The 72,089-nt window shown below is 47.6% G+C and overlaps 1 protein-coding gene and 1 long non-coding RNA gene across 4 annotated transcripts; one reads left to right on the forward strand and one right to left on the reverse strand.

The window, feature by feature from the left end:
• Window positions 1–28,490: 28,490 nt before the first annotated feature.
• LOC142818114 (uncharacterized) lies at window positions 28,491–31,118 on the forward strand. Its single transcript, XR_012895592.1, has 2 exons — window positions 28,491–28,548; window positions 30,727–31,118. It is a non-coding gene; the product is annotated as an uncharacterized LOC142818114 (long non-coding RNA).
• Window positions 28,573–34,375, reverse strand: LOC119176247 (uncharacterized). Of its 3 annotated transcripts, none has more exons than XM_075896461.1 (5): window positions 33,916–34,375; window positions 31,394–31,426; window positions 30,715–30,801; window positions 30,312–30,353; window positions 28,573–29,721 (listed from the first exon to the last, which is right to left on the reverse strand). In XM_075896461.1, exons 1-5 carry the CDS (start codon window positions 34,091–34,093, stop codon window positions 29,552–29,554), a joined length of 510 nt encoding a protein of 169 aa, XP_075752576.1. In that variant the 5' UTR covers window positions 34,094–34,375; the 3' UTR covers window positions 28,573–29,551. The 3 variants fall into 3 exon arrangements, 2 of the variants coding, with proteins under 2 accessions (XP_075752576.1, XP_037283332.2); XM_037427435.2 differs by lacking the exon at window positions 33,916–34,375 and adding an exon at window positions 32,111–32,167 and having other exon boundaries at window positions 28,575–29,721; XR_012895591.1 differs by lacking the exons at window positions 30,312–30,353; window positions 33,916–34,375 and adding an exon at window positions 32,111–32,133 and having other exon boundaries at window positions 29,591–29,721; window positions 30,465–30,801.
• Between the last annotated feature and the right edge of the window lie 37,714 nt (window positions 34,376–72,089).

The raw sequence follows: 72,089 nt of genomic DNA on the forward strand, positions 1-72,089 counted from the left end.
AGGCAACGGGGGCCGGCAACGGTGAATCGTCACGGGCAGATGGCAAAGCCGCGCAAACTTGCTCCTGGATGGCCTGGCGAAGGTTTGCTGGAAGAGGGGACTGTGGTTGGCCGACTGTCGATAGCAGCGATAGCTGACGAGCGAATTCAGCATGAACAAACTCCTTGATCATCGATAGAAGGAACTCAAGGTCAGAGGTGGCGGTTAGGCTTGAGAGTGTGTCATCCGCGACGTTAGGGCGTCGCGTGAGAAGACGCTGTCGTCGGAGCTCGTCGAAACTCTGACACAACTCGATGAACTCAGAGACGGTGACAGGGTTCTTCGAGAGCAGCATTTGAAAGGCATCGTTGGAAATGCCTTTCATGATGTGTCGTACCTTGTCAGTTTCCGCCATCGTCGGGTCGACACGCCGGCAGAGGTCGAGGATGTCCTCGATGAAGCTAGTGACTGTTTCGCCAGTTTGTTGGAACCGGCTTCGTAGACGTTGTTCTGCGTGAAGTTTGCGCACACCAGGGTGTCCAACAACATCTGCGATACAGGCTTTGAAGGTCGTCCAGGTGGGGATACCCGCCTCATGGTTTCTGTACCACAGCTTGGCAACATTCGTTAAATAAAACATCACGGTGTCAAGCTTTGTGGGATCGTCCCATTTGTTAGTAGCGCTGGCTCGTTCATAAGATTCCAGCCAATCCTCAACGTCTTTCTCGTCGGTGCAGCTGAAGATGTCGGGTTCTCGCAAGAGCTGGGCACCGGAACAGCTCCTGCGTGGCGAAGCCGGTGGGGGTGTGAAGACAGCGTCGTCAGGCATGACGGACGGCAGCTTTCGGCTACGCAGTTCTAGGACTAGGGAAGACCGCAGCACTCTCCACCAAAAAGTTATGTAAGTGCAAGGTCAAAGCAGTATCAGCGTCTGTACAGAAGCAGCAAGAGCTGGCCGGGTGTACGGGCAGCGTCGCAGCAGCAACCAGGCAGTCTTAGCTCGTGCCTCACGCCAACATGTTTATGTCGCTTTAGTAGTGGGCATTCCTCTTCACTACAATATATATTGTCGCGTTGTACTGCAACAATATATATATACGTTCTAGGGAACTATGCGAACGACCATGAAGCAGCAAGAAACGGCAAGCCACAGCGTTGGTGCACACGCGCGTCCCGAGCTTGCGCTTGTTTGTATTTACGGCATGTTGACGTTCCTCGGCCTTCCAGAACGTCTGCACGTAAATAAACTACGTGACATCTGGTGCAGGTGTGTGGACCCTGTACAAACCTGGAACTTTGCTCCCGTAAGCTTTCCCCTCTACGTGACACGAACATGGCCATCGAGACCGTCTATGTCACTTGCGGCGCCGTGTACCCTCAACGAGATCCTCCTATCTTCACGGGCTCCACTGAGTCGGACGTCGAAGATCGGTTGGCGAGGTACGACAAAGTCGCCGCAAGTAACAAATGGGACGACCCAAGTAATCTGGCTTACGTCACGTTCTACCTTGCGGACACTGCGCAACTGTGGTTTAATAACCACGCAGCTGACATTTCTACGTGGTCTGCATTGAAAACTGCTATTACGGACGTCTTTCGACGACCTGCGGCACGCAAGCTTCAAGCAGAGCAGCGTTTACGTCACCGTGTGCAGCAACCAGGTGAGACCTACACGGGCTACATTGAAGATGTGTTGCATCTATGCAAGCGCGTCAACTCTACCATGCATGAGGAAGAAAAAACCAGGCACATTTTGAAAGGTAATGACAACGGCACCTTTCAGATGTTGCTCGCGAGAAATCCCCCCAGAATTGCTGTGCTCGTTTCCCTCTGTCAGAGCTTCGATGAGTTGCGTAGGCAGCCTGCAATCGCTCGTCAAGCCCTCACGACGCCAGACACGCTTGCAAGCTTGCACCTAGCTGCCCATCCTACCGATCAGCAGCCGCTTCTTTCGACAATCAAGGACTTCGTCCACGAAGAGGTAGCGTGCCAGCTGTCACCGCTTCCACTGACACATGAGCCCGCACTAGCTTTGGCACCGGACCTCCAACATGCATTCGGACCTAAGTCGCTGAGGCCCTTCCACTGATGCATCAGCAACCACCTGTCATTACGCCTCTCACGTACGCCGCCGTCGCTGCTCCGCCTACGCTACAGCGTATGCCGTATGCTCAACCTGCCACACCACCCTATGTCGTGCCTACAAACCCGATTGCGACGCCGCATCACTTCGCGAGATCTTCAGCTCCATTTCACCGTCGCTCCGACGCTTGGCGGACGCCGGAAAATAGGCCCATATGTTTCGCCTGTGGTATCACTGGAAACGTCGCCCGCCACTGTCGCCGAGATCTCCCTCGAGTTGACACCGTGGGCAGGTCAATTGCGTCGTCGTCTAGGACGCCTTCAAGGTACACCATTGACGGTCATCGACCCTACGTAAACCATCGGTGACCACCGCCCCGACGACTCTCCCTGTCACCTATGCGTCGCTGACCTCCTACGGAAGAGGGAAGCTGATCGCTGCAGCTCCGGAGGCAACAGCCTCCGGAGCTGCAGCGATCAGCTTCCCTTTCGAACTGCTAAAGGCCTCCTTTTTTTTCGCCGCAAAACTTTATCGTCGTCAATGTTGAGGGGACCGCCGCACAAGCACTTATCGACACAGTGGCCGCCGTTTCCATAATCTGTGAGACCTTATGCCGCAAGTTGAAAAAGGTTACGACGCCTCTCTCGGGCCTGATTCTCCGCACGGCCAACTCGCAGTGCATAGAACCTACAGCTGTGTGCACTGCACGTGTCATTATCCAAGGTGAACTTTATGCCATTGAAGTTTTTGTGCTGGCATCATGCTCCCACGATGTCATTCTTGGATGGGACTTTCTTCCGCATCATCGGGCCATCTAAGATTGCTCACATGCAGAAGTTGCCCTTACACCACTGCCAACCTATTGTTTGGTAGATTCTCTTTCTGAAACCTACAAACTTGTCGTTGTTGCAGACACGGAAATAGCACCGATATCATCCACCCTTGTGGCCCTGACCTGTACGGCCACTCCTGCCAGAACTGTTTTGTTCACTGCGTCTGACGTATTTACCCGCCGCCGTAGCCTACACCTGCCCTTTGCCATACTCACCGTGGAAGGCGGTGCTACCGCCATGCTCGTTGCAAACTCGCTATCGTCGCCAGTTACAATACTTCACGGACAATGTTTGGGTAACATACAAGACATTGACCTCTTGCGCCCTCAGGAGTTTACCGAACACCCACCTCACCTCCAGCTCAATGCTATGACGCAACCTGAGGCCACACTGCCCGCGCCAGACTCATTCGAACCCTCTGTTGCAACTGAGCTATCGCCGACACAAAGACGCGAACTCTTGTCCCTTCTTCGAGAGTTCCGTTCTGCGTTCGATTGCGCCCAACCATCTTTGGGTCGCACAGTGAACATCACGCACCACAATGACACTGGTATTCATGCTCCCTTATGCCAACGACCATATCGAGTTTCAGCGAAGAGCGCCGTGTTATCAACAAACAACTCGACGATATACTCAAGCGTGGTGTCATCCAGCCATCGCAGAGCCCTTGGTTGTCCCCTGTCGTACTTGTGCGCAAAAAGGATGTGCATATCCGATTTTGTGTCGACTACCGCCAGCTCAATAAGATAACTAGGAAAGATGTGTACCCGTTGCCACGCATCGATGATGCTCTCGATTGCTTGCAAGGAGCAGATTATTTCTTCTCTTTATATTTACGCTCAGGATATTGGCAAGTTACAATGGCTGATCCTGACCGATCGAAGACTGCATTTGTAAAACCTGATGGGCTGTATGAGTTTAACGTCATGCCATTTGGACTCTGCAACGCCCCAGCTACCTTCGAACGGATGATGGACACCATCCTTCGCGGCTACAAGTGGAACAAGTGCCTCTGCTACCTAGACGACATCGTCGTTTTTTGTCGCGACTTTTCGACTCACCTTGTTCGTCTTCGTGCTATTCTCACGTGTCTCGCCTCTGCGGGCTTTTAACTTAACATCAAGAAGTGCCATTTTGCCGCACGTCAGCTCACTATACTGAGTCACGTCGTCTTCAAAGAAGGTGTTCTCCCGAATCCGGTGAAACTCCGCGCTATCGCCGACTATCCGAAGACTAATTCTATCAAGACGCCTCGAAGTTTTATCGGCCTGTGCTCATACTTTCGTCGATTTGTGCGCAACTTCTCTTCCATGATCGTGCTTCTTACCAACCTGTTGACAACTTCCAAAGGCATTTTGCTTGGTCAAAGGAGTGTGACGAATTCTTCACCGCGCTTCGGTGGTTATTATTATCATCTCCAATATGACGTCATTTTGACCCCAATGTGTCTATGGAGGTGCACAACGACGCCAGCGGTGTCGGTCTTGGGGCTGTATTGGCTTAACGAAAACCAGGATACCAAGAATATGTGGTCGCTTACGCGAGTCGAACCCTCAAGAAAGACGAGAGTAATTATTCCCTCAAAGAGAAAGAGTGCCTCGCAATTGTCTGGGCTTTGACGAAGTTTCGCCCATACCTTTATGACCACCCTTTCGAAGTCCTCATGGACCACCACGCTCTATGCTGGCTATCATCGCTCCAAGACCCGTCAGGCCGCCTTGGTCGTTGGGCGCTTCACCTACAGGAATACGACATTCATGCTGTATACCAATCCGGCCGCAAGCACTCCGACGCTGATGCGCTATCCCGCTCACCGCTACCAGTTGACCCAACCTCCTCGTCACCTTCTTCAGCTGTCATAACACCAATTGACTTTGCAGACATTGCATCGAAACAACGCAAAGATGTGTGGATTTCCCAACTCCTCGCATTTCTGACGGATCCGTTAGCTAGTTGAGTCTTAAGAACTATCTGCCGTCAAGCCCCACATTTCGCTATTCGAGACGACCTCCTCTATCGGCGGAATTGCACGTCTGAAGGTTGGAGGTGGGTGTTAGTGATACTCAACCACATGCGCTCGGAAATCTGTACTGATTTCCACAACGACCCGCAAAGCGCTCACGCCGGCACTTTCAAAACGTACAACCGCCTTTGACAGCGGTACAACTGGCGCGGCATGTACACATTTGTCCGCAAGTACGTACGTGCTTGTACTGCATGGCAGCAACGTAAACTCCACTTCAACGCCCTGCCGGTACACTTCAGCCCCTGCCTTGTCCATGGCATCCATTTGACCCCGTCGGTATTGACTTATACGGACTACTTCCCACGTCGTCTTCTGGAAATAGGTGGGTAATTGTCGGCATAGACTACCTCACGCGTTACGCGGAGACGGCAGCGCTACCCACAGCAACCACGAGGGAAGTTGCGTTTTTGATCTTGCGCAACGTTGTTCTTCGCCATGGTGCTCCCCGCGAACTTTTGAGTGACCGGGGGCGTGTTTTCTTGTCAGACGCCATTCAAGCCCTGCTCGCTCAGTGCAACATGGTTCTTCGCATGATAAAAGCATATCACCCGCAGACGAATGGCCTCACATAACGATTTAATAGCCCTCTCGGTGATATGTTGACGATGTACACAGCTTCAGACCAGACAAATTGGGACACTGTCCTTCCATTCGTCACGTTTGAGTAGAACACCGCTACGCACGCGACAACAGGGTTTTCCCTTTTCTTTCTGTTGTACGAACGTGAACCATCGTGCACGCTGGACACTATCCTTCCATACACGCCCGACTCCTCTGAGTACACTGCAATTTCTGATGTTGCTAGGTACGCAAAAGATTGCAGACGATTGGCCCGTTCACTGACAACCGAGGACCAAGGCCACCAAAAGCCACGGCATGACACCGACCGACATCTCTCTACTTTCACGACTGGTGCTCTCGTTTGGCTCTGGATTCCACCGAGTACTCCTGGCCTTTCGTCAAAATTACTGGTGCAGTACCACGGGCCCTACAGCATTCTCGCCCGTACGTCACGAGTCAAATATGAGACTGAGGCTTTGACACAGTCTGATGAATTACGCTGTCGTGGCCGAGAAATTGTGCGTGTGAGTCGCCTGAAGCTCTATCACGACTCTGCTATAGTGACTTCGCGTTAGGTCGCCAGGTTGGCTACGCTATTCAACGGGGGCCAATGTAGGGAACCATGCGAACGACGAAGCCGCAAGAAACGGCAAGCCACAGCCTTGGTGCACATGCGCGCCCCGAGCTTGCGCTTGTTTGTATTTTTGGCCTGTTGACGTTCCTCGCTCTTGTGGCGTTCCTCGGCCTTCCAGTAGGTCTGTACGTAAATAAACTATTGGACAATATATATATATATATATATATATATATATATATATATATATATATATATATATATAAACAGAGAGAGAGAGAGAGAGAGAGAGAAGCGTAATTTACATTCACACAACGAACCTTTCAGCACAGTTTAGTTTCGGCCATGGGACCGGCCTTCGTTTAACGCGAGCCGCAGGGCACACGTTAAATCATCGCTGTGGCGAGAACACGATACTGCTCAACGTCGCAACACTTTATTGTCTGTGGCAACACTAAAACGCAGTACAGCCCACTGAAGGGCGCGGTGGCAAAGCAAATGGGCTTATCCACGCCATGGGCCAGAAGTACTACTTAGGGGTGCCAGAAGCACGTCTCTTTGATAAAACTGATTCACGGAGACACCGGGACCAAGGCCCGGTTGCTCGAGCGAAGGGAGAGGTGCTCGCGTTGGTTTCGGAGAGATACGGGTCGGGGTAACTTTGCCATGCAGTAGGACACCGCACCACTCTTTGGCCTAGCGTACGCAAAGGGGCAACAAAACGTGAGGGTTCGCCTCGGGTGCGAGTCGCCGTCAGCGAAGTCCGACGAGCCTTAAACAATGAGAGTCGACGGATGGAGAAGGGAATGCGTGCTCACCCTAAGCTGACCCTCAGAAATCTGACTCACTCCCGACGCGCGCGCGCGAAACGTCCCAAAAGACTCTGCACGTGGCGCCACAGTCAACATCTTCTACCGGCTGAGAGGGGTAAAGTGTCACTCCTCGCTCTCCCAGCACGGCAGACAGCGGAGGAGAGAGTCATGTCGGCACATGAGAGCAGCAGAAAAGGCGGCAAATGCCGCGCTAAGGTGGCGGACTAGCCTCGATTCTCACAGGAGAAGCATCCGTCCATCCATTCGTCTGTCCATGCATTCGTTTGCCCATGCGTCTGTCGACTCATATCACACTACAGCACGCATCAGACGGACGGACGCTTCACCCCACTCATCATATCAGTCACTCCATGGATATGCTGGCTAAGCTGGATAGAAGGACGACCGGCGAAGTGGTGTTATAAAGAGCTTCGTCCATAAAACCAATAAAATCACGTCGCGATTGCGTCGCAGCTGTGATTACGTCAGCGTGCCTGTAATAATTGTGTAAACAGCGTCCAGTCTCAATCAAAAGTAGTTCCACAAAAAAGAACAAGAAAGTGACCAATTCATTTGCGTGTAATCTGTTCGCGCAGAATGAGCATTGGCATTTCGCTCGTGGATTGGGCTGTCTGTTTTTATTAAATCTGGAGCGTTTTACAATCGCACTTACTCGCAAATCCGGCGTCAGCAGCGCTGCGCCACCACTGCACATGCTGGTGCCTCGCACCCAGGTTCTTTTTTTCCTATTTGATGGGCAGAAGGACACGCACGCATCAGTATGACATATTCCTGAAATTAAATGAAAGAAACAAGACCTGACGTCACTTTCCCTAACAGAAACAATCTGCAGCATTGGCATAGCATCAATTGTATAAACCGTAGCCAGTCGGCAAATTAAACACTACTATATAATCAAACATTTGTTTTGACTTCCACTACAAAATTTTATCTCCTCTAAGCAGAATACCGGCGACGCATGCGCGCAAATATAACCACGCGAACGACGAAGCATGAGCGTGTTACAAAAAATAACACACGCTGGAGTGGAACAGTCACTGAGCCAACCAATCTCGGCGCTCAGCATCAGTACCTGTCTCCATCAGGCTCCTCGCAATGTGCTGACGCCGTCTAGTCTGGCGCGAAAGCAACGCTCTCAAAGCATACTACGCTTTGCAAACGCCTGCGAGGCTTCCACAGTTTCTCTTCTCCAATTATCTTCCGTCGTGCCGCAGAAGCAGGTGACAGGGAGGAGGTTTGCACTCTAGACTACGTCCAGACTGAACGTCGCTGGCTCTGCGACAATCACGGGCTGGTTAAAGGTGCGCTCTGGTCATTTATGGTCGGCCATTCGCACTGTCAGTTATACAATGAATATGTTGGGCGATGTAAGAACAAAAATTGGGATGTTTTGCTTGTGGGAGAAGAACGCTGCACGCGTTCAGAGTTTTATGTATGTGGTATGACACACCGTGCGTTACCTACTCCAGACAATTCACACTTTTTATTCTTCAGTAGTCTACCTCGACGAATACCTGGTTTTCTCAAAGAGGCCGTTTGGCTGCATGTGCGACCCTTTGATTTGGATGCAGTCGAGATTACTGTAAATGAACACAATATTGATATTGTCAATATGCTACCCAAACAAAATCAAAATACAAATGACGAAAAAGGGGACGATGACAACTCGAGCAAATTCACTGTGAAGGACGTGGAGAAAAAATGTGGGTCGGCTAAACGTAGCTTCTCACAATATTACGGCAAAATTACTTATCACAATATTAAGTGGCACGATCACGGCACCTAATTATCGCGAGCGTAAGTGGAATTCGGCAGACCACCTGGTAGATATCGGTACGCGATAAAATGGTAAAAATATCTTTAAAGATGGGAGGGCAATGTAATTCAACAACGATAATTAACCCAATTTTCACCCATAAACGCGTCTCCAGAAAATGGGAATGCTAGAATGGTTATGTCATAGACGAAATAATATCTCCTTGCAATGTATATAGGAAGAATTCAGCCGTTGACATGCTTTTATTCGCCAAATGGACCAAAATAAAAGCAGTAAGAGAAAAAATACTTGCCTTCAGTGTAGCCAGAAGCTTTGTCAGTGATTTCTGCTCGCACGCGAGAAAAAAAAACATAGGCAAGGTGAAATCCCGCGCGCTCTGCTTTCTGCCGTGGTCTTCGCCGCTCGAGAAACCCACATTAAACGTGCCCTCTAGTGGTATCTGCGTGCGTGAGGGGAGGCTCGCTGGTTTCGCTGGGGAGCGCGGCGATTGGGACAGTCGAAGAGAACCACGCCGCGCGCCCACTATCTCGGAGGCCAAGCTGAGAGTGACGCACTTCATGTCGTCGCCAACAGACAGCGTGGCTCGAAGCAGCACCTGAAGCTTTCCGATGGTTTGAAAGGTGCGTTTATAGGATGTTGCTATTTTGCGCGTAAGAAAAGTCAAAGTTACAGCGTGCCTGCAAATTTTTCATGTGTTGTTTAATAGATTACTATCATTATGACTGATTTGCGGAAGGTGGGTGATCTTTTAAGCGGCCACTGCTTAGATGAGTGCTCCTCCATGCAGCCGCGGCAGTAACAGGGCGTGGGGTTGGAAGCATTCAAGCTTTTTTTATTTACATGGTAATTGATACAATGTTCAATGCTATTTCATCACTTTAGTGGTAATCGCAACTTCACTCTCGCCTTTCGAGCCCCACTGTGTAAATTGAAACAACGCCTAATTTTCCAATTTTTTTTTTGCACATGAGCGGGACTTACTCTAACATACATAATGCTTTTTTTCGCGAGTCATTCATTGATGAAACTACTCGGTTTGGTGATGAAATGTATCGGCATCATAATTTCAATCAATGTCCTATTTACTGACGTAAATCATACAAGTTCATCAAGACTAGTTGGGCTCGAAGGTGAGTGTGGTACTAACGGATACACATAAAAATATATATGCATGGTTATAATGAGTACATAACAATTGTTGTAAATCACGTGCGCACATATATTTTTACTACACCATTGAATTAAACTTCACCGGTTCTTCCGCAGCGTGAATAAAATAGAATACAAAGAAACACTACACAGCATCACGTACGTGTTGACAAATTTATTTTATTTGCTCAACAACGTGTCTATGTATGTTCAAATGATTGCTATATCATAATATAGATTGTAAATGCAGAAAATATCACTCGAGGTGAAAGAATAAAGAGATGCAACTAACGTGAGTTAACACCTGCTAATCGACCACAAATATGAAAAGAAGAGATATGTAAGGAATGTGGAATACAGTTCAAAAGCCTGTAAGTAGAAATCCAAAGGCCAAAAACAGAAACGTCGTTGCTATGCAACTCCAATGAAAAAAAAAACGATCAAATAATGCGCGCGCAATACAAGAATCTCCGCAAATATGATCAAACGCCATAGTCAAATTTTAAAAATAATGAAAACAAAAATAGTGCGAAACAATGGAACAACCCACAAAATAACACCCAGAAAAGCAAATTTTGCGTCATTTGATATAGATGCATGTTTGGTTGGCACAGTTGTCCTCAGCCGAAAATTGAAAAAAAAGACCGCTCTTGTAATGTACTGATTGTTTTCTCTATCATCACCAAAACACGATTATGGCTTTGTGGTCACTGCTCTCATGTTTTTTTTTTTAGTTTTTTTATTGATATGATTTATTAGGAGAAGTTGGCGCACAAATATGGTGCCGAATACTTCTTAGCCCTTGATTGAAACTTGGAACCCGTATCTTAAAGTAAAACATAAAAAGCAGTGAATGGAAAGTAGAATACTCGGGCACAAATACGCAAAGATACACTTATACGCACATATCACAGAAAAATGGTAAGAAAGTGTTCGTAAGTCAAAAAATTAAGTCTCTGATAATGTCCCTACTTAATATTCTCTCCAATCAGCACAAAACGCCAGAGCACACGCCTGGTCCTTATGAAAATGTATTCGCTCATGTCTACATAATAGTCGACACGTCATTCTCTTCAGTACACACATATGATGGGTGTCACGTGATACTGCACATAATAAGTACATGTGTTATACAAATGAAAGTCCGTTGTATTATTGTACTTGTCAGCATTTACGCTGTCCTGTAAGAAACCTGTTAATGCTTTTGAAGCGTGCGACTGTAAAACTTCAGTTGGCCACGGGCCCAGAAGTTTCTTCATGCTAAACGGTCTGTGGTCTCATGCCAACAGTTCCAATTCAAGACTGCGTCTCGGTGTGTCATTGTCTATGAGAAGGTGACAAATGTCTTCATTTATAAATTCCCATTCACATTCGGGAGTTTCAGCTCTGCCAATTTTGTGAAAAAAAAGTTTTGTGTATGCGTTGCCTAGCCTCAATCAGTGAATTAGAGTTTCCATACTTCTATTCAATGCCAGCGTAATTTTGAATTCAATAAATGGATCGTTGTGATATGAATCACAGCTCTTTGTACTTCGGTCAAACCAAGCAGCTTTGCTCATTCTGAAAGTTGTAGTCTTTATAATAATGCGCAATTCATTTTTCGAAATCGGTAAAGAAACAGTAACCTCTTTACGATGGGCTTGTCGTGCTGCTTGATCGGCAGCTGTATTTTCGGGAATGTTGCAATGGCCAAGTACCCACTGGAATTTGATCTCATGTTGCGCCTTGTTTGCTTTGGTGAGCCTTTTCAGCGTTTCGCATGGCGTACAATCACTAATTACTGTCGTGTTTGTACTGAAGAGTGCTCTTATTACAGCCTGTGAGTCACTGAAAACTACCCATTTTTTCGCGTCTGCTGCCGAGTTTATAAACTTTGTAGCATACTGAATAGCAAAAAGCTCAGCTGTAATAGATGACGTCATGCGACGTAACTTGAATAATTCCTGAATATTGAGCTGTGGTATTATAAATGCCGATGTTGAAGACGTTGTAATACTTGAGCTGTCTGTGTAAATGTTATGTACCCTAGATACCGCATGTCTATCTGATAAAGCGCTGGTTGTTGAGCAGCTTGAATGAACATGTCTCTCTTTTTGATGATGCCATGCACTGAGAATTCAATGCTTGGTATTACAAGCCACCATGGAGGATAGTCCATTTCAGAGCTCCAAAAGTTAATTTTTTAGTAATATATGCTTGCATATTACTCTGCATTTTTTATGAGCATTGCTTTTATTCCTTTGTAATATCTCTAGTGCCAATGTGTGGTTCTTTTGTTGCATCTGTAAGCCAAAAAATGTCGGCATGTTTCGATGTCCTAATGATTGGAAAGGGTGGTTGTTGAGTCTCTGCTCGTGGAACATCTAGGCCACGGAGGAAGCAAAGGTAGGAGAGGGCATGCCCAGCCGGTGCGCTACGTGAAAAGTGTGGAGGAAATGACATCATGGCGGCCATATTCACTGGGCGAAATGGCGGCGTTGTTATGGTTACGTGTTGCGTGGTGGCATGTGTGCCTTTCATGTCTCGCGCTCGGCCGTGGCGGACAATATCTGTGCTCTGCGCTGCGTTATTGGTTACGCAGTGTTCTCCTGGCAGCTACTGTACTTTTAGCAACATTTACAAATCCTTTTGTCAATCACGGGAGTTAATATCCTCCTCCTCGACTGGCTTCTGCACTAGCCAAGAAGGGAAGATGTTTGAGGTTCTGGATGGGTCCCCTCGATGACTCGAGTGCACGGTGGCAGCGCGAAGGAAGAGCCGTAGTCCTGTCAAGAGACGCTTTATTGTAGCCTCAGGCTACTGCCCGAGTCCAAGCCCGAACATCTGCTCCCAATTTCAGATTCAAACATCCTCTTTTCAACCCTCGGTTGAACAAAGAGTATTGACCGAAGCCAATCACACAGGTGGGCTCACATTGCCCCAACCCATTGCAAAAACACTTTCACAATGGACACTGCATTGGTAAAAACCACGTTACCAAGCACAATGCGCAAAGAGATAGGTTCTCCCGTGTGACACTCTCTTCTATGCCAGGCCGTCTTCCGTCGGCAGCCGTTGTCACGCGCGAGCCCCGTCAGCTCTCTCATTAAATGTTACTTTGTAGAAGCTTCCTTAAGAGCAGTGAGTACACATTTTGGGCACTGTGCGCTTACCAGGTGTGAATTCGACAGCGAGGCGCCCCGACATCCTAACAGTGGGGGAGATTATGCTCGTCTCCCGGCCGCCACTATGTCTGGGTCAGCCAAATGGTCGCGTCGCCGCGTCATTCTCAATGGCACGCGTGCATGCCAACAATGAAATAAACTCAGACAGCTTCGCCTGACCTACTTCTTGCCAGACGCTCTTCCGAGTAAGCCTTCCCCTTCTAGTCCCGAACGGGGACGACCTTGACTGCTCCACTCGTGAACTGTACGAACAAAGAAGTCTCCTTTCTTTCCTGTGCATGGGTCTTCCGCGTTCGCCTTCGCGGAACCGATCAGCTTCGTTAGATGACGGGACGGGAGCTGGCTACGCGCTCTGCATCAGCCGCAATAATTGCGCTACACGCAACACGCCGGTAATTGGTGCATCATACTAACTCCTCCCCCCTCAAGAGTGGGACTGGATACTCGATGTCCAATAACGCGATACGAAAAAAAAGTCACTAATGCTAGACTCTCTCTCGAGCGCACAGATGCGTGAACCGATTTTCACTTCAATCTCAACAGAACTTTCGCGTCCTTCTGCGAAATATACACAGTTACACATATACATAATGCTCTTAAATGGTCCTCCGACGAAAGCACTCTCGTAATGCACAACCCTGAACAACGAACTTAGGATGAAGTCCACAGCGCCAGTCAGTTCGCATCAGCTTGGCACAGGGCACATGCACCGTGCATAGTTTGGCGGCAGATTATCTTTTATTCACAACACCACGCGTTCATTGTCCCAAACGGCAGACCCACTCCATGCTCCCTCCAGGCCCCGCATGACACACTCAAAGAGAGTGATGGACCCAGCGCTATAGGTATACCTCGGTCTGAATGGATCGCACCAAGAAAAACGTTTATGCACCTCATACTAACTACGGGGTTTCAACAGTGCGTAGAACGAGTGAATATCTATGTGTCGTGTGGTGGATGACACGGATGAAGCAATTGGTGTTCAGAGAAATTGCATTGGGCACCATGACGAAGCGGAACGACGACGAACGCCTCGCATGTCAGTGACGATTGGGCAGTGCTCCTGCTTGTGTCAATGGACGACGCTGTTGAGCCCAGCAATGAGGACCATGTGTACATACGTAGTTTCGTGTTGTGTGTGTACAACAACTTGCATGCGCGTATTGAAACACCTTTTCTGTTCCGCTTCGTATACTCTCCAACAGCATTGCACGTAATCTCGACGTAACAGCAACCGCGTTCGAGTGTCACTTGCGCCATGCTCAAAGTCACCACGGTCGCAGAAGGCTGACGCCGTTGAGTTTCACATAGAACAAGGACACAGTGGCCGGACGCTGCGTTGGCCACGTGGCGTAATGCAACCGTAAACGCGCACGACCGATTGTGTTGTCTGTACAGTTGCATAATTAATGACGTGAAAACACTTGCCGCAGTGCATCGAGCGCGCGTTCTCTTGAACTTGCTTCGTTGTCGGTGAGCTGTTACTCGCTGTTAATACTCGGACGAAATGATTTCGCCGAAAGTGTCGCGCTGGCCTAGAGGGTTGAGCCCCGTTCCATTAGTTTCGAATCGTCACGACACGCGCGCCGCGCAGCTCACGTGCTTTCCGAGCCGGTGAGAGAGTTCTGCTTTACATTTGGAAGTAAACAAGAAAAGAGAATTTGCCCAGTCAATATGGCCGACTTTTTGCTTTTTCGCGACATCACAGCGAGTTACGGCAGGGCCTCTCCTACCTTTCCTTCCTCCGTGACCTAGGCAGACGCGCAGACTCTCAGCTAATAGTCTTTGAAGTCGCTCCTCTGAAGTGCGGGAAAGGTAGTGTAAGGCCGTTGCAGAATATGCAAATTTTTGTCGTATTAGAGCATTGCGAACAGCGAGTATGGATGATACAGATCCGCCCCATTATTTCTCAGCAATTCTGCAGAGTATGTTCACTAGCATATTGACCTCGTTTTCGAGTTTCTTTATATGAGGTGTCCACGATAACTGCCTATCAAGTATTACTCCAAGCAACCGATGCTGTTCACAATTATTAGTGGTTCTCCTTCTAAATTGAGAATGAATGTTCTTAACGTCTTATGGGTGAAGGGCAATACAACTGTCTTTACGTGCGACAGAACCATTGCTTTTTTTTAAAAGTTGTTAATAATATATATGCCGTCTTGCAATGCAATCTGGATTAACCGTACGTCCGTGCCAGATGCCCAAATGCACACATCATCTGCACATAAAGAGTATTTGAACCTTGAAGGCAGCATTTTAGCTAAATCAGCCACAACACAGTTGAAAAGAAAAGGGCTGAGCACGCTTCCTTGTGGCACTCCCTGTCTGACATCGTGTTCCGCACTCTTTCCTTCGCTCGTCTGAATGAATATTTTGTGACCTGAGAAAAATTTAGATATCCACCGCAAAGACCTGCCGTACAATCCGAGTTCCAACATACTCAGGAGAACATGAGTGTGACTGACTGTGTCAAATGCCCTTTTGATGTCTAAGAACACTGTGACCGTCAAACTACCACAGGCGCGTTCATGCTCCACATACGTTACTGTGTCCAGTATTGCATCCATTGTGCATCTCTGTTTCCTAAAACCTGTTAAGTAGTTGGAAATAACCCAGTTCTCTTGCACCACCACTAAAGTCGCGCATCAATCATTTTTCCCATTATCATACATAGAGAGCTTGTCAGACTAATTGGGTGGAAGGATTCAAGGCTCAATGTTGTTTTAGCCGATTTTACAATTGGAATGATGCGAGCAAACTTCCATGAATCGGGTACAATTTCTTGCATCCATAGATCATTGTAAATATCTAAGAGAGTAGTTGTGTCTGTTGGCCCAAGGTTCTTTAGCACATTGTACGTAATGCATTTGGTCGAGAGGCCGATTTTTGACGACATGATGCTATAGCGCATTACAGCTCATTTAACGTAAATACAGGGTCTGGTTGAGGATGCTGTGCCGAAAAGCAAGCATTATTTTCTAGCTGGCTAACGTGACAGATATGAAATAAGGCACATTGTGATTCACGGGCCTATGGATACCCTGACAAAATTCATCTGCTACCACGACTTCCCGTTTGTCCAAGGCTACAGCAAGAGCACGAAATGGGAAGCTCTGTTGTACAGGGCCACTAAATGCTCGAATTACAAGCCAAATTTTTGAAACAGGTGTGTGGGGAGAGAGCATGCTACAAAAATCACGCCAGCGTCGTGTACCTAAATTTTTTAGTCGTCTGCGCACTACAATGTGGATTTTCTGTGCATTTTTGTATGCTTCTAAACATCCGCTGCGTCGATATGCCCTTTCTGAACGGTGTCTGATGGCTTTTAGGTGTTCATACTCTCCATCGACTGCAGCATAGTGTTTTGGAATGGGAACTTTTTTTGTACATTTATTCGCATTATCTTGCTAAAATTCAGTAAAGCTCTCAACTGTCGTAAGTTCATTCTTTTTTTTTTGTTAGGCGGTACCGAAAAGCTTTCCAGTTCGTCAGTTTTATGTAGCGCCTGATGTCATTTCGCAAGTAAGGATGATTTATGAGAATGACAAAATGGTCACTCCCACGTGTTTCTACTTCCGTTGTCCATCCCACGCCATTCACTAGATCTTGGGAACACATGGTGACATCGATGCAACTTGAGTAATTATGCCCTTGGAGAAAATTTGGGGAGCCGTCATTTAAAATTGTCAAATTGCATTTGTCTGCGGCACACTTAACAATGTTCCCATGTGCATCACATCGAGCACTACCCCAGAATAAGTTGTGCGCATTAAAGTCTCCACATATAAATGTAAATAAATTAGAAATATTGAAGATATTTGTTGGCTCTTCCACCAAAATGCGGCTTGAAGGTTGTATACTATAGGTAAAAATTAATCACTGTTATGCACTGCTCACCAAAGGATACTTTGCAAGCGACAAATTCTGGGAAGTCGGAATCACTTGAGCGAACTTGGTGAGAAGTTAGGTCCTTTCTGACGCACAGATACACTCTGCTAAAACCACTTCGACGAGATGACTTATATATTACGTAGTTAGGCGGAAATCATCATTCATTCCTGCCTCTTGTATGCAAAGCATTGGAAAGTTATATTGCAAAAGGAGTTAACGAAAGTCAGCACACTTCCTTCGAAGACTATTATCGTTACACTGGCTTATTTATATGTTACTTGTCGCAGGTTTGACCCGGATTGTTCACACAATAGCGCTTCCAGAGGCAGCGGGGCTTTTACTTCTGGTAGGTTGTTTGCTTCCGGTAGAGCAGACAGGATTGCCGTAAGTGCTGCGAAAAGCATGGGTAGAATCAATTGCATGACTGATGCAGAGGCACGGTCCCCAATGAATGGTTCAGTTTCTGAGGCCTGTTAAGAACGACGTGACGTTTCGATGCTGTAGCTGGGGTGAACACTGGCGTGTCGGTTCTGCTTCTTTCCGCCTGTAGTCGCATGGGCGTTCGCAGCTTTGACGCGTAGGTTGGAGTACTTGAATGTGCTTCTCGTGAGTGATCTCTCGGGTGTGCTCTTGGCGTGTTTGTCGGCTGTTGTTGCGGTGTGCGCTGAGCTAGATCACATGCCGGATAAACAATCTCAAGGTTTGGAGAGGGTTCATTGGGGCGCGGTTTTCTTCCACGGATAACCTAAGGCCGACACATTTTTGCAGAAGCTTAACCTTGCGGGCCGCCTGAATATGAGACAGCGTGATTACCTGCACAGTTTGCACACTTAGGCTGAAGAACTGACTTGCACTCCTTGTGGTGGCGTTCTTCTTAGCAGATCTAACCCCGGAGTGTGTTACGGCAACTTTTCGCCATGTGTCCGAATCGCTGGCAGTTATAGCACCGAAGTGCTGAACAAAGATATTCTTCCACTGGATGACTGGTGAATTTTAAATAGATTCTTCCTGGAATCAGGCGGTCATTTCTAAAAGTCAGAATCACTGTGTGGAGTGGACGCGACGTTACTGCTCCATCTTCCTGGCAGTAATATTTCATTTGACGTCGCGCAAATATAACCCCTGCATCTTTCGAGTACTCTAGGAGTTGTTCGCCTGAATACTGCAGAGACACATGCTTTACATTCCCAACGTTCCAACTGTATGACTCGCGGATGGAAGGCTTAACTTCCAGGCCGCCTACAATCGAAAGCAACAGAAGACGCTTGGCTGAAGCCGAGGAAGCAACGCTGACGCTGAAGCTTCCACCTCTGGTCGTTCTGAATTACTGCACTTTTTCTTTAGCAGTGCAAACTACTTCAGCTGACACTCGATTGGGGTCCACTTTGCAGAGACTAGCACCTTCAGCTGTTGTACGAAAGACGACTGGGATGCCCTCTACTTGCCTCTTCTTATATGCAACCAACGTAAATGGTTCATCTTTGCTCATGTCTTGTTCATCACTTGGCTAATAAGTTGACGTTTTATCGTCGAAAAGATTCTCTTCTAAGCAAAGCTTCTTGCTCTCAACTTCATGGTCTTCCATTGCTGCTGGGCTCGCTGGAGCCATTTCGCGGTTGTGAATGAACAAACGTGCCGGTTTTATGATGTTTTGGTGCGCCTGTAAGCCCCCGGGCTTTTCATTGTGTCGTGCAGTATCACTCATGAGGGTTGACGCCCTTGGACGAGCATGAGGCTCATGGCGATGGCTACCAACCGCCGTGGTGGTCGCGTACTAGCCAAGTCTTTGATAAAGAAACCTCGTACCTGTAAGGCGCCGAGCCCTCGAAGTCTTCAACCGAAGCCTTGTTGGCACACCGAAAAGAAATTATTGTCAGCGTAAAAGTCCAAGAAAAGAGCAAAAATCGAACATTGCACAAAAACAGCGACCGAACAGAGCAATTCTTTCTTCTTCCCACCTCACCTTCATGTCTTCTTGCTTTTTTTATCACACTTGACCTCACGGTAACTCCTAGATGTGTACAGTTCTTGTCGTTAAGCACTCCCCCGAAAATATCTCTGCCTGTACACGGCATTCTTTGTGTGCGTGAATACTGGAAGCTGGAAAAAGCGTGTCCTTCCCGTCAGCGTATTCAGAATTGCTGGTTCCACATCGCACGAAATAAGGAAAAAGAAAGAGTGAGAGGAGAACGCCAGTGCCAGCGTCAGGATTGCTCGCGCGCTGTTGGTTCCTCTAGGTAGGTGAGGTGCACGCCTGTAGGTGACTTGCTTGTGCCGCACGCACGTGCCCCCGATAGAATGTACGGACATTTTCCGGCTGTTCCATCATACAGAAGCACCCACAACCTGCTGCCACACTCTTTCTCTACCTTTCCCTTCTGCCTTTCGCGTCCCTCTTTCCCTCTCCCTGTAAGAGCTGAGCCGAACCGTTCTACCCGCAACAGTTGCATAGGAGTGACTGTTTTTTGTTTTGTTTTATTCAATCAACCACTACATCATACGAACCACTGCTGGCGTGGTCGACGCTCAAGTGCGAATCAAAGTTATAAATTGCCGTCTCACGTTCGATCACATGAGTTACGTTCCGTTTGGTTCTTTCCACTCGCCTCTCGCTTGCTGCGCGACATTTGCTGCTGCCGCCAAGGAAGCCGAAGACGAGAACTTTTCATCTGCTGGCACCTTGAGGAAACGACCGCTCCGACATAATCTGGATATAGAGACGTTTATTCGTTTCTCTTCTCTCTTCACTGTCCCTGCACCCCTGGTTTTATCCCCTGTCTCCCCATTCAACCACTCTTACAGTCCAATCGTATCGCACCACTCTTACAGTCCAATCGGAACGCACAGACGTGTCTCTCCTCGCCACAACCTCGAAGATTCACCGCCTCTTGCCCACTCATCGGTTCTCCGCGGTCGCTCGGGTTGCTTTCACACCGGTTCCCGGAATGGTTGACGACGGGTGTTGCCAGGTCGTGGAAAAGCGCCTCCGAGTAAGTTCCCGCGATGCCGGGTTGACAGGCCATCAATACAATTGGCCCCTGCGCCAATGCCGTCGCCTCCGCTGATTCTGATTGTCCGGCGGACGCTTACGTGTACCTTCCACGTGTACCGGCCACCTGCAGCCTGGCTTGGTCTCCTGTAAGGCGCCATAATTGAGCCCGACAGGGGCACTGGAGTTGTCGCGTCTTTTGTGGCCAGCAGACAGTCATCGTCCCGCATTCCGGTGGCCCTGCTCCCTTGTTGGCGAGGGGTCGCCGGACGCTGGGTGGGTAACATAAGGTATTCGGGGAACGCACGAAGTTCGAGCCCAACACCTCCCCTCCAACTGTGTTGCACTGTATCTATGACATGCGACACAAACACAACCACATATGCACACATGTTCACTGGCTCGACACGTGAGGCACCAACCGTCACTCGTACCTCGTTGACTCCGTCGCGCGCACGCGCTAACAAAGCATACACCCCCCTTAACTCGCCGTCCCGTTTCTGCGTCATCGTTAGGAGTCACTAACCGTGACATTGCGTCGGCATTAGCGCTTAGACACCCCTTTTTGTGTTCAGTTTCCAGGTTATACTGCTGTAGTGCCAACGCCCAGCGTGTCAGCCTAGCGCTCTGCGGAGTGGTTAGAGTCCGAAATTTGAGTGGGTTATGATCGGTAATCACCTTGATTTTAGCGCCAAACAGCCAAACATCCAACTTCCTCAGTGTCCAAATGATTGCATAAGCTTCCCTTTCTATTGTGGCCCATCGGGTCTGAGCCGGGCTAAGCTTCTTGCTCAGAAAAGCGATAGAGCGCTCCTTGCCCACCAGATCCTGCTGTGCCAGGCACGCACCAACGGCGTAATCGGATGCATCTGTGGCGAGGATAAATTCTTTCCTCGGATCTGGTGCCTGCAACGCCGACGCCTGCACTAGACAGTTTTTCAACTTGTCAAAAGCTTCCTGCGCCTCTGCATTCCAAGGTAATTTCTGCGGAATACGTCGGTAAGTTAGGTTAGTCAGAGGCATAACGACTTTGGAGTACTCGGGCACGTAGTCCCTATAATAGTTGGCTAGCCCTAAGAAACTACGAAGCTGTCCCTTTGTTTCGGGAGCCGGGATCTCCTTTATCGCACTGACCTTCTCTGGATCGCCTTGGAATATCACTCCTACTGCAGTTACTCGGGCGTGATATGCGCGAAGCTTGTTAGCGTGAATGGTTCTGCGTGAACCGTCCTCGAGCTCAACTAAATACCTGTACGCTCGCAGTTTTTCGACCACTGTGATTGGTCCCTTCCACTTCGCCACTAGCTTCCCCTCTCCTTCCTTCTCGAGCCATAGCACTTGGTCCCCTGTGACAAACTGTTTGTCTGTGGCCCTCAAGTTATAGTGTCCTACGTACTCCTGCTGAGCGAGTTCGCTCTGTCGGGCGGCTTCTTCGCTAGCTTTTTTCAAACTACTTCGGAGCTTCGCAAGATATTCCGCTGCTGGCATACCCAATGATTCCGGCACTTCCCAGTCTCCTGACCAAGTCCTTTTGAGAATGAATAGGGGCCCGTTCGGCACCCGCCCGTACATGAGCTCGAACGGTGACCGCCCTGTAGTCGCATGTGGGACCTCACGATATGCCCATAACAAAAACGGAATCATCCTATCCCACTCACGTCCATGTTCGCCGACTATGTGAGAAAGCATTCTTTTGAACGTGCCGCTCCAGCGCTCGACTAAGCCATTGCTTTGCGGTGATCAGGCGTGGAAAATCTCGGAGTTGCCCCAAGTCTTTGCAACATCTCCTGTGTCAACCTCGACGTAAAGTTGGTGCCCTGATCTGAGCGAATTGTCTCTGGCATCCCGTGTTGAGAAAATATCTGCTCTCCTAAACGACCTGCCCATGATGAATCGTGAGCCATTTTCAGCACTTCTTTGTGCCTGTGTGATGGTAGCACTAACTGTTTGCAGATGCGACCCGCGAGGTGTTCCTGATGATACAATAGCTCGTCTTGAACGAGCATGCCATGCGTTCCGGCCTTTGCCTGCGCCCAAGCATCTCGCAAAGCCGTGTCTGCTTCCTGAGCCTCACGAAACTCCTGTCGTTTGCTTTTGACCGGCTCGGAACCTACGCTGTTGCTCTCCGCGGTTATGACGCCTGCCATCGCCCGTTGCTCCTCGCATGCCTCATCTGACAACTCTACTATAGCTTCGGTCTCTTCGACTGCTGAACACTCGTCTGACACTATGTCACGTTTAACCCTTTCCTCGAGAAGCTGTGCGTAATCGTTGGGCGTGATCAGCGCGTCGGTGCCGTCTAGCAGCTTATCTGTGATTGCACAAAGCACGGCCGACTGCACCGCCTCGGACCTCACGTAAGGACTTCCTTCAGTAGCTATGAGCGGCACGTAAGCCAACTCAGCGGTTACCTGTTGCCCGAACGCTCCCGTCAACTTTATCTGCGAACCCGTACCATCGTACTGAGGTACCACTGCCTTTCTGATGACACTCACCTCCGCTCCTGAGTCTACCACGGCGTTTAATGATTGACCTGAGCTCTTAAGCGTTACAGTTTCCAGTGAGGGTTGTTTCTGCTCTTTGCTCTGCCACAACCTGTCTGCCATTGCTATTTGTGACCCGAATGCAGAAGCCGTCACCCTAGCGACCACTGGACCGTTTTCTTGTCCTACTGGCCTAGTGCCTTGCCTTGCACCTGAGCCCTTATAGGGGCGATTTCTGGCAATGTGGTCAGTACCCTTACACTCAAAACATCGCCTTTTCCCGTTTCCGTTCGTGGGTGTATCTACCGCTGTTTTAGCTTTCTTTTGCCACTCCTCTACATTTGCCTTCTTTTGTGCTGCCTTGCACTTTTCGCTCTCCTCGAATCTCTCCGCGAGCCTAGCCACGCCACTGGGCAGCAAAAAGGACTCCTGTTGATTACAAATGACATGCGCTCTCGCTTCCGGGCTCAAACATTCTTTGAAGCGATCCGCGACGACTAGCTGCTTGAGTTCCTCGAACGTGCCTACCTTTGAACTCTGGACATAATAGTCGAAATAATTCTCAAGGCGTACGGCAAACTGATCCCAGGACTCCCTTTCTCCCTTTTCCGATCCCGCAAACAGCCTCTTGTACTCCGCCGCCGAAAGCCTGAGACCCTCCAAAATGCTTGACTTAAGCTTAACATAAGCTTTGCGCTCCTCTGCTGTAAGCCTGCACAGCAGCCCGCGTGCCCTTTCACTCAACTGTGGCAAAACTAGCCCGGCCCACCATTCGCTCGGAACTTCATACGACTCGAGCGTTGCCTCAACATCCTCGAACCACATTGACGCAAGCGCCTCTTGGTTCGGCATTGGTGCCAGTAGACCCCTTAACAAGCTTGCGAATTTCAGTCGCCTGTCTTCCTCTGACCTTCCGCCAAGCGCTACGCTGTCATCGCTCTCGTTGGACTCTGCCCCATTACGGGCTCGTAGCCGCTGGCTTTCCAGCATCAAACGCTGCTTCTTCGTTTCCGCCTCAGCAATTTTTAATTGAAGCTGGAGCAGCGCTAGCTGCTGTTCCGACGCCGTATCTGACGTGCCACTACCATGACCCCCCGTGCCGTTGTCGGCGACTCCCAACGCCTGCAAGTTTCCTGCCCCGTCACCGTTCATTTCCGAGTTGTCCCTTTCTCTGTCTCGCAAGTTGTAATGCTTTGTCATCGCCTGCGCCCAACAGAAAATCAAAAGGTACCCGCCTAAATTAGCCTTGCGGTGCGCTCTTCCTCCTCGGAATCCGGTGGACTAGCCTTGCTTCGTTGATCCCGCAGCGTGGTAGTCAGTTGAAGGTGGTTGTCGTCAGTCTCGGCCGATGTCGCTCCCCGCTGTCCTCCTCAGTTCAGCCACGCATATCCTGCTCGACTGCGCCAGTTACGTTCCGTTTGGTTCTTTCCACTCGCCTCTCGCTTGCTGCGCGACATTTGCTGCTGCCGCCAAGGAAGCCGAAGACGAGAACTTTTCATCGCCTGGCACCTTGACGAAATGACCGCTCCGACATCATCTGGATATAGAGACGTTTATTCGTTTCTCTTCTCTCTTCACTGTCCCTGCACCCCTGGTTTTATCCCCTCTCTCCCCATTCAACCACTCTTACAGTCCAATCGTAACGCACCACTCTTAAGGTTGGTGCACACCAGCGACTAGCCGCGGTCGCGCGACCATTTGCGACTGGCGACCAAATTGCGAGCGACGTTCACACCGGCAAGGCTTCATGCGAGCGACCGGAAGTCGCAAACCCGGAGAGTCACGTACATATCTCGTTATCAACGAGAACTTGGGCGACCGGCGACGATCAGCTGATCAGATACGGAGCCCGCTGAGCGCGATGCGTTTGTTTTTCACGGCTGTGTGTGTGTGCGTTCTCCCGGCAGCATCATAGTCTTCGAGTCGAGTGATGAAGAGGTTGTGGCAGTGCTGATGTGCTCAGCCAACGTGTCAGCGCTGGAAGCACAAAAGCCTTCAAAGCAAGCAAGGCGGTGGTGGGTGAGACCGTCCCTTCGCTCGCGAGAAGTGCCTGGCCACACAGGGCGTCTGCTTCCCGACTTGCGCTCGCACGACGAGGAGTATTTCCGAGAGTAAGTTTATGGTTGTTTTACGTGCTTATAAGATAGTGCATAACATGTTATTTCATTCTATTTTTGGGGGTTAGCTTCATGCGGATGCCGCCACGAACGTTCGATACTGTGCTCGAACTGCTGCGCCCCGCAATATCCAAGCAGGAGGACACAAACCACCGGCCTACAATTTCGGCGCACGACTGCCTGGCCATGACCATTAGGTAAGAGCGTGTGGTTTGAAGATCAATATGCTGTGGCTTGCGGCTGCGCTTCGCTTGTAAGGAAGTTTTGCTTGGGCGGATAGAACGAATTGCATTTATGACGTATGCTGGCTCGATGATGCAGTCGTTACTGCGGCCGGCAGTTTACGCGTAGGTGACGGGTTTGATTACGGCCGCATCGATCGCCTTTAGGTGGAGGCGAAATGCACTTTAAGTTGGCGCGTTTCTTGCGCACGTACGTTAAGAATCTCAGGTGGTGAATATTTCAAAACCATCTGTTGTGGCTTATTGCGTAATCAGTACGTGGTTTCCGCTTGTAAAATCCCAGAAAATGGGATTCTGCGCTACACAATGACATTACATTGTGGACCGGTCAGTTCCCGTTTTCTGTTATCCTGATGCACAGGTACTATATAGAACGCAATTATTAATGATGTTATAAAATAAGTGAAACACAATCCTAAGCTTTGCGAGTACAATTATGCACAAATTGTTAGGACAAATTGATGTGCTGTTCGAGGCACTCAAAGAGTATTCATGCCAAAAATATTTTTCAGCATCGGGGAGGGAGGAAGTTCAACCAACCACCCTTTATGTATCTGCATGCACGACGGTGTGTGTTTGCACAAGTACACATGCAAAATTTCTCACAAACATGGGCAGCGTTTAACCCCTGCACCTTGCTACAATTATACGTATGTTCTGTTAAAATGACAGTGACCCAATACACTGTGGACAGTACACTGTAAACAGAAATAAGCCGAAATGGGAGTAAATGACCTTGTCCTCTAGCGCACACCCAGATGGGAGTTTTAAAAAACCCGTCTCTGGGAGTAAAAAATTTACTCCCCATCAGAAGGGGGTTTTCGCATGGTGTCAGGGGGGTTTTTATTTACATCCATAGGGGAACTTTTTCAGGTCAGTATGGGAGTAAACTTTTTGCATCGACAGAGAAAAAAAATTACGTCAGCAGCCGTACCATGCGCAAGCGTAACTTTAATTACATTACATTTAATACGCACAACAATGATTACAGTACACAAACATTATGACAACGTTCACGTAATATCACAACACTCGCACTCACCACAGCTTGCCACACGCAGTACACACCTACCATATAGTCACCGAGTATATATAGGCACCACATTCTGACCTCCTGTAGCCCAGGTTAAAGCCTTTTTGTTTCTAATAATTAAGCAATAAATACGCACGGCGTAAGTATGAACTTGCGGTGGTCTGATGTAAGCACTTCAACACACATGCCTTTTATCCTAATCCTGCCTAATATTTAATATTTTTTTACTATAACGAAAAAGTTTTATCAGTTGACGCTCTGTCGTACAGGCTGAATTCGCATCAGCAGTGCTGTTTGTGGACCCGTAAAATGCACTGAATCATACACAAAGTGCGCGCGGCCTTGAATGAACACATTAACGAGGCACATTCAGCAGCTCCAGCGATGAACCGAGGTAGACGACTAGGCCTCACGACTAGGCCTCACGACTACTAGGTTCGACGACTAGGCCTCACTCACGAGTACGGCACGGTGATTCGATGAATGACAGCTGGCGATCACAAAATGCTTGCTGATGTGCAGTTTACGTCTCGTTTTTCCCATGCACAGAAATAGGTGTCCGCTATCCACGCAGTTTAAGCTACGGAGCGATAGACTTAAACGAATGAGACGGTTCTAAGTCGCTGTTCCCGTTGCTCGCATGCCTTGCATGTATAGCTCGCAGAGCTCGCCACGGCGGCCGATGCGCAGTGCGAGCTCGATACGATGCCGGCTTGATACCGACGCCATAGCGAGGCCTTCCTACCGCTTAGATGTTGCAGCCGGTGAAATACCGGTGACACTCCGAGAAGCCACTATCGGAGGAGACGGGGCGAGCGCGTCGCCGGCGCAACTCTCACAGACCGGTTGCCGGCCAGCCTGCCGTAGTCGAGCGAAGCCTACTTCGAACCGCTTCGAAGTTTTACGGTGCAATCGCTGACGATCGTACTCCGCCTCGTTCGGCGCTCGCCTTGTAGTTAGTCATTGACAGCTGCGGTCGCAAGGCGCAGAAGACTGTTATACATCCCAGCAGCCTTCATTTTTTGTGAAACACATTCTTTGCATCGCCGGTGGTCGGTGCTAGCTCGTAGCGCTTGCCGCGGTGGCTAGCGCACAGTGCGAGTTCGATACGATGCCGGCTTGATACCGACGGCATAGCGAGGCCTTCTTACCGCTTAGATGTTACAGCCGGTGAAATACCGGTGACACTCCGAGAAGCCACTATTGGCAGAGACGGGGCGAGCGCGTCGCCGGCGCAACTCTCAGACCGGTTGCCGGCCAGCCTGCCGTAGTCGAGCGAAGCCTACTTCAGACTACTTCGAAGTTTCTGATGGTGAAACTCCAGGAGCAGCCGCTGACGATCGTAACAGCTTACTTTTGCTACCATTAATTTATTCTTCGAAGTTTTTTGTTACTCGGCCCTTTGAAGCGTGGCATTCAGGACGTTTCGTTGAGGAATCGGACCGATGTGCAGCGTGGTTTAAGGTGCGAAATATATTGAAATGTTCCCACTAAATACCAACCGGTCATTGCTATTCTTCGCTGCACTTATAATTTCGTTGCCTGTTGACAGATGCTTACACGGTTAGCCACACAAATCACATGTGTTTCACACCGACGTGCAAACATATGCCCGTACAGACACACACACACACACACACACACACACACACACACACACACACACACACACACACACACACACACACACACACACACACACACACACACACACACATACACACACACACACACACACACACACACGTCACGCCCAAAGAGGGTTTTTAAAGCTCCTATAGGGAGTTTGTAACCACGTGATCTGAAACTCCCTGGGGAGTTTAACAAGGTCATGTCGTTCATAAACTCTGTGATTAAGGAGGGGGCGTTTTACGATGACATGTGCCGAGTTCACTCCCTACCAGGGAGTAAATAATTGAGGCAGGGGAGTTTTGTGGGTTCATGTGCTGGAGAAACTCCCATTTCGGCTAACTTTTGTTTACAGTGTAGTGCAGTGGCAAAACGTATTGTGGACGGTAGCACATTGTGTGAAAGCAATTTGAACAATAGACTTGAGTGATGTACGTTTTGCGAAATAGGTTCTCCTTGAATTTACAGCTTTTCAGAAATCCATGCTAAGGAAATTGCTACAGGTACGTTTAGGTTGCCCTTCTTCAACCTGAGTGATATGAGCACGTACGCTCTTCCATGAAAAGGTTGATGCATGCTTATGATTCGCTAAAATGTGTAGGCACAGAAATATTCACTGCATATACGACAGCTTGCAGAGTGCACAAGCAGTGCGACCGTTCGCGACCAGTCGCAAATGGTCGCGCGACCGCTCCTAGTCGCCGGTGTGCACCAGCCCTAATTTGGTTTAACTGTACAGGGCAATCGTTCTCTCAAAAGTTTACAATGGTTTTGTCCAAATGCGAGCAGTTACTGACCTTGGCTGCCATGAAACTTGACATATCGAAATTTCTAAAGTTAGTCAGCAAATATGCATTCTATCAGAAGCTGTGATGATGTCGTAGAAAATAGACAGCAGAGGTAGCGCTCATTATTACATAAAAATTAGGAACACTTTGGCAATGTAGCGTCATGACTACGACACTGAAATGCAACTATGCGTGAGATTTTCAAGCTCAGCATGCTCCTTTTACAGTGTGTGTCTTCCATCATGGCTGTGCCGACAGAAATTTCACATGGCACTTATGCGTTGTAGGTATGCCAAGGAAGTGCGAGATAGATTGGCGCACTACTTCGTCACAGATGGTCAGGTGCCTTGGCAGGACAAAGTGGTGAACAGCACTTGAGGCGTACAAGGTGAAGGTGGGTTGTAAATGCATTTTATTGCTTACAGAACTTAGGTACATAGCATCTTCTTAAGCTAAACAAACAAGAAAAAAATCACCCGTGACACAACAGATACATTACAGGGAAAACTGTCATGTCCAAATATAACCATGAAAACACAAAAATAAATAATTCATGTTAAAATATTTGAGTTATTGCACGGTTATCGCTACAATTATCACAGAAATAAGTTGCCTTAAAGGGGTCATGACACCCAATTTTCAACCATAATGTGTATTGTATGAGCTGATTCTTGTATGTTCACATACAAGCTGGTGAAATTCGAGCGATTTGGTCAAGCTGCTAATTTTTAATTGCATATTTTTATAAACGAGCTAGTCGCCTGACAGTTGGGCAATACTGACGCACTCACTATCCATGACATCACGAACCGCTTGCTTGACAAGCTGCTGCACAGTGTGCATTCTGGCAGACGGTCGTGTTTTGTCATCAACTGCGTTTGCAATCAAATTTTTACGCATTGTTGAACTCTCCACTAAAGCTAAATGACTTCCAGGGGTCGAAACATGGCTACTGCGTCAGCAATGTAGCGCTGGTACTTGCAGCAAATAATTTCGGATGTCAAAATGGGTCCTGTGAATGTGCAATGCGTATACCATTTGCCATTGCTCCTTCGGCTTGTGACGTCTCGCACGCCATGACAAAATGGCGGTCACTTGTGGTAGGTTGAGTTTTAGGAGCCGAGCACTTCGACGGCATATTTTTGACTAAAATAATCTCTTAAGGCCCCTTTTCACACGTGTACTAGCACATTTTACTCTGTAGTTTTGTTTTTTGCTGACAACCGTCAATTGTTGAGTGACCAGTCATGACCCCTTTAAGTTAGGACTAGAAAAGTGAACACAAGATAAAAAAAGGTGGGTGTCATTGACTTTATATATATAAACACTTCAATTTGCTTCACTGCTCTGACGCAATTTTGCCTCTGCTTCATACAGCATCAGTTCTACTGCATGCATTACATCTTGTGCAATGTGCACTGGTAGCTCTCTGAGGCGTGCATCGGTACGTAGAGCGAAGAAACCAATGTTATCTTTTTTGATGACCCCCTTGTTCGCTCTGATGTGTTCAAGGTGCTCCATGCACGCTTGCGCCACAGCTTCATGGCTTGTGCCCTCTCCTGCATTGCTGCAAAGCAAGTGTGAATTGCGATTCATGCAAATGCTTTAAGGTTGCATTGTTACTTCATAAAGCACCATTTAGCAAAAAAAAAACAGTGTGAGAACGACAAAGTAGAAACAGAAGAAACAAGACAGAGCACTGACTTTGAGCTAAGTTTGTGATTTTCGGCACTAAGAAAGAAAAAAATATAGAGCAACTGAAGCAAATTAAATAGCACACTTAAAAGATAAATGTGTCAATAGGGGGTCTACTTCTCTGTGAGAAATAAATGGGTTTTTGATCTTTGAAACGGACACTCGTGTTTTGGGACAGGGTGGTGATGTTCTGATATTAACGTCTAAATATTACGGTAGTTACATGGGTTCTGTCTGCCTTAGTATAAATGTGCCCACAATAAAAACATCAGTTTAAAGTCAGTGCTCTGTCCTGTTTCTTCTGTTTTTACCTTGTCGTTCTCACACTCTTTTTTGTTACTATGTCTGTGTACCAACTTGACCGAGCGTTAACCTTATAAAGTTTTGTATTTTGTAGCATGCGCAGGATTGTTAGAAAAAAATCTGCAAGTTTATCCTGTAAGAGTTAGCGGTATATCTCACCTAGCGCCCTCGCAGGTCCGTTGTCGTCTTGACGAGCATGACCTGCAGTGAATTATACATATTGCTTAAATGTACAGAAAGAGATTCTTTTCGAAAAGTTGTGGTTGCGATCTCTTGCCAGGAGTACCTAAAATAATTTTTTTGTTTACACACCGTTTTGATGGTGGCTGCTCTCTTGAGGTGGTTGCTGAAGCATCACCGCAGGAGGAGGCAGTATTATTATACAACTTATAAAGTGTTGCAATTGCATGTAGCAGAATCTGGTGTGAAAACATTAGGCACATTCTCCAAATGTGCTAGAACATGAAAAAGGTTACAAAACATGTTTTTAAGATTTAATAGATTGGCTATCTATGCATGCCCTTCATTTGTCATTACTTAGGTGGATTCATAAAGGTTTTACTCATTGCTGCAGGTGTCGACACGAGTCTCCTCAGCCGTATCAGGGGTACGTTCCGGTTCCGCTGCATGTCTTGGCCGAGGCGGTGATCTGCAGTGATGAAAATTTCTTTCTATGTATTTGATGATGCCGCTAGTACATGAACAGTTTTAGGCATTCTTTGGGAGTTAAAATGCCATTATGATTTCACTCAACACGAGGTTTATTTTACACTTGTGTTACCTCTTGATTGAGCACTGCTGTATGGAAGGTGCGCATACAGAAGTTTATTGTGCCTATTATGTTAATAAAATGCTATGTAGGCTGCACATCTAAATGAGAACAAGAGATATTGTCACGGAGATGAAGTAAAAGTAATTGCAGCCTGTCGCTGATGAATACTTTGCTTTTTCAGAAATATTTGACGTTGTAAAATAACCACATTCACACAGAAACAATGCCTGTGCCCTCATGTATTCCGGTGTGCTTCTCTTCAGTGTTGAGTGCTGAATGTATTGAAAAAAATGCAGTGGTTTGGGCAAGCTAACGACCTGAACACCACCTTTCAAGCACGCTTGTATTTTTAATAATTTTGCAAAGTACAATCACCTAGTAATAAAAAATAATGTTTCTAGGTTCAAGTCCATGCGTGTACAGCTTCAAGTGCATGCACATGGTACCGAAAATTTTTGTGCATGCTCACCTCTCGTTAGCCTCTTCTGCTGTGATGTGGCTGCTGCAAGAGAACATGCACTATGTGATTCTGTCAGTGCTATCGTGTGCATCTTTAGAGCATTTTCACTGTTTTGCTACAATATAAGTACTTATGCTGCATTCTTGTAATGAATATGTGCAATGCTTGTCTATGAACAGCCTCATGACACATGCAATAAGCGATGTCTTTAGATTTTGTATTAAGCCTTCCTTCTTTTGATAAATGAGAGCCGAGAATGACACAGAAGTACACTCAATTCTCTCATTCTTACTGTTCTGTCTTCAATATTCTGTTTTGTGAAGCTGTCCACGTGCCACTTGTACGGTATGCTATATTTTTTGCGTTGTGCTGATGCATTGTGCTATGCTAACCAAAACGTTTCATTTTCTGTTCAATGGACGGTAAGCATTATTCATTACCTTTGGTCAATGGCACTCATGTTGCACAGTATCCAGAAAGAATGATGCACTGAGTTATTCTTCGTAGCTGTAGCCACAGTTATTCGACATCAAAACAGCCCATTGCCATCATGTTCATGATCACATGCATGCCCAATGTGAATTACCTCTTGGGACTTCTATGTTTATGTGCAGTGTACTTATGAGTATTGATATGTGAGTATTTATGTGTATGTATTACAGTCATGTGAATTAAATCAACTTTTTTTTTGTTTAGTACTCAATAGTCAGCTAATATTGAACTTACGCCACAGGCTCAGACTCTCCTTCTATTAATTCAAGCATGGCCTCAAAATGGGGCCATTTTATTGTGGGAATGTCGGCTGCTGCGGCTCCACTTCTTTGTTTTTTCACGTATGTCGTGTTGTTTCCTTTTGAAGATATCATGCAGGTTCTTAAATCGTTTCTCAACAAGGACACCTGAAAACAAAACCCTTGCTGTAAGAATGTATTGTGCATACTGTATCGCTGATAAATTTTCTACTTTATTTCAGCACAATTGTGAGCGGTCTGTATTTTCTTTGCCCAGATTATTTCGGCTGCAGCACCTTAGAAATCTGAATATTGGGCAACAAAATGAATCGCATGCCATCTAAACTTAACTATTGGTAGGGGCTTAAACATTGCAAAACCACGACATGATTGAGGGAACCTGCAGCCGAGGGTTCCAGAAATGCTACCCACCTAGTGTTTTGGACCGTCCACCTAGATGTGCACGACATCACAGCTGACGCAATGATTAGTTGCGCAAAGAGGTATGTACACTGTTTCTTGAAGGTAAGCATGTCTGCCAAGCTATTGTAACAAAGAGGCTGTTTATACTGTCGGAAATTGAAGTTCACTTGCAAAAAGTCTATTTCATGAACCAGCACATGATGTCTTTATCACCTTCACAGTGAAGCTTTCTAAGCATTACTGCATTGCGCAAAACTCCACAGGTGAGTATATACCCTTGGTATCGGCCAAGCGCAACTGTCGTGTACAGCGGGAGCGATTGTTGTCAAACAAAAGCAAACATGTTAAATAACTTGAAAAGAAGAATGAAACTAACTAGAGCAAGATGACAATTTTCGAGAGAAAGAAATGCAACAAACATAATATATGACTCAAAGTGTAACATAGAGAGAGCGAGAGGAAGGAAAATATAGGAAAAGAAAGGGACCAAAACATGAAAACATACCAACACATAGAAGCAGACATGAAAAATTGACTTTAAAATATAGGAACAAAGAAAACAAACAAAAACGAGGCACAGTTGAAAGCGGAGAGATATAACCTCGGGGAATAAAATATAAAGGCACCAATAGACAAAAACACGGGAGAGGAAAGGAACAGTTGTGAAGAAATGAGGATTAGATTTGGGCCACATTACAGAGGAATAAATTCCCCCATCTGTGTTTTCCTTCAGTGTTCGCCCAGCCACTAGAACACTACCATATCTTTTTTTTTACGATTGCATGTCATTTGGCATCAACAGCATGTCTGACTCCCAAATCCGGACATTTGAGAGTGCTGCTAAACATGTTTTTTATGTTTTAATTACACGCTCCTCTGTGGAGTGCACAAAATGCGCTCAAAGCAGAAGCTACTTTGCATTCTTTTTTAAAGCAGCACAACTGCAATGCATAGGCAAAATTAAAGCGTAACCCCCCCCCCTCCCTCACCGCGCACTAGATATTATGCATTGCAAATGCCGCACGTTCACAAAAGCACACATTCCCTTGGCCAGACGATGACGTACAAACACAGCAAGGGGCATGCGCAAGTGAGTTGGCAACTGCGAGCAGTATTTCGAATGTCTGAGCTTTATTATCAGCTATACAATGTTCTGTCACGTCGATTTCGATGTTAAACTCGGGAAGTCGCGAGAACAAACATGCACACAACTGCGCTCGCATACATCACAGTCAATACATCTCATGAAAACTAACCATGTAACCTTGCAGTACAAATACCAATATTTTCATTGTTCATTCATTGGCAACGCCAGCCATGCAGTACACACCTGTTTTTGCTTATATAGCTACTCAAACAAAAAATCTCGGTACTTACTCGACATGCCGAACATGCTTCGATCTGCCCAAGCCCGGTCCTTCTTTGTCCGATCTTTAAAAGAAGGGTGCCGCTTGTCATACAGATATGGGTACATTTTAGTCGCGTTGATGAGGAGCTCGGCCGAGTACCCAAAGCTGGCCGTGGTGGCATTCGCCTGATGCGAGGAAGAATCCATGGAGGAACGTACGTGTCGTTCGTACCTCACGGCGGTAGGCAAGCGCAACGAGAAAAAAAAAATAACATACGAGGAGACCGGACGTAAACAAAGGCTGACGTCACTTCTGGTCTTCGCTGATTGGTTAAACTGTTTTGCGACTGCAGTCGCGCGACCAAAAAATCGGTCAGGAAGCGACTGGCCCAAACAGTCGCTTTGCGACCGCTTGCGACCGTTCGCGACTGCTTGCGACCAGTCGCAAATGGTCGCGCGACCGCGACTAGTCGCCGGTGTGCACCAGCCTTTACAGTCCAATCGGAACGCACAGACGTGTCTCTCCTCGCCACAACCTCGAAGATTCACCGCCTCTCGCCCACTCATTGGTTCTCCGCCGTCGCTCGGGTTTCTTTCACACCGGTTCCCAGAATGGTCGATGAGGGGTGTTGCCAGGTCGTGGAAAAGCGCCTCCGAGTAAGTTCCCGCGATGCCGGGTTGACAGGCCATCAATACAATTGGCCCCTGCGCCAATGCCGTCGCCTCCGCTGATTCTGATTGTCCGGCGGACGCGTACGTGTACCTTCCACGTGTACCGGCCACCTGCAGCCTGGCTTGGTCTCCTGTAAGGCGCCATAATTGAGCCCGACAGCCGCACTGGAGTTGTCGCGTCCTTTGTGGCCAGCAGACAGTCATCGTCCCGCATTCCGGTGGCCCTGCTCCCTTGTTGGCGAGGGGTCGCCGGCCGCTGGGTGGGTAACATAAGGTATTCGGGGAACGCACGAAGTTCGAGCCCAACAACATGCATCACGCTTCTGTCACACACCATACTAGTTACAACTGCCCTTGCAGAAACGCGAGTTCCAACTGCCCTTGCAGAAACGTCTGGGCAGACGCCCAGAGGCTCACGTCTAAACGCGAGCAGATCAAACGTGAAGCGTTTTTAGTTCAACGACGCGGTTCCCAATGACATGGAAACCACGCACACATTTACGTGCGAAGTAGACGCCAGTTCGGCCGGCCCATCTGACGTGATGTGCCTCCTCGTGGACCTCTGCATGGCCGGATGCGCACGAGTGGCTCGCCAGCTACACCAAGGCAACTAATACGACGATCCACGTCGTATTAGTTGCGATCCACGTCGTATTATATGCCTTACTGCTGTGTGTGCTGAAAGCGTCACAGTGACACTTCACGTTGACAGTGGGAACCTTTTCGCTAATTGAAACCATCACCGTGCTATCGCCATCTTATCGAAACCCACTCGCTCGCACCCTCGCCGCACGGTTGCGATCCATAATAGGCACCGAAAGGGCGAGGGTGCTTCCGCACGATGGAACAGCCGTAAACACTGTCAGGCCGCTCGATCTCTGCCCATGTATTTGCTCCAAACGATCACAAAGCGGGCAATCTCGGGGGAGTTAAAAATGCCCTCTCGAGGCTTCCGCGTCGTCTGAATAGGCATCTCTAGCACCCAACAGAAGTCTTTTCTTCGCTACCTTATTGTGTATCCCCAAACTTGTTGCCACGGATTATGGCGGGGGCTGCGCCCCTTAGCCGGAGAGATACAATGGCAGAGCCGGGAGAATGGCTGGAAATGAGGTGCAGGTGTGCAAGTTTAGTCGGGGTCGCTGCGTCACGAGAGTACGTCACCAGCCCGTCACCTCCAGAGGCAAACCAATAGCACGCGAGCAATCCTGACGCTGCCACTGCCGTCCTCCTCGCATTCTTTCTTTTCCCTCTTTCGTGCGATGCGGGACGAGCAATTCCAAATATTCTTCCCGTCCACATGCAGGGGCAGGCCGTTTTTGAGACAGCAGCGATTGGCGGATAGACACAGCTAGATGCCAATCCTTCAAAAAAACCAGCATTCGAAAGTGCAGCAAAGCGGCACGCGTGATACCGACAAATGTTCTTCAAACGAATGAATGGCGTGAACATGTGCTGCAGCTGGGCACACACGAATATAAACAGCAGTTTCAACAACTTGGGCCAGTTTAAAAATAAAAAATACAATAAAATTCGAGACGCACAAGCCCGTTTGTCTCTGTATACATGTATTTATCTCTTGCGTCATTGTAAACGCTCTCTCCCCGCCTTCAAACCCGTGTTTAATTACCCCAAGCTGCAACGTTACCAGCGCAACTTCTGCGCTTCACACAAAGCCATTGTTTTCAGGATGGATGGGTAGATTGGATGGATGGATCGATATGGCTGTACCTTTTTTAGATCAGGTGGTGGCTAACGCCACCTAGCCGTAATACTAATTGAACTAAGAACTATATTTATATTTTTTCCCTTCAAATAGTGGGGTTGAGGACAGACACTTTGCAGTGAACGGTTTAATTTTCACCCGTGCCTGCACTTAAGCCACCAATCAGATAACCTCCTTTTAGTTAATTTTTCCCGCATAAAGTCTATTTTGCCCTCCCTGTCCCTAAACCCCTGTGATTTGAAAAACTGCGCCATCATCCTGAACTATCAGGTGAAGTTTCTTGACTCAGATGCGGTTGTGTTCTGCAATTTTTAATGTAGCTTTTACTATACAGTTATTATTATTTGGCGATTGCATCAAACTGTCATTAAATGTTATTGTTATTAGTATAACTAATTACCACATTATTGATGTTTGTTTTTATTGTAACAGTGCTTATCCCATTTCTAGTTTTTCTGCGTGTTATTTTTTAAATCAAAAGGATGTGATGTTTACTTCACTATCAGATTAGCACATTTGTTCCCGCTTAGTAGTCAGTGCACAATACAAGCGTTTGCCCTTTGTTGGTGCGTGTTTACAGAACATTATCAAGCGTTCGGCAATTTCCTCCTCCTCTCCACACGCACTGCGTACCGTGTCTACCCCTTCGTATTTGACCCGATATGACATGGTTCGCAATACTCCCGTCCTGGCCTCAAACAGTAGAGAACTACCCTGAGTGTTATCATAGATCCTTTCCTTGGCAATTTACTGTTTAAAAGATCTATTGATCACTAGTACCAACTTCTTAATCATGCCTATATTCCGCACGTCGGTCTCCGTTTCCTTCATCATCCTCGTAACCAAGAGTTCTTTCGGGTTTGGCCCCCTTGTGTTTTCTTTTATTATTTTATTTTATTTAAAAATACCTTACAGGCTCTATTACGGAGCATAGAGTAAGGGGGGTACACAGGAAAGAATGCTAGTGGGTGATACTTCTGTCACAATACAAAGCAACTACAAAGCAAAGCAACTACAGAGCAACTAATAACTAATAAGTAATAAAAATACAAAGCAAGTAATAACATTGGAACTAATAACAGTGGTTGCACAAATGACAAAGAGGGGCTTCAAGCAACAACAAGAACTTCCCAGCCGCAAAACAGCACAAAGAACAAAAACAGAATTCATGGAGGTTATACAATGCTATTGAGATAGATGTATCATTATTGCTCGCGAAAATTTTTAAGATTAGTATTTCATTTCTAAGTATTTACCCGTCAATATCCTGGTTCGCTTCCTCTATTTTGTATCGACATTCCTCATGTACAAGCACCTGAAAACCTTCCCAGCCGAACGCTCCTCCTCCATTCCTCTCAATCACTTCATAAATTTTATCTACTGCTAGCTTCCTGCCATCAAATGATGTGCATTCCATATCACCTTGTACTCCATAATTTGGTGTATTCCCGTTAACTCTTAAAGCAAGCCTTTGTATCCCACGTTGTTTAATTTCTAGTCTTGCTTGAACTTCTGATCTCCTGCACAAGACCACATTGGCAAACATAAGACCAGGAACAATGACTCCTTTTCATGTTCTTCTCACAACATCATACCTATTGTAATTCCACAGTTCTCTTTTTTATCATTGCTGCATTCGTGTTACCTTTAGTCGTCACGTATCTTTCGTGTTTCCTTAAATACTCGGTCGCACTGCTTATTCATACGGCCAGATATTTCAAGGGTGAAACTCCTTAAAGCTGCACCCGTTCGCCCCTCATCGTAGTACGTAACATGTCTTACGCTTTGACCTGCAAGGTGGGGCCGGTGGGAGATTTCTCCTGTGCATAGTTTAAAATTAAGAAATTCGCAGCATGCGCGTTAACTTAAAAGCCGAATTCTCCTGTCTCTCATTCCCCATTAGCAGCCATTGGCATGTACATTGACCACTATTTGACAAGAGAAGGTTGCTACGTTATACTCGCTGGGCGAAACCTTCTTGGTTTTAGAAAAGCTTAGCGAGCGTCGGGCCGCAATGACTAGTTAACTAGTATATACCATAAACTCGAGGTGGTTAAAGGTGTGAAATAGACGTGAAGCGCCAGCCGTAAGAAAGTGTGCGTGTGCCATCTCTCGTTTAGTCCTTGGAATGTCCGCTGGATGGCGGTGCTTCTATTTGGGGAATATATGATGGAAAGATGGGAGATGGTGGTACTTGGAGTGTTGAATAGATGGACGTACGGACACACAGACAGATGCATGGATGGACGCAGGAGCAGACGCAGGGGCGGATGCATGGACAAACATAGGGACGGACGCACGAACAGACGCACGCACGGACGGGCGGATGGACCCATGGACGGTCACAAAGACGGACGCATGGACGGACGGAAGCAAGAACGAATGGACGGACGAATGCTTCGTCCCACTCACCATCATTTACTCTTGTGGATATGCTGCCAGTTTTTTTATTCATGCTGAGCGTATCATCGATTACCACTCTACGTGGAATCTGCCAATTTTTTTATTTATTACAGGACTTCATTTTTTCGTGAAGGGTATCAGCCAGTCTCGAGAAGCAAAACGAAAAAAAAAAGTTGCGCGCGAAAATCAGTTGGTGTTCATAAAGGGCCCGCCGTGATGAAGTGATCGTGGACTGGTAATTCTCCGGAATGGCGACAAATTTGACCAGTGTTTCTGCTCAGTGCAGTATGCGCGCTCGTAATATGGAGTTTCTTCTTACAGTCTGACAGTGGTACCAAGTAATGTTTCTTTTTGACTGTACAGTGCAATATCCCATCGACAGCAACGGTATTTTGGCGGGCGCGTAAAGCAAAAATGCCTGCGCAATTAAGGTTAGGTGCACGTTTAAGGACCCTAGATGATCAAAATTATTCCTAAGTCTGCTGCTACGGTATGCCTCTCAATCAAATGGCAGTTTTGTCGCCTTCGCCACATAATTACAATTGCATCATGCAGTTATCGACAAGAACGGTGCCGCGCGCGTAAGAAACAAAGTCGAAGCTCTCGTAGGGTGCAGACTACGACTCAATAGAGCAGTATTAAAAAAAAACTTCCAGGTTTATTGGTGCTCCTTCGATGCCTCTATAGATTGTCCTAACTGTTTATTAGTTCACCAAATGAGCTTCAAAAAAACTTCAGGCATTTTGTTTCCCAAGAGTTGACTGCTTCGCCGTCGTATGTTAGTACCTGCTTTTTTTCTTCTAACCGTGCGTGTTAGATTTGACATTTAGTTTTGTTTTGAATGCAGTACGAACACTCCCATTAAGAGTACTTTTTCCATGCGTGTCCGCAAATACACATATTCTACTAAGCACGACGTATCCAAGCGCATGTCGCAGGATCGTATTCTGGCTGCGGCGGCTGCATTTTCGGTGGAGGCGCAAATGCTGCGTTTGCCTAGATTTAGGTGCACGTTAAAGCAACCAGGCGGTCGTATTTCCAGAGCACTCCACTACGGCGTCTGTCAAATTCACATGGCGTGTTTTGGGGGTTGAACCCCTTCTATTACTAATATCAAAACACGGAAGTGCATAACGGACAATGCGTGATGTGGCAGCCCATGCTAAGGTGGCACCATCTGGCGGCTGTCGATACCAACTACGGCAGCCATGGCTCCTCCCTGAACAAATTACCTTATATTATAGTACACTATAGTAGAATTACGGTCCCGAGAATATACAAGGAACCATAGTACAGTGCCTAGAATATATTTACTAGTGTGCCGAACGCCAAGCGTTTCAATGGGAGACGCTGGCAGTGCCGAGTAGTAGTGGTAGTAGTAGTAAACATTTATTCAGAAAAAAAAGACAGAAATTGCTAGGGAGACCAGCCTCTAGTGGGTCAGCCTCCCTGCAGTACTAGGTGGAGTCCCTAGTCAGGTACCCTATTGGTCGCGGCCGCTGTCCTGCCACGCTGGACCATGGCTCATTGGGCCGCAAGGTCCTGGCAACCGAGCAGGGCCGCCTCTCAGTCCTCTCTTGTTGGATTTGGGTTCGGGGGTGAAGAAGAATTGAGCTGGCATGCCCATACCATGTGGTAGGTGTCAGCCACCTCCGCACAGTACGGGCAGAGGTCGGAAAAGGTCGAAGTGTTTAAGCATTGCCGGGCACAGTAAAGTATTGGTAAGTAGCCGGAGAATAACTCTCTCGTCCGCCTTCCTAAGTCCTTTGCAGGGCGGAGGAAAATGGCGGTAGGAGTCCTGGTAATAGGTAATTATCTCTCAGTAATTTAGGAGAGAAGCGTCTTTTTCTGGAACACAGGAGTCATCGGTGGGCGAGGCAGTGGCCCGGGGAATGAGTGCTCGGGTGACAGCGTGCGCCGCCTCATTGCCTGCAAGGCCCTGATGGCCAGGAGTACAGATTATTGAACGCGGAGAGGGTAACCTACTCGCGGACAATATTTAGGATTTTGGCAGCTAGGGGTTTTATCCATGCCAGTTGAAAACTTCGGCAAGCTCCTTTGGAGTCCGATAATATAATTTGAGAACTGTCGTGTGATATAGCCAAAGCTATGGCCACCTCTTCAGCATGGGTAGCATTGGTTGCGCGGAAGGACAGACCATCCACCTGCCTGTCTTGGTGGACCACAGTGGCCGTATACGAACCCCCGCTGTAAGGACCGGTGATGTCCGTGTAAAATATGTTTTGTTTAGAGCCGAATTGACGCCATAGAGCAAGAGCCCGCGCCTCTCGACGGCCAGCGTGCGACTCACGTGACATATTGAAGAGGAGGGGTCGAACATGAATCGCGTATTCCCAGTGTTCGGGCACTCGTACCCGCTCCTCTGTGTAGAGTTCATGCCGAATGTGTAGGCGATCGATGAGTCGTCTGCCTGACGGGGTCTGCGCCAGACGCGTGTATTGATTTGTTAGGTGAGCTTGCCGGAGCTCCCGATAGGTGTTTACCACTCCCAACGCAAGAAGTTTTGCCTTGGCAGTAGTGATCGGGAGATCTAGGGCTCTCCTCACAATTTTGCGAAAGGTGACCTCCAAGGAATCTTCATCGTGCTTCCGTAAATGCAGGTACGGAGTCGCATACAAGATGCGACTAGTGACAAAAGCATAAGTGAGACGAAGCACATCCTTAGTTTTGAGACCTCCCCGCTTGTTGGAAACTCGGCGGACCATGCGGCTCAACTATTCTCCAAACTTACGCAGCTTATGAAGTGTTGTCTCGACCTGCGGCGTTTGTGAATATGGAGACGAAGGACACGGATCTCCTGTGCCCCATTAATAGGTCCACTATGCAGGGAAAGGTTGATGGACGAAGTGCACTTCACCGACGGCCAAAGGTGCACGAATTCGTACTTCTGTGGGGAACACTGGAGACCGCAGTACGCCGCATGTTCGTCCACTATATGGGCTGTGCTTCGTAGGCTGCCCTCCATGCTGCCCAGGCATCCTTCTGTGGCCCACAGTGTGATGTCACCGGCATAAAAAGCGTGCTTTACCCCATCTACAGCAGCCAAGCGTGCTGGGAGTTGTGCCATAGCTAAGTTGAACAGCGAAGGTGACACCACAGTGCCCTGTGATGTGCCTCGTGTGCTTAGAGGATAGGGGCTGTATTCCTGATCTGGATGTGAATGTACGCAGCTCTGTCAGTAAGAAAGTTTCAGATGTAGTTGAAGGTACACTCGCCGGAGTTGGTGGCACTTACGTGAGCTAAGATGATTTCGTGCTTGAATTTATCGAAAGCTTCTTTAGGTGAAGCGCTAGAATTATCTTGTCATTAAAGGGGGGGGGGGTGTTCTTCGGGATTAGGTACTTCGTGGTGTAGTTGTAGGAGTATGTCCTGCAAAGATGTTTTGGGTCTGAAGCCATACATAGAATCGACGAAAGTGTAGCGCTCTTCGAAGAAGGGAAAGACAAGGTCCCTGACCATAGTTTCCATTAGCTTCCCGCACAAGAAGTAAGAGAAATGAGTCTGAGATTCTCAGTGTTGATCGGTTTTCCTGGCTTTAGAATAAAGGTTACTAGACGCTTTGTAGTCTACTGGGGGGACGTTTTTCCGAACCAGATCGCATTCTTATAGTCAAGAAGCGACTGGTACGCTGCATTGGGTAGATTTGCCAGCATTTTAACGGTAATTTGTCTCACCCGGAAGCCGTACCTCGCCTCATTTTGGTAAGAGCGATGCGAAGGTCGTGTAACTGGAAAGGAGCATCCAGGTCCGAGTTCTCTCTGCCTGCATAGCGATGCGCGAAGCCTCGCGTGTACTGCTGAGTGCAAAGATATAGGTCCAGTAGTGACAGGACTAGTTGTGTTGTGGAGCCGTGGAAGTTGTGAATGGCTTGGTGCAGTTGTTTTCGCGTTTCACCTCGCGTTTGAGTGGGATCAATCAGGCTGCAGAAGAGTTTCCATGTATTGCGACTGGACATTTGCTTGCTGGTACTGTTACAGCGATCTACCCACTTTGAGTCGGCGAGCTGGGCAGCGTACTCGGCCACCTTCTGTGTGAGATCCAGTATCCGTATGCGGAGTTTGTGGTTGTGTTTTTGTCGGCGTCACCTCTTTGTGAGGCTGCGACGGGCCTCCCAGAGAAGATGGTTATCTACTTCCGGACGACTATCCGAGAGTTGTATTTCAGTCTTGTGTTTTCTTAGTGTTTCGAACACAGAGTGAGCCTACTGGGAATAACCGATCTCCAGGATGGAAGAGTCAGGTAAGGACTGCCGGAAGGCTTCCCAGTTTGGTAGGTGAGCCTGTGCGATGGGGCGTTGTAAGGGTCGTGTAGAAATGTAGTGTTCAAAATTAGTGGTCACTACTAAGGGTTTTCTCAGTATTGAACCAGTCTGCGTCTCTGTTGTTTTTTGTGAATGTTAGGTCGGGCAGGTGTCCCGGCTGACAGATTTGCCTACACGAGTTGCATGCACGGGGTCTGTTTGAAGAGTCATGCCCAGCGTGGAAGTTAGCTCCACAAGTTTCCTTCCACGCGCCTCTTCCTTGCGATAACCACAAAGCCTGCTAGCAGCGTTGAAGTCACCCACTAATAAAAGGGGGACATGCCCAGCGAGCTACAGGGCCCTGCTGAAGATGTCAGCGTATGTGATGTTTTCGAGTTTAGGTTTGCAATAAATATTGAGGATGTGCACTGAGGGTCGGTTCTGCGCAGGGGAAGAACTGCGACCATAGTGTACAAGTACGGTATTGAAATTTCGAAGTCGACTTCTTGCGTAGTTAAAGTGAACAAGAAGGCAGATGAATAGGTCCCGTTGAAACGTGTTATAACCAGAGAGGCGCACGGCATTGCCGAGCTCTTGAAGGGCAATGACGGCGCACAGGTGCTCAAATGTTTCAAGATATAGGCGGAAATGGGCCCGTTTGATCCCATCTTTGAAGCCTTTACAGTTCCATTGAATTAAAGAGAGTAACTGAGGTTTTCGGTGTGGCGATGTGGAACAGTTGAGATGAGTCATCATATTGAGAATTTTGGCTGGCTGGGGGGACTCTACCATATTTCGGCGCCCTGTGCAAATGGGAGCTCGGATTTTTCGGAGGTTTCAGTGAGGCTGATGGCGTGTGAAAACTTAAAGAGACGATCAACGTCCTTCACGGGATTAGCCCTTCGGCTTCGATGGTTTACGCCATGGAGCCCAGTTTAAATGTTACTCGTGACCTGTTGGGTAACAGTGTTGGAATGAGTTTCCAGGCTTTTGCTTATGGCGCTGAGTTGTGTCATTGAAGCGGTCATAGTACTTTCAATAGCCTCAAATCGTTCTTCAGATTTAGAAGGCTACGAGACGGAAGGAATGGGGCAAATGGGCATCGGTTCTGGAACGGGAATGGTGATATTGGTGGGAAGTGAAGGGGGGGGGGGGGACTGGTGGACCACCTGTCTTCAAGGCGGCAATTTTGGCATAAAACTTCGCGTTCTGTGCTCGCAGCGCAGCAAGCACTTGTTTGAGCTCGAGGCATTCGGGGGAGGAGGCGCGGAAGGAAGAGCAAGAGGAGGAGGAGGAGGCAGCCCTCACCCCGTTGCCTACCTGAGAAGCAGTTTCCTTGTTCGGCCGCTTACGGGCGCCGGGATCAGTCAGAGGTGGAACGTCCCCGTTCGACCTCTGACTGTGCTGGTGTCTTAGGTGGAGGTGCCGGTGTCTTAGCTGAAGGTGCTGCTTGTTGACTGGTCCCTCCTGTAGCAGGGTTCTTTGTGGCTCGGTTGGTTGGCTTTGTGGCTCGGTTGGTTCCGGCTGACGTCCTTCTAGCACGACACCAGACACAAGTTCACCGCTGCTTCGACGAGCCGTGACTGCCATGATGCCCGCCCAGCTGCTGCAGGCAGCAAAACCTTGCTTTGCCGGCCTGGGATCCGGTGAGGTGTCCCTAGCCGCACACCAGACACGATGGCTTCCACTCGTGTGGTGCCATCTCCTCCTTACAAGCACCCACAACGTGACCACAATGGCTGCAGCGTTAGTTGTTTGGGTGGGGACACGGCTCATCCCGAATGCCCACCGTACCACAGCGATAGCAGGCTGCATTGGTGCGTTTATATTCGCGTACTGGTGTCACAACGCTGTTGTAGTGCACGAAAAGTGGCACGCGGGGGCCCTCAAAAGTTATATGCGCCACCGAAGTCTTGCCAAGCTTTCTGATGAATGCAATGCTTCCACCACGTCAATGGATCTTTGCCTTCAAGGAGGTGGAGGTCTCCTGCTCGTGCACCGTAATGACGACACGGCACACTTCCCCACTGATCTTGGTGAGGCTGATCGTTGGTAGGGGACCTTGTGATGTTTCGAGTGAGAATTCTTGAAAGAGAAGGTTCGCAGAGTTGATGTTTTTGGTTGAGACAACAATGATATTTTTCTCCCACATGGGCCACACACTGATAGAGTCACTCGGGGTAGCGTTCACGTATGAGGTGAGCTTGACGACTAGTTCACCTGGTTGAAAAGTAGCTTTCAGATCCACCGTGACACGAGGCTTCAGCAAGATGGTGAAGTCTTCTGCAGCAATGCGGGGCATAGCGGTAGGCCACCCCGATACATGGTATGTTCGCGGACGTGGCTTTATTGGTAGCCGATGCCTTGGTAGCTTTAGATTGCTGGCGACGCTTGCGGAGGGCCACCGCGGTGAACAGCCTTTCATTCACGACATCTGTTGGTGGAACTGAGTTTTCTGGCTCTGGGGTAAAAATTTCATTCCATGCCAACGTCATGGGATCATATCCAGGGAGAGTGGTGGCCGCCATCTGTGGCTGCGGCCGCGGAGAAGTTCCGACGCAGTCAGCGTTCGGTGCAACACTCGGTCGGGCGAGCGTAGCTCCCACGAGGTCAGGTCAACAAGTGGACATAAAATGCCCCAAAATTGGCCCACCTGGATGAGGTGTCTTCTAGTGTAGAACAACGTTACGAAGAAGATAAGATCAATCTTGATAAAGTGTGAAACAGGGTTCCACCGATCCTCACGAATAGAGCGGGAGCCGATGTTACGCGCGTCGGCTCTCGTCGCGCGCTCGTAGCGTTTTTCGGCAGTGCCTATGATGCCTTCCTCCGGAGGCAGCCAGCGGCGGGGCTCACCAAGAACGCGAGTCGCACGCGCGTTGCATGCGCTTTGGATGCACTTTGGGTGCGCGTTCGTAAACTGAATCGGTTGTGGTGTAACGTGCAGTGCAGTCGCTCAGAGGATTTAAGCTGGACGGACGTGCCCTCGCGATCTCCGATGCCAGCGTAGCTTCCGCCGACTGGTTCACCATCCACGGTTTCCTGACGCCGTGCAGCTCTCGCAATGTGGTGCCCCGGCCGCCCTTGCACTGCTTCGACCGCATCTCCACTTTCCTATCTCCGTCTACTTTTCGTCGCTTGCCTTTCTACTTCTTCATCTATTTCCTTATATTCTTTTTATCTCTCCTTACCTCCACCCCGATAAGACACTTCGCTGTGTCGCCTCTGCGGCAGACAGAACTTAGGTGCCTTTTTCCTCTTCCTCACAACCATGACCAACCAACAGTGGCATTTCTGCTGTTGCACACAACGCGCATGCCTCTGACGCCTTTGCCGTGTTTCTTGTGTGCGTTGTTCACGCTTGGGTCTCTTCACAAAACCTGGATGTAGAAAAGAAGCGTAAAGAGAGTGCCTGTTTTTTTAAATGCGAAGCATTTCTTTGAGAATCTCGGCGACTTTGAGCGTTCCTATCTATCTATCCATCTATCTATCTATCTATCTATCGATCTATATATCTATTTAGCCACTTTTGACTTTAAGCTCTCCTGGCCGTTTCGATAACGGTATTCATTACAAACTTCGAATGCAAATCATGACTGTACTAAGAACATATCTCACTAGTCATAACTTGAAAATCATAGAATGTATGTCATGAATGTCATGATTTACATTTCATGGTCAAGCAGCTCTTGCGGTGCTGTCGTTCACATAGCATGTTGGAAAACTGGTATGGTATGACATCATTGCATGGAAAACACAAGTGACAGGCCATAACATGAAAATCATGACATGCGTGTCATGTAACAACGTGACTACATGCCACGCTCATGACGCGCTCGTGGCCGTGTCGCTAGCATCACATATACCAAATTTAGTATTACAGTACGTGAAAGATGACGAAGGTATGTGACTGGTGCAAACATGACAATCATGAGATGCGTGTCATGTAGCAACATGACTACATGCCACGCTCATGATGCGCAGGCGGCCGTTTTGCTAGCTTTAGTCATACCGAATTTTGTATTACGGGACGTGAATGGATGACGAAGGTCTGACATTGGTGAAAACATTGATAAACATGAGATGCGTGTCATGTAACAACATGATTACATGCTATTCTCATGATGCGCTCGCGGCCGTTTCGCTAGCTTCACATATGCCAATTTGGTATGGAGTGACCCCGTATGTGACTGGTGCAAACGTAATAATCATGAGATCTGGATCATGTGAGAACATGACTACATGCCACTTTCAAGGTGCTTATACATTTAGATGCGACGCGGTGCGCGTGCTCGCTGGCGTTCATTTCGTCGTGTCACGCCGGCGTTGCTACGCCATATGCCCATAGAGAAATAAAAAAAGGTGAAGAGTGGACACTCCCGTAGACCCCAGCGGCCCAATCGACTCTAGCACACCTAGTGGTTGATGAGAGCAAGTGGCGTGCGCTTCCGGTTTCGGTTTCACTGGCGCAAATTTTGAATTACTTTGCGTAACCGACGTTTGGCTATGACGAAAGCTCATGATTTTAGACCATTTTTCATCGCCCAAATGGATAGTTTTTGTAGGTCGTTTTGATTTAGTGATTCCCTGTTTTGTTTTGTTCAGTGGTTCGTGCGAATCGGTCGTGACGTAATTTTTATTTCGATTAATTTATAATAAAAAGAGATGCAGGTAATGATAATTCACTACGGTTTTATTCATCGCGCTTGTGTTTTTCTTTTGGAACAAGTGATCAATGTATATATCAGTCAAAGAAACAGAGCATCCGCAATGTTTTATTCAAAGGCAAGGTAGAGTATGAGAATATAAAAAGCACAATATGACAAAGGTAGACAACAAATGCATCTCGCCTTAGAAATAAATTGTAACAAATATTGTAACAAATACATAGAGAACACAGACAACGCACACATCGCTAGAGTTGGCAGAAGCCGAGAAGCTGGTGAAGTATGACACACCGGGCCAGTGGGTAAGTAAGGATCTATGGCAAAAACACAGTGCACAATGCTGATGAAGAAGGAAGAAGGGACATATACACAGCAATGAAGTCGCGAATCACGCCTGGGCTTAACCGAAATAATGCATAGAAAAAAAGAGCGCACAGAAACCACACGACACAATATAGCAGAAAGGCAAAGGTGCAGTGTGCTGGCTGTGCTTAAGAACAGCTAGTCCAAAATGGAAAAAAAGCAGACTTGATGCCTGCTTGTCCTCGGAAAGGTAGGGCTTTGCAGCTTGCTCACTACGTTAAAGACAAACTTTATGCTACAACACTGGCAGGTCTTGTGGCTTTTGTTATGCGTCGCCTTCATCAAAAACTTAAGATCCCAAGTGATTTGCGTCTGGGTGTTGCTGTGACGCTTGCGAGCTAAAATAGATTGTAGTCATCACTTTATCCAGAATTGTGGACTTAAATTGGTGCTACAAGAGCGGTATTACAGGGCTAATAAATAGCAGAAGGAAACCACTTTGGCTCATTATTTTTCACAAAGGCTCTACATCGTACGTTATCACTCACAAGCTATATAAAAATAAAATGGCAGCGTCCGCAGCCCCATCAAACGCTACAAGTTTGGGTATTCTTTTGAAAATTTTGATGGGCAAGATGAGGAGGTTGATGAGAAGCTAAAATACGAAAAGCGTGATAACATGAACCGTGCCCACTTCATACTGTGTTCCTTACCCGCTCGAAGACATTTCAACAAGCGGTTTTGTTATCGATATATTACTTGAGCTGGGGAGATAAAGCATACACAGTGACCAAGCGACCCACAGTAAAGTGTACAGTTCGCCCGTATTTGCTACAAAAAATACAGACAGGATACCCAACATTCTTTTTAAGGTTATGCAAATCACTTCGAGCGAATACACAGTGTTCGTACTCCTCATAGCGGGTAACCAAAACAATGAATGCAACGAAGGAGTGGTTAGTCCAGTTGAACTGAATATAAGCATATAAGACCATAATGAAGTCTGCTGTAACGAAGTAATAACATAACAAAGCTATTGCAGGATTCGGCTCAACTCGAATACTTTAGTGTAAACCCGCCGCTAATTGCTAACCTTTGAACTTGTCAAGCTGCATGCCCGAGATTGAAGACTGGAACATAACCCTGTCTAAGTTTCAGTTCACAAAACGCACATGCCAACATAAACGAACCCGGCAAAACATTTTCAGAAACTTAGCGCGACACCCAGCAGAGCAGAAATGAAAATCGCCAACACTTGACAGATGGTGATACAAAACATCGCACACTTTCAGGTGATGTGCAGTGGCCTTAATTATGGTAAGAAAGTGAGATTCAAGTTGTTGTACGTATGCAGAAGCTGCTTCTGATGGCACAGTGAGATTCCCAAAAAGTTTGCTGGGGACGTGGTATGCTTTGAGCATTGTGAAATACTGGTGGGTACCCTTAAGCGTCTCACTGTCGTCTTTCAGTAACTGTGGGCAACTGCAACCGTCACATGCATTCCGAAGGAAGTGTTTGATGAGAAAACCAGCTACATAATATGCAGCGGAGTCATCGATAATATGGGAGTGAATGTTTGTCGCAAGTTCAGAGAGATCGTCTAGAGCGGGAAAGTCGTCAGGCTGTGGCTGTGCACACTCCTCATTATCCACAAGAGACGCACTGGTGAGGGAGAATGGCGAGAGCTGCTCCTGGAGGAGGTCACATTCATCATCCTCGACATTTCCGTATTCTGACAGCTTGAAGAGTTTTCTTATGCAGATGTGCTTCAGGCCACAAATAAATTGTGCTACATTGGGGTTGGTGTTGCAACCCTGTTTTTGCCTAATGTGGCCAAATATGTTCTCCAGAGGATCCTGTTGAAGCCTGCGTGTTAACAGGTATTCAAAATTGTAATTTTTGGAGAGGTCGTCCCATAGTTGACAAATTGCCTGAATTGTAATTTGCCAACCTACGATGGTTTGTGGTTGACGTCTGCCAACAAACTGCCATGATGCAATCCAGGGAAGCTGGCCTCGGAGGAAGTCAATCAGCTCTGAATCATTTTTCATGATTGCATGCCGCAGCTTTTGCGAAGTTCTTTTTTTACTCGAGCTGTTCAAGGCATCGAAAATCCTGTCCATACGATCACAAAATTGAGCTGTAGTGATGGCCGAGGCAGGCAGCACCTTCGCATACACCATTGCCGTGATAGCAATCGAAACTGATGCACTGAGGACCTGAGTTGCTCTGCTGACCTTCATATTAGAAAAAGGTTTCTGATGAACGTGCCGTTCAGTCAACTTTGGAGCCAATCGCAACCGCAACTCATGTGAGGATTGGTAAAGGCTTACAATGTGCGACCAGTTAACGATGTCATCCTCAATGTATAACTTGTGTGCTTGGACATTATTGCGCGTTGTTTTAATTAAATGCGGAACATCAAAAATGTAATATACCCGCTCACCATTAACTTCAAAAAAAGGCTTTGCTACAGTCACTCTTAGTTGGTTAGCGAGACTTACATTTGAACTGCCCTGGTCACAAATGACTGCTTTCACTGCAATATTATTGCTCCTAAGCTCCAAAATGAGTGACACCAGCAAGTTATGCATAACAGATGATGGTGTTGATGTGTGCCCTATAGTAAAAGCAACCGGTTGAACCCACTTTCTCGAAACACCAACAAGAAGAAAAACCAGTGCTCGATCAGCGATGGTTGAAGTGCGATGAGTGCCATCATCTGTAAAACCCTGGACAACGTCTCTTGAAGCATCATAGTACAAATTCTTTTTGAGTGCTATTTCGTCGAAAACTAAAGCGCACACTCGGTCCCGTTCATTCCAAGCTTGAGTATTTGTTGCAATGGAAGAAAGGATTCCTGGAATCATGCCTGGAGTCATCTTTACATTAGCTAGCCACCTCCTTAATGAACGCCGGGAGGGCAAAGAAAAATACGGAGCCAGAAATCGGTATGCTCGCGGACCTCGGAAGTTTAAGTGAAGAGCGAATTTCTTGAACCACACGGGAAACCGCTTGCCCTTGCGTTTGGGCCTCAAGCGAACATGCGCAGAAAGAAGTTTAAAAACCTCCTCGGTGACGGGCAGTCGGATAACTTCAAGGGCCTTCGAAGTCGATGGCGGTGCTTGGTGAGGCTGTCTCTGCAGTCTTTTGATAGTTTTCCGCTGTGCTGCTACTTTGGCTTGCAGATGTTTAATGGTTTGCTTGTACTTCATTGATGGAGACATTGTCGCTGGCACACAGGAACGCACTGCAATAAACAAAAAAATTGATGTAAAAGCAAAGAACAACTAATCCCATACGAGCACTTTCTTCGCTCTTTCAGACCCAAGGTGCACAACCTAATGTGGTACAAAGTTTTCGATTCCACTACCTAAAAACAAACCATTCACAATGTTTACAATGCACAAAATAAATGAAAATCACTGAGAGCCCACCCTTACATTTTGTAAGTGCACACGTAGTGTCCTTTTGAGGATAGTTTCCTCAGAATGTCCTAAACATAAAATAGCACATTAAAAACTGCTGCAATAAAACCATAGTCACCATTTTCTCTAAGGCACTCAGGCGTGGAGCTGTTGGCGGAGACGTCTTCTGGAGGGTCTTGTGAAGCTTGTTCGGTGCCTCGGACAGTGCTGTCGGAACAATCTTGCGAGCGGCCTGCGGAAGTCTCTATATCAATCCACTCTGGTGTTGAAGTGAACATACAACTTACCGGCCACACAAGTTCCTTTTGTGACAGCTGAACGACTGGTTAAGGTTTTCTCCGGGAAGACGAAATCATCAGAAATTCTTTCGCCAGCTACAAGGGAGCTGCCACCTGCAGAGGTTTGGTCAACAGTCAATTTGGGTAAAAAAAAAAGAAATCGCGACACTGAACGCACCCTGTTCATCGGGGCACCTCAATGTGTGGGAGCCGCTTTTTGAAGCCTCTACCGCAGGTCCTGAAGAGATGAAATTACGACAATGTGTCAGTAAGAGGCTTAAAATAACACAAACTGAAGCTCATCCGCACCTTGCAGTGCAGCTTCTGCAGCCATGTCACAGTCACTACTTGAAGCGACGCTCAGAGAACCTGCATATATGTGCAGTTGGTACAAGTTACAAAGCTTGTAGCATGGGGAAACTTAAACAGCTCTTTCAAACGCATAAATTGGTCGAACGTGGAAGAAAAGAGACGGCACCAACTAGGAAACAAGTAATTTGTGATTTTTGGAATTATCAACAGTGGCAGCTTTCACTGATGAAAGGTATACGTACATGTGCACTCAGGCTTGAAGATAACGTGAAATAGCCCTTTAAAGTCCTTCAAAACAAGTTGCGCAGGTCCAGAGCATCAAAAAATGACAGAAATGTAAAGCTGCTGTTAGGAAGGTAATAGCCCACAATTCACAGAATTTAAGACTTTCCAAGTGTTACTTCTGTAGTGAGGTTTCTCCATCGGCTACAAAGATCTTCACGGTTAACTGTCGCCACTGATTCAATACAAGTGGCTGCTATTGCACATATTTGAGTTTCAGTCAATCAGTTACATGGTGCAGCTGGTTGCACACTGGGAACAGCCATTCTTGTAAGCCTTGTGTGCCCATGTCCATGAAACTTTGAGCAGTAAAATGGTCGCTACAAACCCTGTACGTTGCGTACAATAGGCTGGCCGGCTTACTCAGGAGATCATCGCGTCCAGCATACTGCATCCATGCTTTCATCCTGCATTGGCAATGAACTATCAGCTGAAAGGGGAAGTGCTTGAATAGTGATTTTTTATTGTTACCCTCACTTAGCAAGTACGAACAGTAAGCCTACAGACATGCAAACCATACAAAAGCTTTAACACACCTGCCGTCCCGTGGTACGCGGAAGAAACTCGTCCCAGGCTTCTTGTGGGTTCTGCCACTGTTGAAGCACCACGATACACAGCAGTAGCTGCCGTAGCTTGGACCGCCGGACGGCATGGCGTCAGCGCGGTCTGAAAATGTTAGTAAGTGGATGCTTCGCTGTCAAATTACAAAAAAGATATGTGCACGTCATAAGTGTACCAGCAAACCCCTTTGAATGATTAGCTAATCGATGCACAATACAAAACCAGTGATACATCTCTGACCCATAAAACTCTGACTTACAAAGATATACGTCAAGACCACGAACAAAGACCTTCAGAAGTTTCCAGGCCGCTATCCCTTGTAATGCAATGGTATCGCGGCCTGGAAACTTTAGAACACCTTCGTGCGTACGCAGTATCAGCAGTACATTGGGAAGAAAAATCGTAGGTGAAATTTGTGCGGTAAAATTATATTGGAAACGTCAAAAAAATTTGTGGGCAGCTTGCACTAGTGGCACAAGGCTAGCGAAGAAACGAAGATGATGGCCACTTGGCTAGTCCTGATTTGCCTCCGGCACACCAAGAATTATTCGTGTTCCGAGCCTTCGGGAAATGCGTCGTGAAGCATGCGAGGCCCAGCAAACGCTTCGCAATATTTTGCACCGAGCCTACGACCTAGCTGCCCAGCTATGCTCAGCGCACAGACGCTCGCGTCCGTGGCAGACGCAGCACGCGTCGCCTCGGCTTGACGCCGTGCCGCCTTTGCTATACTGCATACGTTGCACAATGTTCCCGTCTAACCGCCGCATAGAGCCACAAACTTTCTTTTTAGCGAACCTCCCAGTCCTTACAAGCTTCAGAAAAAGATTACAACTGCGTGAATGAGACGCCACGTAAGAAACAAACTCGCACACACGAAGCGCAACGTGTGTGTGTGCATCTTTCTGTGTTTGTTGCATGGTGTCTTTTTCGCGCAGGCGTAAACGTTTTCTGAAAAAATGACCCAACAAGACCAACAACATGTCATTCAACAAGCTTCGCTTGAAAACGTGGCTCACCTGTTATCTCACGCTTGAAAACGCCGACGCAGCCGACGTTGACGAAAGCGACGAAAGCTTCTCGCTGTCAGTCATGCATGGGCTTGTCGCTGTGTAGATGGTGTTTATGACAGTACGGCTGAAGAGAAATAATCACGTAAGGTGTGTTGAATAAATCGTTTTTATGTATAAAGAACATACCAAATTTGGCCGTGTAATTATTAATTTGTGAAAACAATTTTGTTGCATTGATTATAACTGTGTTTTTTTTTTGCGCTTGCGCCCTCTGACGTTTGCTGGGAGCACTAGTTCGTTACGTAGTCGTGACGCACTTCCTGAGGCCAGGTTTTGCGGAGTGTCCGCTCTTGTCTTCTTCTTTCTCTATGATATGCCGGTCGTGCCTTATACTCGCAGGCACACGCCGCGCTTCGTTGCTTTGACGCATGCGCGTTTCAGTGCGTCCGGCGTCCGTCCGCCAGGAAAAGAGAGAGACGCAGTGTTGTCTGGGTAACGCATCGGTGCGAAATGCAGTGTTGGGCCGCGCCGTCGGACGCTGGTCGCGCCAGGCGTCAGACTATAGAGTGCTCGCGTTTTGCTAACGTAGCGTCACTGTGCCCAGCATGCACGCGCCTCAACGCTACATTGGACTATATTGGGCCCTTCATGATGCGCTCGCGGCCGTTTTGCTAGCTCCACATATAACAAATTTGGTTTTACGTGACCTCAATGGATGAAAAAATATATGACTTGTGCAAACATGATGATCCTGACACGCGTGTCATGTAAGAACATAACAACATACCAAGCTCATGGTGTGCTCACGGCCGTTTCGCCAGCTCCACATATACAAAAATTGGTATTGCGTGACGTGAATGGATGACGAAGGTAAACGACGTATCCAAACATGATAATCATGACATGGAAGCCATGTACGGCATCATGTGCCTTCACCGCGTAAGGCTGTCCTGATTTTAAAGTGACATATCAAAATTTCTTATTCGTTCTTTGCATATCATCGATTACCACTGGACGTGGGATCTGCCATTATTTTTTTCATATTGTATGAGTGGATACTGCTTTACCAAGGAGTGGATCTCAATATTCAATGCCTCTGCAGACCGACAACAAGTATATTCTAGTTCACTGTAGCCAGAACGCTGGGCTGAGTGCAGAAAAAAACGTAAAGTGAAAGGATCGAAGACTAACTGCGGAGAATGTAGTTAGGGAGAAACGTTTTAGTGATTGCTACATTTAGCACTGTTTCAAAATCACAGTAGATGGTGTCATCAGTAAAATTCCCGGTGAAAAACTCAAACTAAAATTTTTATCTTTCATTTTTTTCGCATCTCTCCCACTAAGCCGGTGTCTTCAACACCGGCATTTCTTCGAAATGAAATCTTTAAGGCTGTTGCGTTAATATTCATTATTTTTCTTGCAACCCTTGACAATGTCTGCACCTTTATCCGGTGTTTCAATAAATCTGTCTGAAATCCTCAAAAATGAAGAATATTTGATATGAGCACTCGGAGAATAATATCTATCAACGTTATCTAATCACATTTAATGAGTTCACCTAGCGTCAACGTCATTGGAGGATTAACGCTCATGCAAGAACTCACTATACGTTAAGGCAATTGAAAAATTTGCTTATAGTAAAAGTAATGGCATAATTAATTCAACAAAATGCCATGAGCTTCACTGTTGAATTTTGCTGAACTTCATTAAGTTGACCTCTTTCTTCGGAAACCACGCCTATTTATTTTTTATTGGTAATTTTTTTATAAAACACTACATATCGTGTACAGTAATAAGGATAACGGAGCGTGCGTACATTTGTAAGTGCGACGAAAAAATATCGCTTTCATTACGCATCACCTCTCGCCCAACCAGCGTTCGGTTCCGAATGGACTGCCAGAGCCCATCGGCGGCTGTCGCACGCGTGCGTTGGCTCGAGTGTTGGTAGAGACACGGCCGCTGGGGCCGTGGTAGAGAAGCCACTGACACCACTCCGCTCGGGCTCTTGCTCGGGCCGCTCAGTCATTGGCTCGGCATAACACGGTTCCTGCGGTTATCGCCGTCTGGTGGCCACTGGGAGAAGGCATCATTCTCTGGGCCATCGCGACGGCCATGGTCGGCAAACTAGTAAGTATATTCTAGGCACTATAACCATAGTATGGTGGCTAGAAGTACAGTGTACTATAGTAGGGGCCAGTGGGCTCACTGCTATATGCCTGCGCTGCACCACCATGGCCCACCCCACGTCGACAGATCGGGCGCCCGCCGAGGGCACTGCCACAGGTTTAAGCTGCGAACTCTTGCTGTGTGTGAAGCGCCTCTGTGCTTTTTCGGGGTTGCGCCACAGAACGCCTTGCCTGCGCTGGTGACGCTGCAGCTCAGGGGGTATTAAACACGGGGCTGGGGGCTGGGAGAGGACCTTCACAACGACGCACGAGGTAAATGTATGTGTACAGATACAAAGTGCTTAGGGGGTCTTGAAGTTTTCTCTTTTTTATTTCGTGTGTGGCCAGCTGCAGCACATGTTCAAGCCATTCATCCGTTTGAAGGACCTTCGTTGGCGCCACGCGTGCGGCTTTGCTGCATTTTCGAATGCTGGCTTTTCTGAAGGACCGGCATCCAGCTGTGTCTATCCGCAAATCGCAGCTGTCTCAAAAACGGCCTGCCCCTGCATATGGACGGGAAGGACAGGCTTTTTCCTGCTTCCAATATTCACGCACACAAAAAATGCCATAACGGAAGGACAGAGATATTTTTGGGGGAGCGCTTAACGACAAAAAAAAGCTGGACGCATCTAGGAGCGACCGCGAGGTCAAGTGCGATAAAAAAAGCAAGAAAACATGAGAGCAGTGACCACAAAGCCATAATCGTGCTTTGGTGGTGATGGAAAAATCAATGAGTACAACATTACAAGATCGGTCTTCTTATTTTCAACTTTTAGCTGAGGACAACTACGCCAACCAATTATGCATCTGTCCCGCCACGGTGGTCTAATAGCTTAGGTACTCGGCTACTGACCTACAGGTCGCGAGATCCCATCCCGGCTGCGGCGGCTGCATTTCCGATGGATGCGGAAATGCTGTAGGCCCCTGTGTTCGGATTTGGGCGCATGTTAAAGAACTCCCAGTGGTGAATTTCAAGAGCCCTCCACTATGGCGCCTTTCATAATCATGTGGTGGTTTTGGGACGTTGAACCCCACATATCAATCAATCTTCATCTATATTGATTTTTGGATATTTTGATATGTGGGGTTCAACGTTTCAAAGCCACCATATGATTAAGAAAGACGCCGTAGTGGAGGCCTCCTGAAATTTCGACCACCTAAGGTTTGTTAACATGCACCCAAATCTGAACACGTGGGCCTACAACGTTTCTGCCTCCATCGGAAATGCAACCGCCGCTGCCGGGATTCGATACCGCAACCTGCGGTCATCAATATTGGGGGGGGGGGTAAACAACAAGAGGGAAAGGCAGGGAGGTTAACCAGGCACATGCCCGGTTTGCTACCCTACGCTGGTGGAATAGGAAAGGGACATAAAGATGAGAGAGAGAGAGGAAAGAGAAGAGAAAGAGAGAGAGAGAGAAAAGGAGGATTGTCAGTCAATGGGCTGGCGCGTATGCAGCGGTGGCACTACACAAAAATTAAAGGTGGTCACAGAGGCCTGTAGTCCTCAAAAAGCACAAGACAGCTTTGACTGCTTTTTGAGCCGACGGAAGGCGATGACGGTGTTCCAGTAGCATCTGAACAGAGAGTGGCCGATCGTCCAATTGTCGCATTGCATCCGAAAGCTTCTGTCTTTCAGAAGCAAATCGAGGGCAATGGCATATCAGATGGTCGATGTCTTCTTTGGTGCAGCAGACGTCGCATTCCGCATTGTCGGTCAATCCGATGAGGGTTCTGTATGCTTTTGTGAAGGCAACCCCCAAACATAGGCGACAAAAAAGTGAAGCTTCACGTCGACGAAGTCCGGATGGAGGTCGAAGTTCGAGTCGAGGGGTTATTTGGTATAGTCTCGTATGCCTTATGCTTGGGGTGTTCCACTCCTGCAGACTCAGACTACGTGCCAGGTGAAGAAGTTGATTTGCAGCGTCAGTCCTTGACAAAGGAATCGGAAGGGTGTGTTCTTCTTGGTGCGATGTACGAGCCGCGCTGTCTGCGGAATCATTGCCACTGATCCCACAATGGCCAGGGAGCCACTGAAACTTGACCTCGTGGCCTGTTTCTGTGACGTGGCGAACGAGCTTGACAATTTCGTAAGTTAATTGTTCATGGCAACCTCGTCGAAGGACTGACTGCATGCTCTGTAGGGCTGGTTTTGAGTCGGAAAACACAGCCCATTTACTAGGTCTTTGGGATTTGATGTACTCTATGGCGCCACGCAAAGCCGCAAGTTCTGCCGCTGTGGATGTAGTGGCATGTGACAGTTTGATTCGCAGAGTGATTCCTCTAGCTGGAATCACCACCGCACCACCAGAACCAGACGCTGTGGTTGAACCATCGGTGTATATGTGCACGTCGTTGTTGTACATTTCGTGCAGATGGCTCAAGCTCAATTGTTTTAGGGCTGACGAAGGCAAATTTGATTTTTTCCGTGTTCCTGGAATTGAAACACGTACTTGTGGATGTGTCAGGCACCATGGAGGATACACCAGTTTCTCAGCAGGCGTAAAACCTGATGTAAACGACGCACGATGAGCGCAGACAATTGTACTAAATTTCGTGCGGGGCCTCTCAGTAGCGAGGGTTGCCAAGTGGTGGGAAGGATTCCTAGCATGTTGCCTGAGGTACGTACGCATCGTTTCAATGGTGATGTGCGTCATGATAGAGTAGTCCTGTGCAATGGCAATTGTTTCAGCTGTCGATGCGCAGCGGGGTAAACCAAGGCATATCCTAAGCGCTTGGGCTTGAATATTTTGGATTGTGCGCAGGTTCGTTTTGCATGTGTTAGATATAACAGGTAGGCTATACCGCAGGAATCCAGTAAATAATACCTTGTACAGCTGTAACATAGACTCGACAGACATTCCCCAACTTTTTCCAGCAAGAAACCTGAATAAGTGACAAATGGCAGTCAGCCGCTTTTTAACGTAGTTTACGTGGGGTGTCCAAGACAGGTTTCGGTCGATTACGACTCCCAAGAACCTGTGACTCCAGCTGCATGACACCAACTGCCCGTTAATTGATATGCCGTAAGCGGACATTGGTTTTCTGGTGAAGGCCACGACTGCACACTTCTCACTTGCGATTTCAAGCCCTTGTTTGCGTAAGTGGTACGATGTCACTGATGCTGCCTTCTGAAGTCGAGCGCGAAGTTGAAGTCGAGTCACACCTGATGTCCACACACAGATGTCATCAGCATAAATGGAAAGTCGCACACTGCTTGGTTGCTTGCCAACTAGTTCAATGAGTGTTAGGTTGAACAGCGTCGGGCTTAGCACTCCGCCTTGCGGGACTCCTCGGCTGCAGTAATACTCGGGTGTCGGGCCATTCTCTGTCTGCACGTGAAATGATCTATTCTCTAGGTAGCTCTGAACCCACGTATATATCCTGCCACCGAGTCCCACTCCTTCTAGTGCGCTGAGAATGGCTTCGTGGGTGACATTGTCGTAGGCCCCTTTAACGTCAAGAAATAGAGCAGCAGATAACCGCTTGCAGGCCTTCTGGTGTTCTACATATGTCACCAAGTCAACTACATTGTCAATTGACGAGCGGCCTCGTCTGAACCCGGACATGGCATCTGGATATATTTCGTAGAATTCTAAGTACCATTCCAGACGTGTTAAAATCATCCTTTCCATAACTTTTCCCACACAGCTCGCGAGGGCAATCGGGCGGTAAGAGGAAATGTCCAAGGGTGACTTGCTGGCTTTGAGAAGTGGAATCAGGCGACTTGACTTCCATTCCTGTGGAACCATGCCAGTTTGCCAGGAGTCGTTGTACAGCTGCAAGAGTACCTGCCGAGCTTGATCTCCTAGGTGACACAGAGCGCGGTAAGTAATGCCGTCAGGTCCTGGCGCTGAAGAACGTCTACACAAAGCAAGCGCAGCCTTTAGTTCGTTCATTGAAAACAAAATCTCCATTCGGGGATCACGTGAGGATACAGAAAAGTCGGACGTCTTTGTCCCAGTTGAATTTGAGCCGCAGGCAATCCTTCGACAGAAGGAATCTGCGACATCAATCTCTTCGCAGCGTAAGTAAAGTGCCAGAGATTTTAATGGGTAGCGCTGAGTAATGGTTGTACGAAGACCCCGAACAGTTCTCCAGATTAGTGACAGAGGCTTTCTGGGATCCAAAGACTCGCAAAAAGATACCCATCGTTGCTTGGCTAACTTGTCCATGTGACGCTGTATTTTCTTTTGTGTGCGTCTGGCCACTCTCAAATCATCAAGTGACCTCGTGCGTCTATAACGTCGTTCTGCACGACGACGAATCGCTCGGAGTTTCTCGAGATCAATGTCCATATCAGTGCGAGATGAGCTCACCGGAAGCGAACGCGTCGTTGACTGTAGCACTCTTTATTGCGTCCTCTAGGTTGAAAGGTGAGGCGCCAACATAGTCTTCCATGATTAACTTGTATTTTTGCCAATTGGTGCACTGGACGGCTCTGGAGGACTTGAGACTTGGAAAGCCGTCAATCTTCAGGTATGTTGGGATGTGGTCACTACCCCTTGTTTCCAAATCCGAAAACCAGTGCACTCTGCGTGTGAACGAGCGTGAGACGAAAGTGAGGTCCAAGCAACTGCTATAGGCCGATCCGCGCAGATAAGTAGGGCTGCCATCATTCACGAGAATAAGTTCACATTCAGAAGCGAAAGACACTAACTGTCTACCTCTAGTGTTGACGCTGGAGCTTCCCCATAAGTAGTGGTGGGCATTGAAGTCACCAGTTATCACCCATGGCTGGAGAGTTGAATTCAAAATTCCGCGCAAGCGCTCTCGGTCTAGACGACTTGATGGATGTAAGTAGGCTTCGATGATGGTGAATGTGGTCTTCTTGTTTTTTACTGTTAGGCAAACGTACTGGTTTTCTTCGTCAGGGGGTACAGGGTGATGAACATAAGTTAAGTCGCGCCGTATGAACACAACGACCTTGCTGCGTTCTCCATGGGTAGAAGACGTAAAGCACTCATATCCAGACAGTCTCATCTGGGCTGATAGGTTCGGTTCACAAATCACAATTATGGAGAACTGGTTTGTGAATACATATTGCCGGAACTCGGACATACGCGCCCTAAGTCCTCTGGCATTCCACTGAAGGACAGATGCGTTCTTGACCTCCTCGCGAAAGGATAACATGTTGCGGGCCATCGTTTTACCTTAGAGCTGCAAGCACCGGACTCAAAGTGTCCAGCACTTGGAGTGCGCTCTGCGCTGATGGGGTGTTCATGTTGCTTAGGAGCATGCGCATTGCGCTCATAAGGGTGTGCAACATGTTGATGACCTGGCGATCCTCAGTTGTCTTTTCATCAGTGGTTCGTGATGGCATCGAGGTTGGCGGGGATCGATGCACCTCTGAAACAGGCTGTGTTCGTGGAAGTGAAGGCCACTCTTCACGATGTGGGAGTCTTGACCCTGATTCTGTTTTCGGTGTATCCGTCTTCGCAGAGCTTGACGATGGGGGGCCAGTTCTTCTTGCTTGAGATGACGGGTCTCTATCGGCAGATGCCACGTTGCGTGATGATCTTCTGTGGTGACGCCGACGTCGCCTGACAGTAGCAGCGGCTTCCCTGTGCGTTGAATTGTCACGCATCATGCGTTTCAACACCGCGCGTTCATTTCTCACTCGTGGGCAATCTTTAGACGACGCTTTATGAGCGCCGTGGCAATTGGAGCATTTGAACGCAGTTGCGTGGCAAGTGTCTTCCGAATGAGGTTCGGCACACCGCGGGCACACGACATTGCTGGTACATACTCCTTTGACATGTCCCATCTTGAAGCATCTGAAGCGTTGTAGGGGCTTCGGTATGTATGGACGGACCTGATGGCGAACGTGGCCAACTTTGACGTGTGGGGGAAGACTGTCTCCCTCAAAAACAATCTTCAGGCATCGTGACTGACCAAGCCTTGTGATGTGCTTGATGAGGATGTCGTCTGTAGTTGGCTTTATCAAGATTGGGAAATCGTCAGCCGGAATAGAAATGTCCACGTCATAAATGACGCCAACACTGCCCTTACAGTCAGTGGGGATCACTGATTTAACTGTCACTCTGTCGATTTCCGAGATGTTCTGCAGGCTTTGCAGCGCACTACGGTGTAGAACATCAACTGCCAGAATATTCTTGCGTGAGTTGATCCTGACGTCTTTAATTTCGTTTGGAGCGAGTCCTTCGAGGTATGCAGAGAGGACTTGCCTGTTAAGCCACCGTAGGTTGGCTGAAGGGTCCACTGCCATGAAGAGTATAGTGTGTGGCCAACGCTGCGCGGTAGCCTGCACGGTGGGTATACTCGTCGTCGACGATGTTCGTAGCAGTCTTCTTTTTGCATTGCGACTCATGACGACTGTGTAGTCGTCATCCGATGACTCGAAACCGTCGGAATAGAGCTCCGTTGCCTCGCTGTCTGTGCCACTTGAGGTGGTCCCACGTTTTCTAGCCGCTGCCAGACGTAGCGGTTGTCCACCTCGAAAATCCTGAGAGGCTTCTTCATCCATTCTCGCAAGAAGGGAGCAGCAGCTCCCAGAATTTGCGGTAAAACAACTAGAAAATTTGAGACAAGGGTACAAGCGTTCTATGAAATAGACACTTCGTCGTCGTCCCCCCCATCAATATTGAATGACACATTTCCTTATCTGGGTGGTGTTTTGTGGGTTCTTTCAATGTCTCGCCCTATTTTCAATTTTTTTAGAATGGACACTCAACATTTTCTTATACATTTTTAGTTGACTTATGTTGCCTTCCTGATTTGCGCATCTGACACTTGTTTCTTTATTTTGTCTTTTTTTTCTTGTGTGTTATAAATGTTGTACCCACCCCCTCTGTAATGCCCTACGGGCCCTGAAGGTATTCTAATACATAAATAAATAAATAAATAAATAAACATAATTTCGGAAATTCTTTTTAGCGCGCACTTTATTTGATTGTTTTTTTTCATTGGTTGTGCATAGTAACGAAATTTCTGTCTTCGGACTTTGGATGTCTACAAATAAGCTTTTGAACTACATCAATATTCTTCTTTATTTTTGTGGTTGATAAGCAGATGTTTATTCACGTTTGTTGCATCTCTTTATTATTTTAACATGAGTGACATTTTCTATATTTTAATCGATTTTCTGAAATGTCAATAATTTAGGCATACTGTGGGCATTCGTTATGCGCTTTTTCCCGTATATGCATTATTATAATCATCATCATCCGTCTGGGTCCCTGTCCTCATCTTCACTGAGTGTCACCACAATCATCATCGGGTGTGGGCAGGCTCGGTCTCAGACTGGCTGTTTGCTGCAGAGCCCTAGGCTGAATAAACGCTGTCTCAAGCCAGACGTCATAAGTGGTGGAGCTGGATTTTTGGTCGTCGTTCGTCTCCTACTTCGCTCGACTCCCTGGAGCTGCGTTCAGGCCGCCGATTGCCCACACTGTCTGGCTGCATGTCACAGAATGAGCCTGCTGGCGCTGCTGCCATCACCGCTGCCATCTCTCCCCCACCGTCTTCAGCCGTGCCTCCTATTTACGTGCACAGCCACCAGCGTGATCCCCTCTCTTCGCCGGTCTTCGCGGGGAAGACATGGAGGACTGGCTCGATGAGTACAGCCACGTGAGTATTGCTAATTGCTGGGACGATAGCGCCAAGCTCCGTTACGTCTCTTTCTACTCGACCGGTGTGGCGAAGACATGGTACCTTAACAACATCATCGACATACCCGACTGGGCAACCTCCGAGCAGCCGCTTCGTCACGTTTTCGGCACACCGGCCCATGGTCTGCAGTCGCGAAGAGGACCCTCGACACTCGCCAACAACATTCCGGTGACTCGTGCACGTCTTACGTCGAGGACGTTCTCGCGCTCTGCAGGCGGGCCAATTCATCTGTGTCTGAGTCCGACAAAGTACACCACATTTTGAAGACTATAGGCCCTGTTGCCTTCAATGCCCTGGTTGCTCAGAACCCGGCTACCATAGCCGACGTCGTCACGACATGTCAGCGCCTGGATACTCTGGACTCGGTTCGTCTACAACCAGACACAGGCTAACAATCTAACAGACCTCTCCGTGACCTCATAGGAGATATAATACGTGAAGAGTTGCAGAACATGGGTTTCCCACCTTCTCCACCGTGTTCTCCACAACCTAGTGGAGTGGCATTGCGTGACATTATCAGGGAGGAACTGACATCTCTGAACTCTCTGGCTCACATCCAGTCACCCTAGTCTCGGCCCTTATGAACCTACGCGCAGGTCACTGCTATGCCTCCCAGCGAGGTAAACCCGACGTTGCAACAGCCAACGTACGCGTCGGTCGCTGCCGCTTCTCCCCTCAACTTTCGTTTGATCCCGCCTGACCCTTCCTCTGCACACCTGACCGAAGTCTCTTCAGGTACTGCGCATGGTTTCTACCTTTCCCCCCGGCACTCATCGCGCCCAGTTTGCTATTACTGTGAGTATCGCGTCCACATTTCTCATTTCTGCCGCAAGCGCCAGCAAGACGAGCGCCGCGGTTACGACATGCGTGGATGAGATACTTTGTACTATCAGGGTCAACGCCATTCATAACCTCCACACCGGTCTCCCTCTCCGCCCGCATCTAGTGCACCTCGGAACAGCCGCAACTCCAGACGACGTTCACCATCATCGTTTTGCCGCTCCTCCTCTCCACTTCGGCCTGCCTCATTCGTCACTGCCAGTCATTTGGAAAACTAAGTGATGTAGTTTTTTGAAGAAAAACTGCATTCCGAATTAGCAGAGATATTCCTCCACCAGGCCCGTGCAACATGATTTCAGTGGTAGTGGATGCTCTGGTGGACAGGGGTGCGGCATTTTCTGTTATGCGAGTTGATTTAGGCCAACGTCAGAAAAAAGTGATGAACCCTTACGTGGACCCACGTTGGTTGCTGTCCAGGGGTATACCATTCGCCCTTCAGCTTTCCGTACAGCCCACAGCGCAAGTTTTTATTGATGGTACCCGACACCACATTCAGTTCGCCGTCCTAACTTACGGCTCCCATTAATTAATTTTAGGGTGGGGTTTTTTATTTCTGCCTTCGAGGCTATTTGTTCTGGCCAACGCATCGTCCACCTTACCAACGCGGACTGCTTGCTCAACGACGACCCCCAGAAGCCACTTAAATTGACAGCTGCGGAAGATACCAAATTACCACCAGGTAAAGTGGGAATGGTAACTATTACCTCCAAGGACATCGACCATGTCGACGTCTTGGTCTCGCCATCATATAGGTGCGTCAGTAAAGGCGTCATTCTCGCTTCTGCTGTAGTTTGGTTTCGCAATGGTTCCGCACTTGTCACGGCTGTGAATACAACAACCGAAAAAGTTCTACTTCCTCAGACCACCACGGTGGCCTGCATGACGGGCCCCGAGCCTGCGTGCGTCGTGCCACTTTATGCCGTCTCCTCCAACAATAACACTAGGGGTGAGCCTGCTTCTTCCGCCTTCACTGCAGCCATTAGCGACGACTTGACACCTTCATAGACAAAACAGCTACTTGCTTTGTTAAAGAAACACGCAAGTTCTTTCGATGTTTACTCCTCGACGTTGGGCCACACTACTACTACAAGGCATCGAATGCACACAGCCGGAACGTCTGCTGTACGCCACCGGCCCTACCGCGTGTCTCCTGCTGAGAGAAAAATTATCAAAGAAAACGTAGCTTACATGCTCAAACGAGAAGTAATTCTCTTTCATCTGGCCTGGGTCATCACCTGTGGTTCTGGTTCGTAAGAAGGATGGCTCTGTGCGCTTTTGCGTCGATTACAGGGTTCAACACGATTACTCGCAAGGATCTGTACCCAATCCCTCACATTGACGACACCCTTGATTCTCTACAAGGCGCTAAATACTTTTCCAGCCTCGACCTACGTTCCGGATACTGGCAAATTCTTATGCACGAAGAGAATAAAAAGAACACGGCATTCGCAACCCCCGACGGGCTATACGAATTCATCGTTGTGCCTTTCGGGATGTGAAACGCGCCCGCTACATTTGAAGGCATGAACGATACCGTGCTTCGCGGGCTCAAATGGAAGACCTGTCTCTGCTACTTGGACGACATCGCCATCTTTGCGTGAACGTTTCTTCAGCACCTGCAACGTTTGGATGACGTTCTGACGTGCCTTGCCACTGTTGGTCTCCAACTCAACAAAAAAAACGCCATTTCGCCACAAAAGCTATCAATGTTTCGGCCCACGTCGTGAACAAAGACAAAATGTAGCCGGATCCGGGCAACATTGCTGCGGTGCTTCGCTTTCCGCACCCTGAAAGGCCGATGAACTTGCGAAGTTTTCTTCGTCTCGCCTCCTATTTTCACCGTTGTATACGAAACTTCACATCAATAGCGGCTCCACTGCACCAGCTTCTTGCTTCCGAAGTGCTCTTTCTGTGGTCGGAAGAATTTCAAACGGCATTCGAACTGTTAAAGTGTGCCCTCACGTCCAAACTTGTACTCCGCCACTTGGATGAGGCCGCACCGACTATTCTACATACGGACGCTGGCGGCCGTGGTATCGGTGCCATTCTGCTCCAACGCGACACCTCTTCACAAGAGAGAGTAGTTGCATATGCGAATAGAAAAGTAACCGCGACCGAAAAAAACTACCATAACTGAGCAGAAGTGCTTGGCTGTGGTCTGGTCAAAGCAAAAGTTCTGTCCCTATCTCCACGGCCGTCATTTCACGATCGTTACGGACCACCACACCCTATGCTAGCTTTCCACGTTAAAGAACTTGTCTGGACGCTTGGGTTGGTGGATTCTACGTTTACAGGAGTATAACTTAGATATCATTTACAAGTAACGTAGGAAACACGAAGACGTCGACGCCCTTTCGCGCTGCCCGCTACCAAATACCCAGCTCCGCATCGGTCAAAGTTCGGTCATCACTTCTACTGCAGCGCCCGCGCTCGACTCAATTGACCAGCTATTATAGGACGACAAGCGCACACTTCACTCTTGCCAGTTGTCTGATCCGTACTGTAGGTGTATTATGGACCAGCTCTCAGGAGCTTCCCATCCACCTAACGCGTGGCATCGACATCAGCTCTTGAGATTTAAGCTGTAGAATGGAGCCCTGTACCGTCACATCTACCAGCCTCATGGTCAACCCTGGGTTCCCATGTTACCACACTCTCATCCACTTGACGTGCTTAAAGCCTTTCACGATGACGTGACTGCCGGACATCTTGGTATTAAAAAAACTCCCGACCACATTCGAAGTCACTTGTGCTGGCCTGGTATTTCGACTTGCGTCGCGCGCTACGTCGATTTCTGTATCCCGTGCCAGCGTCGTAAAAATCAGACAACTGCACCAGCCAAGCCTCTGCAACCGATTCCATGCCCCACAACGCCCTTTGAGGTTGTAGGTAGTGACCTTTACGGCCCTCTTCCCGTCACATCTACTGGCAAACGATGGATAGGGACCACCGTAGACCACTTGACACACTATGCGGAGACAACACATCAACTTCCTCTGCTTCGGAAGTTGCCGAATCAGTTTTGCACGCCATCATTCTGCGCCACGGTGCCCCTCATGTATTTCTGAGTGATCGTGGAAGGGTGTTGCTGTCAGAAGTGCTAAATGAAGTATTGCGCGCCTCTGAAATTACACACTAGACAGCTTCAAGCTACCACCCTCAGACCAATGGTCTCACCAAGAGGTTTCACCGTGTTCTTGCTGATATGATAGCCGTATACATCAGTCCAGATTGCAAAATTTGGGATACTCTTCTACAATTTCTCAACTTTGCCTACAACACGGCCGTTCAGTTCAACACCGGTTATTTGCTGTTCTACCTTATTTGTGGACGTTTACTTTTTCAGCAGTTACGTCAACTCGTCTCCGTCTTCCAGCGAGGAATACATTTCAAGACTAACATGGAAGAACGACAGCAAGATCGAAAAGTCATTTATGACGCATCCCATCGCCTTTTACTCTTCCGACCTGGTGACGAGGTGTTCCGTGTACACCTATTCGTACACCTGGTCTGTGTGACAAGTTTCAGTCACACTTCATTGAGCCTTACATAGTTATCGAATAGACTTTGCCCGTTAATTATCACGTGACCCCACTTGTCGTCCCAACAGACCGCCATCACCACACCACAGAGATCGTGCACCTGTCTCGCATGAAGCCCTTCAGGCGACGTTCTCTGCCACATTGACTTCCTACGGCCATGTTTGTCGCTTCGATGTGGGGGAAATCAGTGTGGGCATTTGTTATGCACTTCTTCTCGTATATGCATTTTCACAATCATCATCATCCGTCTGGGTCCCTGTTCTCATGTTCACTGGGTGTCACCACAATCATAATCAGGCTTGTGTAAGCCTGGTCTCAGACTGTCTGTTCTTTGCTGATCCCTTGGCTGAATAAACGCTGTCTCATCCCAGACGTCATAATACATAGACACAGTGTTATACAAATAAAATGAATTTGTCAACACGTACGTGATGCTGTGGAGTGTTTCTTCGTGTCCTTTTTATTCATGCTGCTGAAGAACTGTTGAAACGTAACTCCATGGTGTAGTGAAAACATGTGTACGTACGGGATGTTGATTGATTGATTGATATGTGGGGATTCACGTTCCAAAACCACCATAAGATTATGAAAGACGCCGTAGTGGAGGGTTCCGGGAATTTCGACCACCTGGGGTTCTTTAACGTGCACCCAAATCTGAGCACACGGGCCTACAACATTTCCGCCTCCATCGGAAATGCAGCCGCCGCAGCCGGGATTCGGTCCCGCGACCTGCGGTTCAGCAGTCGAGTACCTCAGCCACTAGACCACCGCAGCGGGGCACGTACGTGATTTATATTACTTGTTGTGTACTATTTATAACCATGCATAGATACTTTTCGTTGTATCCGTTAATACCACATTGACCTACGAGCACAACCGGCCTTGATAACTTCGTATGATTTACGTCCATGATTAAGAAGTTTGTTAAGATACATTTTATGACAGAGCCAAGTAATTTCATCCATGAATGAGTGGCGAAAAGCAAAGCATTATGTATGTTAGTTACAGTATGTCCCGCTCTTATGAAAAAAAAACGAAAAATGAGGCGTTGTTTCTATTTACACAGGGGGGCTCGAAATGCGAGAAGGAGGTCACTATTATCAATACAGTGGCAAAATAACATTGAACATTGTATTGATTAGCAAGTAAATAAAAAAAACCTGGAATGCTTCCAACTGCACGCCCTGTTACTGCAGCGGCCGCATGGAGGAGCACTCATCTAAGCAGTGGCCGCTTAAAACATCACCCACCTTGCGTAAAACAGTCACAATGACAGTAATTTATTATACAACACACATAAAATTCACACGCACGCTGTAACTTAGACTTCTTTACGCGCAAAACAGCAACACGCAATAGCCTTGCCTTTCAAACCACTGGAAAGCTTCAGGTTGGATGCATAGATAGATGTATCCGGCTGTGCCCTTTAGATCGGGTGGTGCCTCACGCCACCTAGCCATAAAGTTAAGTACTATCACTATGTGCTTAAGGACCGAATTTCCTTCGCGCCTTGATTGTAGCCACCAATCAGTTAGCCTGCTCCTGGTTATTTCTACCCGCTCAAGGTCTATTTGGCCTTCACTATCTCTAAACAACAATGCTTTGAAGAATTCCGCGCCATTATCTTGCACTATAGAGTGGAGCCCTTTACAGAACATTAGCAAATGTTCAGCCATTTCCTTCTCCTCTCCACACGCACTGCATTCGTATTTGGCCTGTTACGTCTTGGTTCGCAATACTCCCGTCATGGCCTCAAACAGCAAAGAACTAACCTTAGAATTATTATAGATCATTTCCTTGGCGATTTCCTGCTTGAACGTTCGATATATCTTTAGTACCAACGTCTTAATCATGTCTATTCTCCACACGTCAGTCTCCGTTTCCTTCATCATCTTCTTATTCGAGAGTTCTTTCGGGTTTGGCCCCTTGCCGTTTTCTAAGTATTTACCCATCAATTTCCAGGTTCGCTTCCTTCATTTTGTATCGATATTCCTCGTGTACAAGTAGCTGAAAACATTCCTAACCCAACGCTCCGCTCCCATTTCTCTCAATCACTTCTCAAATTGTATCTACTGCAAGCTTCTCTGCCCTCAAATGATGTCCATCCCATATCACCTAGTCCTCCGTGATTTAGTGTATTCTCGTGACCTCCTAAAGCAAGTCTACCTATTCCGCGTTGCTTAATTTGTAGCCTTGCTTGAACCTCTGATCTCATGCACAGACTGCATTGCCGAAATTCAGACCCCGAACCTTGACACCTTGTCAAATTCTCTCACAACATGAAACCTACGGTAATTCGACAGTGCTTTTATTGTCACCGCTGTATTCTCTGTTTTTTTAGTCGTTAGGTATATTTCGTTCACTTATGTACTCCCATTGCTTATCTATATACGCCCAGATATTTGTATTTATTCGTTATCTTTAGTGTGGCATCCTGTATTCTAAGCTCACTGCCTTCGTTATCATTGAAAATGATGACTGCTGATTTTTTCTTACTGGATTTAATATCTAACTTATCTCCCTCATTACCACAGATGTCCATCAATCTCTGCATATCTTCCTTGTTGTGACCTTTATTATCCTTAGCAATCATGAGTGGTGATTTTTCCTTTATGAATCTCAAATCTGACCTATCTCCCTCATTATCGCAGATGTCTATCAATCTCTGCAAATATCCCTTGTGGTCGGCCATTAGCACTAAATCATCTGTTTACATAAATGCTCGTAGTGGCTGTTTAATGAGTTTTCCTTGTTTGACGAAAGAGAGTCTGAAGGCAAGTCAGTCGTCTCTAGTTTAGTCTCTAATCTTTGTAGGTACATCATGAATAACAAGAGTGGCAGAGGACACCCCTGCCTAAGCCCCTGTTTTATCTGTTTGGGCCCGGATACCTCTTTTTCCCATTTTATAACTACTTTGTTATTTTTATAGATATTCTTTAAAAGATTTGTGATTCTATCTTCCACACCTGGTTTAACCAGCACTCCCAACACGTCCTCTTGAACCACGCTATCGTACACTCCCTTGATATCAAAGAATGCTAGCCACAGAGGCCTGTGTTCCTTTTCTGCTATTTCGATGCACTACTTCAGTGAGAACAGATTGTCTTCCAAACTCCTTCGTTTTCGAAACTCCTTATGCAGCTCCCCCAGCACCCCATCATCCTCTATACATGCCTGCAATCTTTTCTTTATAATCTGCATCACCAGTCTGTAAACCACTGATGTCACTGTTATAGGACAGTACCTAATGAAATAATTGGAAGCGCGAACCAACGGGACGCAAGAGAAGAGACAAACAAGCGCTTTTTTGACTCTTGTGTCCCGTTGGTTTGCGCTTACAATTATTTTATTATAAATTTGTACCAACTAGCCCGCCTGTCAAGCCTAGTGCAATATAGGACAGTAGTTGTTTATGTCAGCTTTATCCCACTTTCCTTTATGAATCATGCTTATCCTACTCGCAGGTACTTCATAGTTTATTGTTTTGCTCACTGCCTCTCTCAAAGTTTGCTTAAACTTGGAACCCAATTCCTCTATCAGCATGATTGGGATGCCATCAGGGAGTGTTGATGTACTACTAGGAACCCTCTTCTCAGCCCTTTCCCACTCTCGTTGTGAAAATGGAGCCACTGCGCTACTCGATCCATCATTCTCTATCGTGGTGTATAAGGCACTTCCTTTTTGAAATTTTTCTGTCACACCTTTTCTTATATATTCAATAGCTTCGCCACTTCTAGCCTAACACCTTGAGCTGTAGTTATAAACATCTGCTCTAGGCTTGTCTCAATACGTAGGGAGTTGCGATGGTTTCAAAATTTTGTAGCTGCCTTTCTATCCTTTTAATTTACTTCTGCGAGCCACTGATCCCCCTTTCTTTTAATGTTTTCATTGATCAGAAGGGATGCTTCCATTCTACAGCTTAGAATGATATCCAACTTTCTTTCAACATCGTCTGTCATTCCCCCCCACTGTTTATCATGTCTGTGTTATGTAGAGGCTTCCTGACATTTTGCTATGACTATCTCACCTTCCTCATCCTACCAACTTTTGGATTTGTGTCTCCTTTTTCGGGGTGTTTTGTCAAGTGCCTCAGCAAGATCTAGCTCAGTCTAATTAGATTCGTGTAC

Source organism: Rhipicephalus microplus, chromosome 5 (assembly GCF_043290135.1).
Source record: "Rhipicephalus microplus isolate Deutch F79 chromosome 5, USDA_Rmic, whole genome shotgun sequence".
Lineage (NCBI taxonomy): Eukaryota > Metazoa > Arthropoda > Arachnida > Ixodida > Ixodidae > Rhipicephalus > Rhipicephalus microplus.

Coding starts and splice junctions, on each gene's coding strand:
- LOC119176247 (XM_075896461.1), bottom strand. CDS start 34,093: ATGGATTCTTCCTCGCATCAGGCGAATGCCACCACGGCCAGCTTTGGG. Junction 30,354..30,714: donor GTCGACACCTGCAGCAATGA/GTAAAACCTTTA, acceptor AATTCACTGCAG/GTCATGCTCGTCAAGACGAC. Junction 29,722..30,311: donor CGGACCTGCGAGGGCGCTAG/GTGAGATATACC, acceptor CTTGCTTTGCAG/CAATGCAGGAGAGGGCACAA.